This window comes from Eucalyptus grandis, chromosome 7, assembly GCF_016545825.1.
Source record: "Eucalyptus grandis isolate ANBG69807.140 chromosome 7, ASM1654582v1, whole genome shotgun sequence".
In the NCBI taxonomy this organism is placed as follows: domain Eukaryota; kingdom Viridiplantae; phylum Streptophyta; class Magnoliopsida; order Myrtales; family Myrtaceae; genus Eucalyptus; species Eucalyptus grandis.
The window spans coordinates 27,502,924-27,567,473 of NC_052618.1; the positions used below are offsets into that span (position 1 = coordinate 27,502,924).

The window sequence follows — 64,550 nt, forward strand, 5'->3', positions numbered from 1 at the left end:
ATGGTTGGGCAAAAACTAGCACAAACACTCACGAAAACTTTAAGGGGTAACAAGATCGTAAATTGAATAGTTGGATTTCAATTGATTACAAATGTTTTAGGTGTGCACTGAAACTATTGTTTGTGGCTTAAAATTTATTATTTTTGAATTGGAATCAACATAAGTTCATAATTTTTGAGATACTTAAAAGTGTATTTCGAAAAGGGGAGAGGGGGAGGGGTTGGGGTGGGGTTGACAACTGGAGATGCAAGGAAACGGTCCGCTAGGTGCTTGGACGAACCATGCCACTAGGCGAGTGCGCGAACAAGGAGTGGCCAGGCCTATAGGCAATATCCAGGCCTAGACAAGCTAGTGGGGGTCTCGTGCGGTACTAAGGTCGCGTTTGTTTGTGTTTTTTTTTTTTGTTTTTAAACACTTTTTCTTTTTTTTTGTTTTGTTCAAACAAAAAGGAACAGAAACGCGTTTGGACGCTGTTCCTTTTTTTTTTTGTTCCCTAACAAAAAAGAAAAACAAAACAAAAACACAAATTTTGTGTTTCTTGTTTCAAACACTTTTGAGAAACACTTTTTTTTTTTTTTTTCTCTTATTTTCTTGTTCTTTTTCTTTTGGCCGGTCGCCGGCCTCGGCCATGGCCGGCGACCGGCCGACGAGGGACGGCGGCCTCGCCCAGCCACGGCGAGGCTCGCCGGCCCCGGCGAGGCCGAGGCTCGCCGTAGCCGGGCGAGGGTCGGCCTCGCCATGGTCGGGCGAGCTCGCGCCGCCAAGCCATGGCGAGGCCGACCATGGCCGGCCCGGGCGACCTCGATCTCGCCCGGATCCGGCGAGGCCTACCTCGCCCGCCGGGGCGAGCTCGGCCTCGCCGGATCAAGGCGAGGCCGACCTCGCACCGGCTGGGCGAGCTCGATCTCGCCTAGATCCGGCGAGGCCGAGCTCGCCCGGCGGCCGGCGAGCCTCGGCCTCGCCGGATCGGGGTGAGTCGGCGTCGCTGGCGGTGGCCCGGCGAGGCCGCACCTCGCCCGCCGGGGGCGAGCTCGGCCAAAAGAAGAAAAAAAAATGAAAAAGAAAAAAAAAAAAAAAAAGGAAAAATAAGAAAAAAATAAAAAAATTATCCAAATTTACCAAACATGTTTCGTTTATTTTTTATTTCCGGAACAAGTTTACCAAACGCGTTGTTTTGTTCAAAAATTGTTCCCAGGAACATGAAACATTTTTTTCTATTTCTTCCCTAGAATAATTTTTAAACGAAACACAACCAAACGCGCCCTAAGTTGCTATTCTCTTTTTTGGTGCAGTCGCAGGATACTCAAGACAATTCATGCAAGCACCTAATCCTAAACGCGGCCCCAATCTAGGCTAGTAATATTTAGAGCTTATTTTAGATTAGAAACTTGTGAGAACACTATAAAGTTTTGAGAAACTCCTATGACTTCGAGTGTTATATAAGATTGAGAAGGCCAATCAGTCCTAAATATATTGTACAGATATCAATTTAAACATAAGCTTTTCAATTTTGTCAAATTAGTTCTAAACCTTAATATGAATTTGCAATCTAATCATTCCGACCAATTTTCACTGAGAATCATTAAGATGGCAGCATGCCACGTAGGATAGCCATCAATGATGAGATTATCACGTTAGGGATTTCGACGAAAATTTACTTAAATGACTATATTAAAATTTCATATAAATATATAAGACTAAATTGATAAATGAAAACTTTATAACTGAATTAATATTCGTACAATAGAATTAGGATCAATCAGACAACTACCTAAGATTGGAAGACACTTGAATGTAAGCGTTTCGAGCGATTGTAATCTTCTCTTTATGGATCATAGTGATATCATCTTGATCTTGTCGATCTATCCTATGGAATAGGCACACACCAATAAATTGACCAAGAAGTGGATCCGAAAGTGACAGGATTTTTCAAAGTAAAAAATAAGAATTAAATAATTATGGTCCAAAACAATGATGATCACGCTGCAGTACGACTATTGTATTAGTCGAAGGACAACTTAGGGTTATTAAGCAAAAGCGCGTTTGCATCAGAGAGAAGTACTATGCCATCACAGTTGAAACATTCCTACTAAGTAATGGCATGAGAAATTTCTCAATGACTAAAAAAATGGAAGAGGAAAAACAAATGTTTTTGTCAAATATGGTCACCAAATTCTCGACCAAAAACAAAAAAAAAAAAAGTGGGATCACCAAATCCAAATGGCTAAGCAAATAAAATATCTATTCAAATTGATTTGGTGACTTTGAAATGTATTCCCGTCTTCATTTCTGCTTATCTCTCCGTGGTCAGACATCATCCACAGCTTTCACTTAGTACTTTACTTAAGCTATGAGGTCCGTCATTCTACTCGAACATAATCAATGTCTTTGACTAAAAACTGCTTTCCTGGAAACTCGCTTCTCTTCCGCATGAAATGACACTCTTAAGACAACACGCCTATTTTTTTTCCCTCTCCTGAACGTCATTGCATTGCGTATGCAGCTGATATTTGACCATCGTTTCTTAGGAATTAAGCAATAGCAACTACCCACCTGGTTGATGGCCGGATCACTGTCTAATCTGTTAGATATGTTTCATTATTTAGGTTCTCTCAGAGTGGCGAATGCCAAAGATGCTGTTATCCAATGGCCCAGTGCCACCTGTGTAATTTATTCGCCTTTCGTATACACAAATGAATAATTGTTTTACTCAGTTTGCTTCTCAGCATGTTGCTGTGTGCTTCAGTCATATTTAACTTCAATTTGTTACTGAAAATGACAGGCTTATTATTGTGGCTAAAGAAAATGGTCAGACTGTCAATTGTTTCGACTTAAGACCAACGGAAGTGTTGATTAGTAGTAAAGCGTGTGGAATTCTGCAAACATCACCTGAGATTAGAAGTTTGTAAGCGATTATGCCGGAATTTACTGGTAGTTTAATGGGTTAGGTAGTGCAATCTCTGGTTTATAATTGTACGTTCATACTTCAACCATCATATGACCTCTCTAAAATTCTTTCTTGTGGGTTTTAGTAAACAAGTAAATCCTTCGTCGTGTCTTCCAAGAAACCACGTTTGTGGTTACCATATTCCTAGTCAACCTCATTCATAGGTGCGCTCAGATTAAGAAATCCACCCATATCTTCTGCTGCTTGGATTGACTCTGACCATCTCCCTTTGCTTATTCAACATGGATTTTTTTTTTTCAATTTCCTTTAAAAGCATGATAAAGCATATCCAAATTGTTCATTTACGGAATTTATATGCCCTTTATAAACCAAATTTATTTCCTTGAAAAGCATCAAAACGCATATGTATTAATCTTTATCCATCCATTCATTTAAGTCTTCTAGTCGGAAATTCTGAACATTCGATTCACACTTGGGGAAAACTCAAAGCGCGTGGACTCCGGAGGGCGAAGCGGACACTTCGCGAAGGGCAAATCCGGTACACCGCTCGAAGCAAAAACGGTCGCTTTAGTACCAGAACCGAAATTAACGTTGTCAGGAGGGGCATATCCGACAAATGACGCCTGCGTCCCCTGTTTCCTTTCCTCTGACGCAATGGCAAGAACGAAAGTGGGTGGAGTTCAGATTCTTGGGAGACTTCTCTGAAACTCGCCCCACTCTATAAATGCGGAGACCCTTCATGAACAGCTCGTGCTGTGGAAGATCGTGGGAGGGACATGGCCCGAGATCTTTCATGAGCAGCTCAAGAAGACGCGCCCAGAAATAGAAAGGACTCTGTTTTTCCGGTTGAATTTTGAAATTCCGTTACTCCTCGAGAAGCTTTAACGGTCCGTGTATACCGTCGGATTCAATGGCGGAGCCGGCGCACGGTCCGGCGAGCTTCTGGACCCAGGCCAATGCTTTGCTTCGCAAGAACTTGACCTTCCAGGTTCGCTATCATCATCTCTGCGCGTCTTTTCTTTTTCTTTATGCCGGTTCTTTTCCGGTGTTGAGTTGCTGTAGCGAGCGGGTGATTAGGATCTTGACTGCATCATTTTAAGCCTTCTTGGTAGTACTTGGATTAGTTCAGTTGGGACTGTGGTTGGGTGTATTTATTGTCGTCTTGATTGATGGATGATGCGCGCAGAACTGATTCTTGCCATGTCAAGTTTTGGTTTCGGGTTTGCATCTCGATATACTCGGTTATTTTCCTTGTTGATGGTTGCTCCTCCATTAATTTTAGTACTATTTTTGTTCCGTATCTCTCGTATCTGATTATGCAGATGGTATTGCACTATTACGAATCTTTGAGTCTCTTCCTTTGTGGTACATGAATTGACTTTCTCGTGTGAGTAGTAACGATGTGCTTGCCATGTTTCTTCTCGCTTTTTCTTTAATGGGCTACTAATTATATTAGGATCTAGTGCTGTATTGAATAGATGGTGCTTGTTCTTTGACATTTTCTATTTATCAATTTTAATCTATATAAATTCTTTCGGTATAATTGATGTGTGGCATATAGAATCATTTGCAAGCACGAGTCGGCCCAGATTCCACAAGCATGCTTTAAGCAAGGATAAAGTAAAAAATACAATGCACAACCAATGTCTGACCTTCTTATGTTCAGTTTAGCCCCCGGGAATTTAATCTTTGTTAGTTAACCCTTTTAGGAGTCCAGAGGCCAAGTCCTCTTTTACATAGAAAGTATAGAGTTAATTTGAAGCCAATATGACATTCACAGCTATCAGTATAACTTCTTTACAGGCGCTAGTAAGACTAAACCAAACACATACCATGCTTTCTGTTACAGTAAGGTCCCACAGTTTCTACTAAGGATTCGTCTGCTGACATTGTTTATACTATCCATTTGCAGAAACGGAATATCAAGACCAATATCCGGCTCATTTCTTTTCCATTTGTTCTCTGTCTACTCCTTGTTCTCATCCAAAGTTTGGTCAACCATGAACTGAACAAGGCTAGCAATAAGTGTGGCTGTGAATGTATTGATACGAATGGAGATGGGCAGTGTGAGAAGGTGTGTGGGATTCAGTACTCCACCGTTGATCAAGTGGGAACCTGTCCTATGCAAAATCCTCCTGAATGGCCTCCCCTATTACAAATACCAGCTCCACAATATCGTGCAGTGACTAATGATTCCTGCAGAAGGACGGGATCTTGTCCTGCAACCATACTCTTTACAGGAAATAATCAATCTCTTGGAGAAAGTATATTCACTGACTCCTCTATACGGTTTTTCCTTTCCTTTAAAATTAAGAGGCTACCATTTGATAGCAAGACAGATCGTTTCTAAATTTTGACTTAATTTTTAACTTCATTTTTCCAGTTTTGGTGCAGAATATGGTCCCAAATTCTTCTACTCTGATTTCTTCAACTCCGAACTCTTCTGACGTTTTAGTCAGCTTAGCCCAGAATGTCCTGGTAGGTTTTCCTTTCATCTTTTTTTCATGTTATACAAGGATCAGCAATTAACATATTTCTCTGCTGTTAATGTGGCTAATGTAGCTTCTGAAAATTTTCAGGGTTCTGCTTCATGGCCCAACTTGTACAACTATCTTGAGCCTGCTTTTGCCTCTGACCAACCTGTTTATGAGGTTCAACAGCAGTGCACAAGCAACTCTTCATTTTCTGTTGCTCTTCAGGAATCCTCCATAACACTTCAACAGGGTAGGAAAATTCTTTCTTTACTTCTTTTTGACATGTGTGAAATGCATCACTTCTCTATTTATAGGAGTGGTGCCAATTCTTCTGATTCTGATTCTTAAGAAAGGAAACAAAAAATTGGATGTGCATCAATGCAACAAAGTTGCAATCAGTGGAACTGATTCTAATTGCTAAGAATATACTTACGCCTGAACACCAACAAGAGGGAACGGGAACTTGATCAGAAGCAGGAATACTCACATACATGTGTGTCTAAACGCTCTTTACTTTCTGGACAATGTTCCAGAAAAGAATGAGTCCAATAGAAACCTATCCTGCACTGGTTTTTCTACTGATGCAAATAGAAAAGAAGTGTAAAAACAAGGGACACAGAGGAAGAAATTGAGATCTCTAAGAGTGCCTGTTTAGCTTCACTTCACTTTGTTTAGTGTGATATGGGAAACTTTGCATTCCTTCATAGAGAGTTCTAAGAGCACAGGTTTCCTACCTTGACATGAATTAAGATACCCAGTTATATATACAGTATTGTGTAATAGATCAATCCCTCGCTGTGTTATGTGATATCTACCTACTAACTAATTCCTAATCCTGAATGTACTTTGGCAAAGAGTAATAAACAACTTCACATGTAACCCATTAACCTAGCGTCTTCTTTGACCAAAAAAGATTGCTCCCCTTAAAGTTCCTTGAAATCCAAATGTATGATATATGTTAGACTATTTTTGCACAGTAGTTTTTTATTGATCCATGCTATTTCTGAGAAGCTTAGTTGTTGGGTAAATCAAATTAGAGCAGATTAGTAAGAATAAATAATATTTATCTAGAGAAAGCTTGCGAAAGTTTAGGTTCCTTGATTACATATCTTCTTACGAAATAACGATGAATGCTTCATTAGTGGTTTTTCCTTAAAAAAAATTGCTATTAGGACCGATTAAGTTTGTAATGTAAAGGGTGCATAAGAATGGCTAGACCATCTGGCTGAAAAGGAAAGCCCTTGAATTGGTTGATTGTTATATCCTTATTCATGGTCAGTCCGATGATACCTATTCCTCCTCCCCCTCTAAAAACAAGGGAAAAAACCTTCACTTTGATGACTGTTTATCTTTTTGTCGTGCATTTAGATGTGAGTTGTGCCCAAGGTTTACATCTGTGGAAAAACAGTTCCTCAGCAGTAAATGATGAGCTATACAAGGGCTATCGAAAAGGGAACCCAGAAAGGCAAATTAATGAAATAGTTGCAGGTCTGGTTGCTGCTTTTTTTGCTGGCTTCATTTGCTGATTTTTCAGCACGTACAGACAATTCTAACAACAAAATTTTCTCTCACAGGGTATGATTTCCTTAATACAAATTCCAATAACTTCAATGTGAGTATATGGTATAACTCAACCTATAAGAATGATACAGGAAATGCTCCTATATCATTGCTGCGTGTTGGACGATCTGTCAATCTGGTAACTCTTATTTCTTCCTTTCTATTTTTTAATCATTTTCCTAGATGTAAGCTTGTATAGTTGGTCAGATAAACTAGGTGCGAGGAATAATCTTGGATAAACAAAAGAAAGAGGTGTTTATGGTATATATATGACTACTTTTTTCTGTCAAGGAATCAGTACATGCTTTTCTTGAATTTTGTCCCATGTTCCAGCAGTGTGCCTCTGAGTCCAATGGTTCTTCCATTTGGTTTCAGATCCACCTTGCAATTTGTTTGATTGAGCTCTGTTGACATACTGAAACCAGAAAGCCTGCTTGAACTTCCCTTTAAAATTGCCGTGACTCTTGCATTTCATCTCCAGTACTTTGTGAAGTATGAGTACATAAAAATGTTTGTCCTAGGGAAATATCCAAGGAATGAATTACGAGCATTGATTTGTCCAGCAACATCTCTTAAATAAAACTTTAGTTTAAGGTTGTTCTCATTTGAATCGAAATTCAACTAATGTTTCTTTTCTTGTTCAGAGACGTGAAATGTAGTATCTTCTATCATGTGCGTAACCATTAACATATTAGTTATCCTGTTATATGTCTTTCAGGCATCCAACTCTTACATTCAGTTTTTGCTGGGGCCAGCAACAACCATGCTGTTTGAGTTTGTCAAAGAAATGCCTAAACCTGAAACTGAATTGAGGCTGGACTTGTCCTCTCTTCTTGGCACACTTTTCTTTACATGGGTTATCATTCAACTATTCCCTGTAAGTGTTTATGATAGTGTGCACATAGTTCCAATAGGACGCTTTCTGTCTCTTTCTCAGCTTGATAAATTGCACTTTAACTTGTACGACTCTTTAGTTAAGGGGCTCTTGAGCCACAACATGGAGAAGGCAATGTTAGACAGACTGAACGGGGGAAGAACTTCAGTGAAAGTTAACTCATGTGATCATTTTTTTTGCTATGTTTTGAAACTAGATATATGATCATTCATCACTCTGGTTCCGAGTCTGCTTCCCTTCCTGATGCAACCTTAATAATCTAGTGTTTTTTTTTTTTCGTTTTTGTCCATACATTCTACTACTAGACCCTCCTGTTATTCCCAAGCTTTAGCCTCTTGTCTTGGTTCATTTTTTTCCCCGATCATTACACCTCTCTAAGCCCCCTTTTTTTCCTTCTTATGATGCAGGTTGTCTTGACATCTTTGGTTTATGAGAAAGAGCAGAAGCTGAGGATTATGATGAAAATGCATGGGCTTGGTGATGGACCATATTGGTTGATTTCCTATGCTTATTTCCTTTCCATATCTTCAATCTACATGCTGTGCTTTGTGATTTTTGGCTCAGTCATTGGTAATAATCCATCCAGCTTCTTTTTTAGTTTCTCATTTTCTTGAGGTCATTCTAATCGGTTGCAATTTGGCAGGTTTAAAATTTTTCACATTGAATGACTACAGTATCCAATTTGTCTTTTATTTCATCTACATAAACTTGCAAATATCCCTCGCGTTTCTGGTGGCGGCATTTTTCTCCAATGTGAAGACTGCTACAGGTTGGATGATGATGAAATTGGTTTTATGCAGTTGGTATCTGTTCATTTACCTGACTATTCCAGCTTGCATCACTGACAATTAGATATGCAATGACTGCAGTGGTGGGTTATATATGTGTCTTTGCAACTGGTCTATTGGGAGGTTTCCTTTTCCAATTCTTCGTCCAAGACACATCTTTCCCAAGTAAGTAAAAGTCGTCATGAAAAGAAAGTGCAATCTCTAATTAAAATTGCCTTTGTGTTCTGGACCTTTCTTGTGAGTGTTACTTACTTCATGATGAATATGACTTAGTTAAACCACCATCCCTTTTTTTCACAGAGTTGATTCTACTTCCATATATGTATGAGCTGTCCGTATTTTTATTTTACTTGATCCCAGACCTTAGACCCCACACAAGTGGCATTTTCAGCCGTATTTTACATTGGCAGAGATAGGTTCCTCATGGTGCAATGGCACCATCTTGCCTGTGGCATGCTGCTTGTGTTGGTAGCAAGCAGCAACAACTTGGAAGGCTTATCCCACCAAGTGGGATAGACTGCCCAAATCTTTTTATGACATTGTTCGGTATTTTTTGTTAAATCTTATGTAAGGTCTAACTGCTCTGTCTTTTCCTATAATGGTGTTGTCTCACTAGAATATTTATAAGGCCGTCATTCCAAACTCTGCAAACAAGCTAAGTTGAGAGAGGCTTGGTGTTTGTAGTAAAAATGGAACTTCTACAACAATTGAGAGTAGTCAATTTATCTTGATGAGCACAAACTTTCTCCTCAATATTTTTGCACAAGAGTAATGTACCTTTTGTGGGAAGACCATGGTTGCTCCTAAGGGAAGGTGTTTAATCAAACATTTATTTGCACAATGTCCATTTAGACCAAGAGAAGGAATAGTTGATGCTTGCAGGATGTCATTTAACTTTCTTTGTGCAACATGTCAATTATCGCATCAGAGGTTACTTCACAGTATGAAAGTCTGCAGCCCTTCTGAAGTCAGTGCTCTGATCGTTTTAACTTTGGCCACCTATGCTTTCTTTTCCTAATTAATTGTGTTGATCTTCTGCAGGAGGTTGGATTATTGTAATGGAATTATATCCTGGCTTCTCACTGTACCGTGGGTTGTATGAGTTTGCACAATATTCCTTCACAGGAAATTTTATGGGGACTCATGGGATGCGGTGGGGTGATTTAAGTGATAGCGGAAATGGGATGAAAGAGGTTCTGATTATCATGGTTGTTGAGTGGTTGGTGGTTCTTTTTGTAGCCTACTATATAGATCAAGTTACGTCATCTGTCAGTGGAAAAAGTCCTATGTTTCTCTTTGACAGATTCCGAAAGAAGCATCCATCTTCTTTCCGGAGGCCTAGCTTGAGAAGGCAAGGATCTAAAGTCTTTGTTCAGATGGAGAAACCTGATGTCAGTCAGGAGGTAAATAGTGCATCTCCTTTAGTTGCTTTTGGGTAGTGGAAATACTGCATATTGACATTGCTTTTAAACACTGGCCCCAATAGGCTTGATAGATAGGGGACCTTGATGATGGCATCATAGCTTAGACAGCAAATAGTCTGGCTATTTATCTCTTTCACAGGACTTCATTTGTTTTTATCATCCTACATTTGACAGTCTTTATCCTACATGCTATTTTCTACTGTTGATCATTGGTGGTTGAAGTGTTTCATCAATAATACGAAAATTTTTCTACATAAAGTGAATAGTCCTTACTGGATGTTCTCAAGTTCTGGGTGTGGTTGTTTTGTTATTTGAGTTGACCTGACGATGTGAGATGATTGTTTTTCATTTGCATGATTTTTTTCTAGAGGGAGAAGGTTGAGCAGTTGCTGCTAGAACCAAGCACAGATTACGCTATTGTCTGTGACAATCTTAAAAAGGTGTATCCAGGAAGGGACGGAAATCCTGAGAAATTTGCGGTTAGAGGGTTGTCTCTTGCTTTGCCACCGGGGGAATGCTTTGGCATGCTTGGTCCAAATGGAGCAGGCAAAACCTCTTTCATCAGTATGGTAAGTGCAAATTTGATCTCTTCAGATAAATGAGACACGTTGGATTAACATTAACATTGGAGCATCTCAGGGAAATTTCTTTTGTTGAGAAGAATGTTCAAAGATCATTACATGTTGTCCTTAAAACTCAAGAGACATCATTCTATCTGTTAACAGATGATTGGCCTTACAAAACCAACCTCTGGAACAGCATATGTTCAGGGGCTCAATATACGGACTCATATGGATGGCATATATACCAGCATGGGTGTATGCCCTCAACATGAGTAAGCTGGCATTATGTTATCTTATGGAGAAATTTCACCCCTCCCTCCTTTTTCCCTTCTGATTTTGATTTATTGCACGAGTCCTGAATTTTCCTGTCTTTATTAATTAAGCCTGCTCTGGGAAACCTTAACGGGGCGGGAGCACCTGCTTTTCTATGGAAGACTAAAAAATCTCAAGGGCTCTGCATTGACGCAAGTAAGCTGTTACTTTTCTTTCTCATTCTTTTCTAATGTCTGATTTGATCATTGAAAAAACAAAATATTTCCAAAGTTCAGCAATTTTTTTTTGCACTGTAATGCAACTTCATGTGAACTAGAATAAGTACAAACAATCTCTATTAGCTAGTTATGAATGTATTGTATGTGGATATAGAATTATTGAACTATGCCCCACTTGTTAATCGTTCATTCACTTTGCACTCTCCTTTTGTTGATCTAGGCAGTGGAGGAATCTCTCAAGAGTGTTAACTTATTTTACGGTGGTGTTGCTGACAAACAAGCTGGAAAATACAGTGGAGGTATGAAGAGGAGGCTGAGTGTTGCCATTTCACTGATTGGAGATCCCAAAGTAAGTCTTAGAGCGTATCTCATTTTAGGAAGCACCAAAGACCCTTCAAGCTAATGCCTTTGTGCTGTTGATTTTTGCTCTAAATTTGGCAAGGTTGTTTACATGGATGAACCGAGTACGGGGTTGGATCCAGCTTCAAGGAACAACTTATGGAATGTTGTGAAGCATGCAAAGCAAGACTGTGCTATTATTCTGACCAGTATGTTCGAGAACTCCCTAACCACCCCCTCCCCCAACTCTGTCTCTCTCACTGTGCATGCTACAGACATGGGGCACATATTCAGACATCGCTGTAACTGGTTTTCCTGCATGTGCATTAGGCTGTGCCTGAAAGTCGAACATGTTAGATGGAGATCACAATGGGTGCATACACGCGTAAAGAAACTGAAACATCTTGATTTAGTACCCCTGGCTAAATATTCCATAGCTTTAGCTATTACTTTGATGAAGAAATTCCATTTATATGTCACACCTGGAGGGATACATCACTGAAGAACTTTTTTGCTTATTTTCAGCTCATTCAATGGAAGAGGCAGAAGTACTGTGTGATCGATTGGGAATATTTGTTGATGGAAGTTTGCAGTGTATAGGGAACCCAAAAGAGGTAAATAATGGATAATATGATGTACCATTGGACTGTTGACTGGATTTTTGCCATCATTTGAATATTTTTCCCCTTTTCCCTTTGGTGGCAATACAGAAAGATGTCATCGTTTTTCACCCAAAAAAAAAAAAAAAAAGATGTCATCCTTCTTTTCCTGATATAGATTCTTTCCTTTGTTTCAAATTTCTTTTTGCATCTCCCACCTAAGATATAATTTTCGGAACCCCAAGAAATATCGGGTTTTTGTTCCTTTCTATCTAATATTTGTCAGCACCTGTATTTGATTTGCATTCCTAAAAAAAACACATTTTTACTCTGCAAATTCTGTGCTACTACCCAGTTGGATAACTTTTGAGTGACCTGTCATGACCTTGATGAGGAGGAACCTTCTGATGGCTAGTCAGCCTGCTTTGCATGAAAACACCTGAATGTACATTTTTACTTTTTATGACAGCTGAAGGCTAGATACGGAGGTTCTTATGTGTTCACAATGACAACGCCATCCACTTATGAGGAAGAAGTGGAGAATATGGTGCAGCGTCTCTCTCCAGGCGCTAAAAGAATATATCAAATATCTGGAACTCAGAAGTTTGAACTGCCAAAGCATGAGGTCAAGATCGCGGATGTATTCCAAGCAGTTGAGAATGCAAAGAGCAGGTTCACCGTTCATGCTTGGGGATTAGCAGACACAACCTTGGAGGATGTCTTCATTAAGGTTGCTCGTAGTGCACAGGCATTCAACGTGCTGTCATGATTGTTAGAAATATAATATTCTGACATGATCCAGAATGTTATACAGAATTTTCTTGTCCCTTTTCGTTGTTTGTAGCTACAGTCACATCATTTCTCTACAAGTACAATATGCATCATCTCGCCAGGATACTTCTCAACGGGCATACAGATTAGCTTGCTTTTAGAAAGTTTCCACTTTCTATATATGTATCAATTACCGTATTTCTTTTGTATAATTGTTACAAATGAAAGAAATGTTTCTGTTGTATTTATGTAGTACAAGTCACATGCTATCAATGTTTTGAAATCCTAAATGAAATATCATTAATTTGCGCCTAATTTTCTGTTCTTAGCACCTAGTTTCACCAGAAGATTGATCACGGACTCTGCTTTTAGATCATGTTAAGCATCCACTCCAGCTGCCAAATGGTTGTGAGAGAGAGACAGGGCTTGGAGAACAATCCTTTGGGAAGTCTTAGAACAGTTACCACATATCCGATCAAGCTGCAGTGATCAAGCAGATTACTCTTAATCAGCAATATAAGTTGTGAAGCACATTTTGATGTTACTGATGTAATCTGAGTTTTCAACTGAATAAAGTTAGAAAAATCTCCAAGAATTCTTTGCCGTCATAAAGTACAATAATCCATTCAAGACAGAACAAAAGAGTTAGCTGATTTGGGGTGATCCCAACTGAGAAAGACACAGAAGCCGGCAATTGCAGCACATTCATTGTCTACATTTTTCTAAGCTACAGGGAGTTACAGTATCATTATAGCACACCAACTCAGAGAAGTCGCAATTCAAATGGTCATGACTCATTCTGAGCTGCAATGGCAAAGACTAGTTTTTATATTGTGTTTCTAGCGGAGTTATTGTTAGCTGTCCAATTCTGTGAAGCAAGCAGGAAGCTGGAGTTTACAAGCAGAAAAGAGGGAAATTTTCTGTAAAATTCACAAACTATGGAGCCACTATGCTCTCTCTTATCCTTCCTGACAAGCACGGTGAGTATTATTTGCCCACTTTTGAAACACTGATTAATGAATACTGTAGAAATTAATATAGGAGAAGAAAAGAGAGCAATGTAGAAATTGATAAAGGAGGAACAAGGAGAACGTGTAAACTGATTAGGGTTTTCCATGTCTCACACTTTTATTATTAAATAATACTTAATGACCATAAAAACCCTATCAGTGTTAATGATCATAATAGCCCTAACACTGTAACAAATACATCTTAAGTCACCTCATTAGTCATAGCAGGAAAAAAGAGAACCTGAAGAAAATTTCCACCATGATTTCTCTTCTCTGATGCGGGATCTGCAACATCATGCGTTGTTTATATCGAAGAATGAATAAAATAAACAAAGACTGAACTTGTGTTTTCTGTATGGAGATTTCTTTTTAGGACTCTGAATTAATCAGTCTAATGGAAACGATCGCCAAACAGGGATTTAATTGGAGATGGAGAGTAAATAGCTTGATACTTTCTTAATTTGGTTGTCTGCCTCATGACTTCGATTCTAACTTCTATGCAATTCAGGTGAATTAGGTGATAAATTTGACAAGTACATGGTCAGGATCAATCTCACTTCCCTTTCCCCCTTCCTCCGCAAAATTTATTTAGCTATGAGGCAACTTTGAAGCTCAAACTCGCTGATATGTACATGCAAATTCGAAAGCAAATTTACTTTGGTTATAATTCTACTTCTAAACTTGTTTTAGCAGAGCGATCTTCTTCATTAAACTGATGGTGCATTGCAGAATGATTCAACCTATTTTGGAGCCACTGTTGAACAAGTTGCAAATAGGATTGGTAGGGATCATTTCACTCTAAATGGCACTTGCTACAAGCTCTTCACTAATGAGGGAAACAACACCTTGCATGGTATTCACAACTTCCTGATCCTCATACAACACCCATCACCATTCATCAGTAGTATTGAATTTAACCAAATGAATCACTTCAGGTGGCCTGATAGGATTTGGCAATGTAATATGGACAATGAAGAGTTACCGAGAAGAGTCATGTGACTTTTGGTTCCAAGAGCTATGATGGAGAACAAGGTATCTAAACTTGATTTCAACTCCCAGATCCTTGGGGTTCTATTTTGAAATCCTGGTTTAGTTTGCTTGTTGGGCATACGTGATCCTTTTGATCAACTGAACATGAAAAAGATGAATCATAAGTTCAGCTCAACAACCGTTAAAATCCTGCAACACGCTCTTAAAAGTGAAAAGTGCTTATGATTGCTATTGCCTCACTTTGTCCACCTATATACAGGCTTTCCAGGTGATCTGTCTGTCTCTGTAACCTACATGATAATTGAAACAAACAAGCTCGGCGTGAAAATGGAAGCCAAGGCCCTAAACAAGGCTACTCCAGTGAACCTAGCCCTGCATACCTACTGGAATCTCGGTGGCCACAACAGTGGTGACATCCTCTCACACACTATCCAACTATTCGGTTCCAAGATCACTCGAGTCGATGAACATCTCATACCCGCCAGCGGAATAATGTACATTGAAGAATCGCCATACAACTTCCTCCAACCACACCAAATTGGAAGCAGAATAAACGAGCTATCCCATGGATATGACATTAACTACGTGCTCGACAACATGGGACACAGACATCTAAAGAAGGTCATGATTGTCGGGGACAGCATAACAGGAAGAAAGATGGAGCTATGGAGTAATCAGCCTGGGATGCAATTCTACACGGCTAATTATCTGGAGAATAAGGGAGGAAAAGGAGGATTTGTTTACTCTAGTCATGCAGGTCTTTGCTTGGAGACACAGGGATTCCCAGAATGTGAATCGCCCAAATTTTCCTTCACAGATCATCAGCCCCGGACAGACTTTTGAACGTTCAATGGTTTTTCGATTCAGAGCAAAGTAAAAGATCTAGACAAGCACGGAAGGAATAGTTCGAATACTTGAAATGTTCATTACATTTTAGCTGAGTCTGAGGACAAAGAGAAAATTGATTTATGTTTTGTATTGGATAGGATATGCAGCAAAATTCCTAAGGAGATCAGTAATCAAATCCAGTTTGTTTCATATAGCTAACGGTTGACCTAACAAGCATTTTAAATAAGTGCCAAAAAAAAAGCATGATTTAATACACAAAGTTCCAATCCCAGGAGAGTGTAACTGATGATTCTTTTCAGACTTCCAGTTCGAATTAATATCTTCAGCAAACCCAAGCATAGCAATGACTAGACAAAGCTCAGTAATAGAAAGAATAATCGGGCAACCCAAACGAGAAAACTTGTTTCATTTATCAAGGCACCCAATTTTGCATCTCCCTACGTACGACCCTTCAGTCAGGATTGAACTCAAAAGATGAATTGCAACCAACCAAAGCGGATGCTGAGCATCAGATCATCAATGCAGGAAACAATTGCCCAATCAACTGCAAGCACAGAGAGTTCATGGACAAGTCAAATTCTGCCGAAACTGAAAGGAGTACATGTACAAGAAATTCCATAAAAAATATATATATCACGAGCTATCTAAATTACAAAAATTCCAACATGTGAGTCCATCAGTCATTTGACAATGACAAAGAGGTACGAGCTAGGATCGCTTTAACAAAATAAGCATGACAGAATTTTAGGTGTTCCAATCCAAGCTATAAGTACGTATAACTGCCGTCAATGAGCAATCCTCCTCGTAGTGGTCTTCATAAAGATGTCTGGTTGCATCTTCACAAATTTTGATTGTGGTTAATTACTCAACGGTGTGAAGACAACTTTCTTAGGGGTCTTTCATTGGTCAGAGGCCTATCAACAACCGCTCAAGTAAGATCGCAAGAGTAATTACCACACCATATTCGGTGCTCTCAAACTCTAGGTTATCCAAAAACAAAAACAAAAACAAAAATCATAAGATCTACAAAAACAAGTGGAAGAAAAGAATTTTACCTTTCCATCCGTGGTGTTTTTTTGGGAAAAAAAAAAAAGATGGAAGGAAGGGGGGTTGGTTTCCCAAAGGCTAATTGGGTAACTGAAGGTAAAGAGGGTAAAGGGCAAAATTGTCAAAAGGCAAAGATTATTAAAAATTCAAGAATCTTCAGGATTATTAATTCGATCAGTCAAGTCCGACAAAAAAATGGATTATGATAGCAGACGCGACAATAGTCGTCCGATCAATGTCTCGTCCTTTGATCCTTTCCTCGCTCGTCTTTGTCGCTTCACTTCAAAAATCGGTTAAACTCTCCGGACCGTTCAATCAACGGTCGAATTGCCATCTGCGCATAGCGGGGCCTTTTCCCCCTCGACAAAGCCCGCCATAGCGCCATTTCTTTCTTTCTTTACCATCGCTTGTTATCTTTCCTTTTCTAAATTTTTGTGATCTTCATACATCTACTTTTACCCGAGCAATGTCGATTCAAATTTCCCTTAATTGAAAGGGTTTTCTTTTCCTCTCCGATAAGCAAGTTTGATAGTATTGATTGCAACCAAAAATAAGGTGAACTGATCTCTATACTCACTCACTAAAATACATCATTTGCCAGTTCGCATAACAACTGCTAATCCATTACTCGAGTGGCGTCGATTCAAGTTTCTTCTACTTAAAATGTTTTGTTGGTGCGTTGTTTTCAATTAGTCGAGAAGGTTTTAATTATCACCCATCTCTTCTTTTCAAGACGAGATGTTTATTACTGTTTTTTAAGGATTTTTGGTGGGTTTGACTTTCGAGAAAATGAAAAGGAAGGTTCATGTCCAAAATGGCGTTGCGAAGATGAACTGTCCATGTTTGCCATTTATAATGCGAGAGATTGTAATGACTATTGCACTCGATTTTACGGTTTTAGGAATGGATGAATCCAGTTGTGAAAGGAATCGAGGCTGAAAAATAGTTGCTCACACGATAAGAATTTCTTTATTTTTCAGGAAATTGACTTTACACTTACCTCATACGTGCATCCCAAGTTCCATACCAATTAAAGACAACAGGCTGTCAACTTTGGATCGAGTTATTTTAGCTATTCGACATGCCGAAATGGGAGTCTAATGGAGTAGTAGGCTTCAATATAAAAGCATCTCTACTTAGAGATTATGCTTTTTCCACGTCATGGTAAGGTCGAATTTGGCAAGACTTGTATTCAAAATGCAACTTTGGTAATCGGAAAGGGCAAACTAATCAATGAGGACGCGCATATGGTTTTAAGAAACAGCGTCATGAGTAATTAAAGTGACTTGGCAAAGACGTGTTGACTTGTTTCGATCGGTTTTGGAGGATTGAAATAATGAGTTATACTTTATGGTCTGTTTGTTTAAAGGAAAATTACTTTTGGGAAATTATTTTTTAACTTTTAGGTGTTTTGATGATAGAAAACTAATCAATTTATGGAAAATATTCTTCATAAATCAAAACAATAAGCTTAGATTGTGGGAAAATAATTTCCCCTATTGGCAAAAAGAAAATGACTTTCTCTAAACCATCAAACAAATTAAAACTAAATGATTTCCATGGAAAATATTTTTTTTTATCATGAAATATTATTTAAAGACCCTTGAGTCTCATTAGTTCGCGTAAAATGAATGATTTTGAAAATATTTTCTAAATAGATCATTTATATCGCTTACACAAAATAAATGAAAGGGAAATTCTTTATTCGTCCACATCTAAAATGTGGTGTTTCGACTCATGCATTGAGAACATGCGAATGCTTAATGGCTGTTATTCCAGATGCTGCCACTATCGTACAGACTTTCGGCTAAGCAGATGAACCATCATTTCAAATTGATTTGGTGACTTAAAAATGCATTCCCCTCTGCATTTCTTGGAATACGTGGTCGGAATTTTTCGTGGTGGAGCTTGGAGTAGTCGCAAGGAATGGGAAGGATGCACTTCTGAAGATGGGAATACCAACTGATGATGCTAGCAGTTCCTACAAACCGAAGCTTAAAGCGTTATATATTTGATCTATGTTTAGGCTATTCAGCACAGATAGAGATCGATCATAGTAACCGTAATTCGTGGTAACTATGCGTCTTATCAAATTGGTGGAAGAAATCTGGACCATATTTTTGCCTTCAATTAGATTTAGTTCGAGTCACATTTTGCATTGCAACATGGACATACTCAAATGTTTTGGTTCGGTTCAAGTGTCACAAAAATCCGAATCAAACCGTTAACACCTAAGGCGCCTATTAATTTAAGTTTTAAGTTGTGAACATTCTACCTTATTCTCAAAACCAGATTTATTTCACGTACAGTTCCTTATTCATCAAATTCCACGTGTTGTACAAACATCGTATATGGACAAGGGTATCTTTGAGTTAATGGAAGGTCCCCAGGGTGTTTCTGAACATTCGATTTAGTTTGGCTTTGGAGAAATTGTTATTGAGAAAGTACAAATGTCTTTTAGCTAAAAGAGTTTTCCAAGATGCATATAATGTTTGCTAAATTATATTTTAGATATATATTAGGAACCAACTAAACTACACTTTGTAAATGACTTTTGCTAACTTATTTAAAAAAAAAAAAGTCTCAAATTATTTGCCGTGGAACTCAACTCCCGGCCCTCCTCAGCTTGTTGCGGTAGCTAGCTCGACAATTCATAGGAAATTGAGGCTTTCGTAGCAAGTTAGAGTTTTCAAGGACATTTTAAGCGAGAGCAAAATTATAAGAAAAGAAAAAAAGAAGTTTATTTGCATTCCGAGAATGCTACTTTCTAAAGTATTTCTGGACATTCGTCCAAAAGACTTTAAAGTCCCAAAACCCGTTTTCAATGCCGAACCGAACCGAACCGAGCCCTAGAAAGCATGTGGACGGCGAAATACACATTTCAAAGAAGGGCAAATCCGGCACACCGCCCTAAAAGCGGAAACAGCCGCTTTAGTACCGAAACGGAAATTGAAGCTGTAATTAGCGGCATATCCGACAACTGGCGCCTGTTTCGCACTTGTGTTGTTTTTTTTTATCCTTTCCCGACGCAACGCGAAGTAGTAAAAAGTTTGTAGCGGTTCGGATTCCTGGGAACCCCCCTAAAACTCGCGCGCTACATAAATGCAGAGTGACCCGAAAACTTGAGGCGACGTTGCCCTGCAACCTTCCAAGAACGGCTTCAAGAAGACGCGCCCAGAGGACCCAAAAGACTCTGTTTTGCAGGGTGAATTGGGAATTCGCTTTACTCCTCGAGGAAGTTTTAACGTACGTGTTTGCTTCGGGATTCAATGGCGGAGCCGTCCGATGGCCCGGCCAGCTTCTGGACTCAGGCCAATGCTCTGCTTCCGGATTCAATGGCGGAGCCGTCCGATGGCCCGGCCAGCTTCCGGACTCAGGCCAATGCTCTGCTTCGCAAGAACTTGACTTTCCAGGTTGGCTGTTATCTCTCAGCGTCTTTTCTTTACGTGGGTCCTTCTCCGCCGGCGAGTGGCGGGGGAGGGTGGCGTCGGTTTGGCTTTGGTGAGCCCGTGATCAGTATCTTGAATGCATTGTTCGAAAAGCCTTCTTGGTAATACGGAGATTAGTTCGGTTGGGACTGCAGTCGGGTGTGTTTATCCTCGTCTTGAATGATGGATGATGCACGCGGAACTGATTCTTGCAATTTCAAGTTTTGGTTTGGAGTTTTTGCGTCTCCATGGACTTGGTTATTTGCCTTGTTGGTGGTTGCTGTCGCGGTTAATTCACTACGGTTTTGTTCTGTCTCTCTCGTATTTGATTGTGGAGATGTAATTGGACTATTACGATTCCATTGTGGCATTTCATACCGGCATCAATTGTGTCTCCTCCTTTTTGGTGTATGAGTCGACTTCATTGTGCGAGTAACGCTTGCTTGCCTTGTTTCTTTGTGCTTATACTTCAATGGGCAACGAGTATATCAAGATCTAGTGCTGTATTAAATGGTGCTTCTTCTTTGACATTTGCATCTCTCTTGAATTACATGATTTCTTTCAGTATAACTGGATGAGTCAATAATGCAGCTCATAAAACCATTTGCGACCACAAGAATGCCCAGATTCCACTAGCATGCTCTGAAGTTAGGATAGAGTAAAAATACCATGCACAAACCGTTGTCTGGCCTTCTTATCTTCAGTTTAGCCCCTGGGAATTTAATCTTGGCTAGTTGTCCCTTTTGGGATCCAGCGGCCAAATTCTCTTTTGCACAGAAAGTATAGAGTTAATTTGAAGCCAATATGACCTTTATAGCTATCAGTATAACTTCTTAATGGGCTTTGGTAAGGCTAAACAGAACATATACCATGCTTTATGTTACGGTAAGGTCCAACAAATTCTACGAAGGATGCATCTGATGACATTGTTTATATTATCCTTTCGCAGAGACGAAATATCATGACCAATATCCGGCTCGTTTCTTTTCCAGTTGTCCTCTGTTTACTCCTTGTTCTCATCCAAAGATTGGTCGACCATGAACTGAACAAGGGTGACCTTAAGTGTGGCTGTAAATGTATCAATACGAATGGAGATGGGCAGTGCAAGAAGGAGTGTGGGATTCAATATTCCACCATTAAACAAGCAGGAACCTGTGCCGTGCTAAATCCTCCTGAATGGCCTCCCCTATTACAAATACCGGCTCCCCAACATCGTGCAGTAAGGACAGACTTTATACCATTTAATGACTTGCCTAATGATTCCTGCAGTAGGATACGGTCTTGTCCTGCAACCATACTCTTCACAGGAAGTAATCATTCCCTTGGAGAAAGTATATCCACTGACTCCTCTATATGGTTTTTCCTTTCCTTTAAAACTAAGATGCTACCATTCGATAGTGAGACAGACATTTCTAAGTTTTGACTTTGTTTGTGACTTTATGTTTTCAGTTTTGGTGGGGAATATGGTCCCAAATTCTTTTACTCAGAATTATTCTGACATTTTAGGCAGCTTGGCCCAGAATGTCCTGGTAGGTTATCTTCATCTTTGTTTGACATTATACTAGGATCAGCAATTACCATATTTCTCTGCTGCTAATGTGGCTAATGTGTCTTCTGAAAATTTTTAGGGTACTGCTTCACAGCCCGATTCGCAGAACTATCTTGAATCTGCTTTTTTCTCTGACCAACCTGTGTACGTGGTTCAACAGCAGTGCACAGGAAACTCTTCATTTTCGGTTGCTATTCAGGAATACTCCAAAACATTTCAACTGGGTAGGAAAACTCTTTCTTTACTTCTTTTTGACATGTCTGAAATGCATTATTTCTCTATAAATAGGTTTGCTGCCAATTTTTGTGATTCTTAGAGAAGGAAACAAAAATATGCATGTGCATCAATGCAACAAAGTTGCAATCCAAAGTACTGATTCTGATTGCTAAGAATATACTTACATCCGAGGCACCAGAAAGAGAGGGAATGGGAATTTGATCAGAAGCAAGAGTACTCACTTATATGTGTGTCTAAAGTGCTCTTTACTTTCTGAAAAATGTTCTAGAGGAGAAGATAATGAGTCCAATGGAAACCTATGCCGCACTGTTTTTTTCTATTAATGCAATTGGAAAAATTGTAAAAACAAGGAACAAAGAGGGAAAAAACAAGATCCATCTGAGAATGCCTGTCTAGCTTCACTTCACTTTGTTTATTGTGATATGAAAACTTTACATTCCTTCATAGAGTGCTAAGATTGTAGGTTTACTACCTCAACATGGATTAAGATACCCCAGTTATCTATATTTACAAAGCAAAGAGAGACAGTCTTGTATAAGACATCACTCCCTAGCTATGTTATCTGATATCTACTTACCAACTAATTCCTAATAAACAACTTTGTGTGTAACCCATTAACCTAGCATCTTCTTCGACCAAAAAAGATTGCTTCTCTTATAGTTTCCCAAAATCCATGCCATTGCTGAAAAGCTTCATTGATGGGTAAATCAAATTAGAGCACATTGGTATAAATAAATTCTGTATAAAGCTTGGCAAAGTTTAGGTTCCTTGATTGCCCATCATCCTTCAAAATAAAGCTGAATGATGCTTAATTAGTGGTTTTTCCCCCAAAGAGTCCTGCTATTGGGACCAATTAAGTTTGTAGTGTACAAGGTGCAAAGAATGGCTAAACCATCTGGCTGAAAAGGAAAGCCCTTGAACTGGTTTACTGTTACATACTTATTTACAGTCATTCCCAACCTATCCCTCCTCCCCCTTCAAAATCAAAGGAGAAATAAACCTTCACTGATGACTGTTTATCTTTTTGTTGTGCATTTAGATTTAAGTTGTGCCCAAGGTTTATTTGTGTGGAGAAACAGCTCCTCAGCAGTAAATGATGAACTATATAAGGGCTATCGGACAGGGAACACGGAAAGGCAAATTAATGAAATAGTCGCAGGTCTGGCTGCTGCTTTTTTGGCTGGCTTCAGTTTCTGCTTTATCAAATATGTACAGACAATTCCGCATGTTTTTCTCACAGGGTATGATTTCCTTAATACAAATTTCAATAACTTCAATGTGAGCATATGGTATAATTCAACCAATAAGGATGATGCAAGAAATGAACGTAGGTCATTGGTGCGTGTTGCACGATCTGTGAATCTGGTAATTCTTTTTTCTTCATCTCTTTTTTTTAATCATTTTCCTGTAAGTCAGCTTGTATAGTTGTTCAGATAAAATATGTGCAAGGAATATTCTTTGATAAACTAAAGAAAGAGTCATTCTTCCTTTTCCTGTCAAGGAATCAATACATGCTTTTCTTGAATGTTTTTCCATGTTCTAGCAGTATGCCTCTGAGTGCAATGGTTCTTCAAATTAATGATTTTCAGATCCACGTTGCAATTTGTTTGAATGAAGCTCTGTTGACATACTGATACCAGAAAGCCTGCTTGAACTCCCCTTTGAAATTGCATGACTCTTGCACGTTATCTCCAGTACTCTGAAGTTTGAGAACATAAAATTTTTTGTCCTTGGGATATACTCAAGGCATGAATTACGAGCATTGATTAATCCAGTTACCCTCTCTTAAATAAAACTTAAGTTTAAGGTTGTTCTCCTGTGAATCAAAGTTCAATGAAGTTTCTTTTCTCATTTAGTCAAATGTGAAATTTGGTATCTTCTATCATGGGCATAACCATTAACTAATTAGGTATCCTGGTATATGTCTTTCAGGCATCCAATGCTTATGTTCAGTTTTTGCTGGGCCCACAACAAAATTGCTGTTTGAGTTCATCAAAGATATGCCTAAACCTGAAACTGAAGCGAGGCTGGACTTCGCTTCTGTTCTTAGCACACTCTTCTTTACATGGGTTATCATTCAACTGTTCCCTGTAAGTGGTTACGATAGTGTACACATAGTTTCAAATGGCCACTTCTGTCTCTTTCTCAGCTTGACAAATTTCAGTTTAACTCGTACAACTCTTTTAATTAAGGGGCTCCAACCCCTAACACGGAGAAGGTGGCATTAGACTGACTGAGCAGGGGAAGAACTTAAGTGACAAGTTAACTCTTGTGGTCATTTCTTTCTGCTGACTTATGTTTTGGAACTAGATATATGATAGTTCATCACTCTGGTTCCAAGTCTGCTTCCTTTCCTGATGCAACCTTAATAATCTGGTGTTTATTTCTTATTGTGCACAAATCCTACTACTAGACCCTTCTATTATTCCCAAGCTTTGGCCTCCTGTCTTGGTTCTTTTTTTTTTTCTCGATTATTACGTGGCTCTGATCCCCCTTTTCCCTTCTTATGATGCAGGTAGTCTTGACAGCTCTGGTTTATGAGAAACAGCAGAAGCTGAGAATTATGATGAAAATGCATGGGCTTGGTGATGGACCATATTGGTTGATTTCCTATGCTTATTTCCTTTGCATATCTTCAATCTACATGCTGTGCTTTGTGATCTTCGGCTCAGTCATCGGTAATAATCCATCTAGCTTCTTTTGTAGTTTCTTATTTTCTTGCATTTTTTTTTTTTTTTTTTTTTAAATTTGTTTGCAACTTTGCAGGTTTAAATTTTTTCACATTGAACGACTACAGTATGCAGTTTGTCTTTTATTTCATCTACATAAACTTGCAAATTTCTCTGGCATTTCTGGTAGCGGCATTTTTCTCCAGTGTGAAGACTGCTACAGGTTTGACAGTGGTGACATTGGTTTTATGCAATGGTATCTTTTCATTTCCCTGATGATTTTAGCTAACATCACCGACAATTTGAAATGTGATGACTGCAGTGGTGGGTTATATATGTGTCTTTGGAACTGGTCTATTGGGAGGTTTCCTTTTCCAATTCTTCATCGAAGATGCATCTTTCCCCAGTAAGTAAAAGTTACCATTAAAGAAAGGCTAATTACTAATTAAAATTGCCTTAGTGTTCTGGACCTTTTTTGCAAGGATTACTTACTTCATGAAAATTAAGACAATTGGTTATGGTTGATTTCTTTATCAACTCCATCATCCCTTTCTTTCGCAGAGTTCATTCTACTTCCATATGTGTGTGAGCTGCTTGTGTTTTTCTTTTGCTGACTCCAAACCCCTCACAAGTGGCATTTTCAGCCATAGTTCACATTGCCAGAGACAGATCCCTGGTGATTCAAGGGAAGTAAGTACAAGATGCTGCCACAGCACCATCTTGCCTGTGGTGTGCTGCTTGGGTTGGTGGCAAACAGCAACAACTTAGTAGGTTTATTCCACCAAGTGGGGTAGACTACCCAAATCGTTTTATGATGTTGTGTGATATTCTCTATCAAGTATCTGTAAAGTCTAAGTACTCTATCTTTTCCTATAATGTTCTTCCGAGTCTTTTTAGTCTTCCACCAGCACTTTTGACCTGAATATCAGCCCATAATTGCATCTTCTCAATATAATATTCGAAGGCCATCATTCCATGTGCTCAAACCACCTCGAACAGGCTAAATTGAGACAGGCTTGGCGTTTGTAGTAAAATTTAGTAGTAAAAGTCAACAGTGGAGAGTAGTCAATTTATCTTTATGAACATAAATCTTCTCCTCTGTAGTTGTCCACGAGAGTAATGTACCTTTTGTGTGAAGACCATTTTTGCTTCTAAGGGAAGGTGTTTAATCAGACATCTATTTGCACAATGTCCATTTAGAGCAAGAGAAGGAATAGTTGATTCTTGCAAGATGTCATTTTCACTTTCTTTAAGCATCATGTTGAGTATTGCATTAGGGGTTACTTTACCGTATGAAAGTCTGCAGCCCTTCTGAAGTCAGTGCTTTCATGCTTTTTTTTCTTTGCCACATATCTTTTATTCTCCTAATCAATTGTGTTAATCTTCTGCAGAAGGTTGGATTATCATAATGGAATTATACCCTGGCTTCTCACTGTACCATGGCTTGTACGAGTTTGCACAATATTCCTTAGGGACTCATGGCATGCGTTGGATTGATTTAAGTGATAGCAAAAATGGTATGAAAGACGTTCTGATTATCATGGTTGTTGAGTGGTTGGTGGTGCTTTTTGTAGCCTATTATATAGATCAGGTCACATCATCTGGAAGTGGAAAAAGCGTTATGTTTCTCTTTGAAAGATTCGGAAAAAAGCATCCATCTTCTTCCCAGAGGCCTAGCTTGCAAAGGCAAGGATCTAAAGTCCTTGTTCAGATGGAGAAACCTGACGTCAGCCAGGAGGTAACCAGTGCATCTCCTCTAGTCGTTTTTTGGCAGTGGAAATAGCGCATATTCACATACTGGCCCAATAGGCTTGATAGATAGAGTACCTTGATAATTGCATCATAGCTTGGACAGCTTATAGTGAGGTTATATTTCCCTTTGAAAGGGGACTTCATTTGTTGTTTTCATCTTACTTTTTAACAGTCTTTGACCTACAACCTACCTATTATTTTTGCCTGCTGATTTTTGGCAGTTGAAGTGTTCCATCAATAAAACAAGAATTTTTCTACCTAAAGTGAATGGTCTATACTGGATGTTCTCAAGTTCTAAGTGTGGTTATATACTGTTCGATTTGGCTTGACTATTTAAGATGTTTTTCACTTGCATTAATTTTTCTAGAGGGAGAAGGTTAAGCAGTTGCTGCTAGATCCAAGCACAAATCACGCTATTGTATGTGACAATCTCAAGAAGGTGTATCCTGGAAGGGATGGAAATCCTGAGAAATTTGCGGTTAGAGGGTTGTCACTTGCTTTGCCAGTAGGGGAATGCTTTGGCATGCTTGGTCCAAATGGAGCAGGCAAAACCTCTTTCATCAATATGGTAAGTGCAAATTTTTTCTCTTTGGATAAATGAGACTCAAATTGTATTAACATGAACTTTGGAGCATCTCAACGGAGATTTCTTTTGTTAAGAAGAATGTTCAGAGATTGTTGTAAGTTGTCCTTAAAACTCAAGAGATGTCATTCTATCTGTTAACAGATGATCGGCCTTACAAAACCAACCACTGGAACAGCATATGTTCAGGGGCTCGATATACAGACTGATATGGATGGCATATATACTAGCATGGGCGTATGTCCTCAACATGAGTAAGCTGGCATTATGCTACCTTACGGAGAAATTTTACCTCTCCCTCCTTTTTCCTTTCTGATTTTGACTTATTGCACAAGTCCTGAATTTTCCTGTCTTTATTAATTAAGCCTGCTCTGGGAAACCTTAACGGGCCGGGAGCACCTGCTTTTCTATGGAAGACTCAAAAATCTTAAGGGCTCTGCATTGACACAAGTAAGCTGTTACTTTTCTTTCTCATTCTTTTCTAATGTCCAATTCGATAGTTGAAGAAACAATGTATTCAAAGTTCAGCAATTCTTTTTGCATTGTGATGCAACTTCATGTGAACTAGGATAAGTATAAACAATCTCCATTAGCCGGTTATAAATGTATTTGCATGTGAATGTAGAATTGTTGAACTATGCCCCACTCGTTAATTGGTCATTCACTTTGCACTCTCATTTTGTTGAACTAGGCAGTGGAGGAATCTCTCAAGAGTGTTAACTTATTTTATGGTGGTGTTGCTAACAAACAAGCTGGGAAATACAGTGGAGGTATGAAGAGGAGGCTGAGTGTTGCCATTTCACTGATTGGAGACCCCAAAGTAAGTCTTAAGAGGGTATCTCATTTTAGGAAGCACCAAAGACCCTTCAAGCTAACGCTTTAGTGCTGTTGATTTTTGCTCCAAATATGGCAAGGTTGTTTACATGGATGAACCTAGTTCAGGGTTGGATCCAGCTTCAAGGAACAACTTATGGAATGTCGTGAAGCGTGCAAAGCAAGACCGGGCTATTATTCTGACCAGTGAGTTTTGAAAACTCCCTCCCCCTCCCCCCCTCTCTCTCTCTCTCTAGCCCCACCCCACCCCCCCCCAACCCCCAAAACCCCCTGGTGTCTCTCACCGTGCAAACTTTTGTGTGCTTGCTGCACACATGTGCATTACGCCATGCCTAAAGTTCGAACATATTAGATTGAGATCCCAACCAGTGCTTACGTGTGTAGAGAAGCTGAAATATCTTGATTGCTAAATACTCTATAGGTTTAGTTCCTTCTTCTTCTTGTCTTTCTTTTTTTGGCTAAAGATTCCATAGCTTTAGTTATTCCTTCTCTGATGAAGGAATACCAATTTTATCTTACACTGGAGGCTACATCACTAAGGAACTTCTTCACTTATTTTCAGCTCATTCAATGGAAGAGGCAGAGGTACTGTGTGATCGATTGGGAATATTTGTTGATGGAAGTTTGCAGTGTATAGGGAACCCTAAAGAGGTAAATAGTACATGATACAATGTGCCATTGGACTGTTAACTGGATTTTTGCTGTCATTTGAATATTTCTCCCTTCTCCTCAAGTTGCAATACGGGAAGATGTCATCTTTCTTTTCCAGATATAGATTATATCATTTGTTTTCATGTTCTTTTTGCATCTACAGTGCAAGACGAAATTTTCTGAACTCCGCAAAATATCTGGATTCTGCTCCGCACTATATAATATTTGTCTGCAACTGCATTTAATTTGGTGCCTAAATTGACACGTCTTTACTCTGCAAATTCTGTGCTAGTACCTAGTTGGATATCTTTGTGTGACTTGTGAGTGACCTTGTCGAAGGGGAACCTTCTGATGGCTAGTCAACCTGGTTTGCATGAAAACACCTGAATGTACATTTTTACTTTTTATGACAGCTGAAGGCTAGATACGGAGGCTCTTATGTGTTCACGATGACAACGTCATCCACTTATGAGGAAGAAGTGGAGAACATGGTGCGTTGTCTCTCCCCAGGCGCTAAAAGAATATATCAAATATCTGGAACTCAGAAGTTTGAACTGCCAAAGCATGAGGTCAAGATCTCGGATGTATTCCAAGCAGTTGAGAATGCAAAGAGTAGGTTCACGGTTCATGCTTGGGGATTAGCAAACACAACCCTGGAGGATGTCTTCATTAAGGTTGCTTGCAGCACGCAAGCATCCAACGTGCTGTCCTGATTGTTAGAAAATACTATATTCTGACATGATCCAGAATGTTATACAGAATTTTCTTGTCCCTTTTCATCACTTGTAGCTACAGTCCATCGTTGCTTTACAACTACAATATCCTCCGGCTCTCCTGGGTACTTCTCAACTGGCATACAAATTACCCTGCATTTAGAAAGTTTCCCCTTTCGGTATATGTATCAATTACAGTGTTTCTTTCGTATAATTGTTACCTCCCGAATGAAAGCAATGTTTGTCGTATTTACTTTAACAAATTACATGCCATTGATGTTTTGAATTCCTAAACAAAAAATCATGAACTTACACCTAATTTTCTGTTCTGAGCATCTAACAGTACCAGAAAATTGATCATGCACTGTAATTTTAGATCAACATTGAGCATCCACTCCAGCTGTCAAATGGTTGTGAGAGTAGGACGGGGAAGTCTTAGAACAGTTACTGCGATATCCAAATAAGCTGCAGTGATCAAGCAGATCACTCTTACTCGGCAATAAGTTGTGAAATACATTATGACGCTATCGAGGGAATCTGAGGTTTTTACCGAATATCTAGTTAGAAAAATCGCCAAGAATTGTTTGCCGTCATAAGGTACAATACTCCATTCAAGATAGAACAAAAGAATTAGCTGATTTTGGGTCATCCCAACCAACAAAAGACACAGAAGCCAGCAATTGCAACACATTCATTGTTTACATTTTTCAAAGCTACAGGGAATTACAGTATTAGTATAGCACACTAATTCAGAGAAGTCGCAATTCAAATGGCCATAACGGCACTCTGAGCTGCAATGGCAAAAACTAGTTTTTACCTTGTGTTTTCTAGCGGAGTTATTGTTAGCTTTTCAAGCCAGCGAAGCAAGCATGGAAGTTGGAATTTATGAGCTGAAAAAAGGGAATTTTTCTGTAAAATTCACAAACTATGGAGCCGCTATGCTCTCTCTTATCCTTCCCAACAAGCACGGTAAGTATTATTCACTCACTACTGAAACACTGAATAGTGAAAATATTTTGAGTCACATCATTAGTCATAGCAGGAAGAAAGAGAACAGGAAGAAAATTTCCCCCATGATTTTACTTCTCCGATACGCATCTTGCGTTGTTCAAATCAAAGAATGGGAAAAATTAACAAACACTGAACTTGCGTTTCCTGTACATGCAGATGGACTATTCAGGAACCTGAACTAAGCAATCTCATGGAAATGATAGCCAAACATGAATTTGATTGGAGATGGAGATTAAATAGCTTGACCCTCTGTTTAATTTGGTTTTCTGCCTTTTGACTTCCTTTCTAACTTCTATGCAATTCAGGTGACTTAGCTGATGTTGTTCTTGGACATGATACCATTGATAAGTACAAGGTCAGGGTCAATCTTTACTTCCCTTCTGCCCCATCCTCTGCCAAAACTTATTTAGCTATGATGCAACTGTGGGAGCTATAACCGAAAACAAACTCCCTGATGAACATGTAGATTCTAAAGCAAACTCCACTCTTTTCATAATTCTTCGGGTGAATCTGTCATAGCAGAGCTACCTTTTGTTCATAAAACTGATGGTGAATTGCAGAATGATTCGACCTATTTTGGAGCCATTGTCGGAATGGTGCAAATAGAATCGGTGGGGCTCAATTCACCCTAAATGGAACTCGCTACAAGCTAGTTGCTAATGAAGGAAACAACACTCTGCATAGTACTCACAAGTTCCTGATCCTCATACAACACCCATCACCATTCATCAGCAGTATCGAATTTAACCAAATGAATTACTTCAGGTGGCCTGATAGGATTCAGCGATGTCATATGGACAATGAACAGTTACAGTGAAGAGAGTCATGTAACTTCTGGTTACGAGAGCTATGACGGAGAACAAGGTATCTAGACTTAATTTCAACTCCCAAAGCCTCAGTATATGCTTCGAAATCTTGGTCTCGTTTGCTTGTTGGGCATATTTGATCACTTAAACATGAAAAAGATGAATAATTAGTTCCCTTCCAACAAACAAAAAAATCCTGCAACACGCTGTTGAAAGTGGAAAGTGGGAAGTGCTTATGATTGCTATTGCCTCTCTTCGTCCACCTATCTACAGGCTTTCCAGGTGATCTTTCTGTCTATGCAACCTACATGATAATTGAAACAAACAAGCTGCGTGTGAAAATGGAAGCCAAGGCCCTAAACAAGGCCACTCCAGTAAGCCTAGCCCTGCACACCTACTGGAATCTTGGTAGCCACAACACTGGTGACATCCTCTCACACACTATCCAACTATTCGGTTCCAAGATCACTCAGTCGATGAACACCTCATACCCACCGGCAATATCCTGAACATTGAAGAATCGCCATGCGACTTCCTCCAACCACGCCAAGTTGGAAGCAGAATAAATGAGCTACCCCATGGATATGACATCAACTACGGCTCGATGACAAGGGACACTGACAACTAAAGAAGGTTGCAGTTGTCAAGTACAGCAAAACAGGAAGAAAGATGGTGCTATGGGGTAATCAGCCTGAAGTGCAATTTTACACGGCTAATTATCAGGAGAATGAGAAAGGAAAAGGTGGGTTAGTTTATTCTAGTCATGCAGGTCTTTGCTTGGAGACGCAGGGATTCCCAGATTCTGTGAATCACCCAAATTTTCCTTCATAGATCATTAGCCCCAGACAGACGTTTGAACATATAATGGTTTTTTGATTCACAGCAAAATAAAAGATCTCAACAAGCAGATAAGGAACAGTCCGATTAATTGAAATGTTTAATATATTTTAGCTGAGTCTAAGGGGAAAGAGAAAATTGATTCATGTTTTGTATTGGATAGGATATGCAGCAAAATTCCAAAGGAGATCAGTAATCAAATCTAGTTTGTTTCAAATAACTAATGGTTGACCTAACAAGCATTTCAAATGAGTGCTCCAAAAAGGCATGATTTTCACAAAGCCACAAAAATCAATTCCCATGAGAGTGAAACAGATACTTCTCTTCAGACTTCCAGCTCAAAATCAGTATCTTCAGCAAACCCAAGCAGTAGCATGACAAGACAAAGCTCAGCAACAGCACGAATAATCTGGCAACCCAAACGAGAAAACATACTCCATGACTTTTAACTGTCCATATTCATATATCAAGACACCCACTTTTGCATAGCCCTAAGTATGACCCATCAGTCAGGATTTAACTTGAAAGATATATTACAACTAACCAAAGTAGATGCTGAGCATCAGTTTATCAATGCAGGAACCAGTTGCCCAATCAACTGCAAGCACATCTACTGGAACATGGCATCGACAACAATCAAAAAAGAGTTCAAAAACAAGTCTAATTCTGCGGAAACCGAAAACTGTTCATCAAACTCTAACATGAGGGGTACATGTACAAGAAATTCGATAAAAAATATCACGAGCTATCTAAATTATGAAAATTCCAACAAGCGAGTCCATTGGTCATTTGACAATGACCAAGATGTATAAGCTAGGATTGCTTCAACAAAAAAAGCATGACAGAATTTCAGGTGTTACAGTCAAAGCTATAAGTACGTAAAATTGGCAGTCAATGAGCAGTCGTCGTAGTGGTCTTCTTAAAGTCAATCTTATCGACCTTAACTTCCCCATCAATGAGTTCATAAACATAGACCACCACACGCAGGCCATCAATATCCATGAGCACAAAGCTAGGATTCACGTCATAAGTGATGCTGCTGTATGCACCAGTAGCAGAACCAGGGTTTATCACGACCCCTCCCTCATGCTTGTAGGCAGTGAACTGGTGGGTGTGACCCGTCACAAGGATATCAACGTCCAGCTGCCTCTGGAGCATCGCTAGTGAGTCCAGATCTCCCCAAGGAATAACCTACAAAGCACCAAAGGAGAGGGAGTGAGATAATTAAGATCAATACAAGAAACTTTGGTGTCAACTAACACTTCTCTTTTATTTGGGCTCTGACTTCCAAGTGCCTTCCAAACTAATATAGTACTAAGACACTAGTGCAGGAAGTGGAATTGACTTTAATCCTGCGCAAGCAGCGATGAAGCTCCGTGATAGGGTGGAGATAGGTTCCACAATAATGTCTTCTGAAAAGTGAGGGAGTAAGATAGACTTCATACCATGCACTGTGATTTGTAAAACTATTTGTCCATATCAACTAATATAGTACTATGACACTAGAACAGGAAGCAGAATTGACTTTAATCACCAGCAAGCAGCAATGATGCTCCATGGTAGGGCAAAGATAGGTTCCACAGAATGTCTTCCGAGGAGCAACAAAGTAAGATGGACTTCCTAATATGCACTGTGACTTGTAAAACTATTTGTCCATCTCACTCTTAGCTAGCAATAAATCACCAGTTTAATGTCCATATTGTCAAAACAAGTTTAGAAAGCTTCCGTGCTTGCCAACTTAAGCTTAAGTTTCCCAGGGACAATCAGTATAGAGAGGCAGTGATATATCAACAACTTCCTGGTGATCAATCTAGCATCGTAATCCCTTAGGCATTCTAAACTTTACTGCTCAAACCATCTCTTCTCTGGTTTCATGCCACCAATTAGTTTCGCAATCAGTTGCGTCGTTAGTGGTTGAATATCGGTTAATGAAAAAGCTTCAGCCCTCAGGAACTAACACTTTCATATTGCAGAATAAATAAATCAGATAAAAGTCTTTGGGCTTTAAAAAAAGTACAGATAGAGTGAAATAGTAGAAGCAGCCAACCTGATGACCATGGCAAAGTCCAAGCTTGAATTGGCCAATAGTTAATGTCTTAGTCTCTGGGTATCGAGTTTCCTCATCATACTCGCCTCTAGTGATATGCAGGTCTGGGCAGAGAGTTTTCAAGTAGTCATGAACTTCCTGAAACACATTTCAGAGAGCAACTTTGAGCCGGTAACAGTAAAGCGTGCCCACCTAATGGAAAGATGATTTGCCCATGTTCCAACTCTAGACAGAGACCACTAAAAAAATGTCGAAATTAGGTTAAGAAATTGTGAATACACCATTTGAAAAGGTAAAACAGGAAACTCATCTAATGACACAAGCAATAATTATTGAGTATTATGGCAATGCAAATGCCAGACTCCTTGTAGACAGCAACAACCAGGATTTCAAGAAAATTGGAGAGTTAATGATAGAAGGAACACCACCTCAGCCAAGCATTCACATCTGAGGGAAAGTAGTTGTTCTATTCTACATGGGTTTACTGGCTGCACATACCAAACAGCTCATTGAGAAGGTACTTCTTGAGCTTCAATCAAAGATCAAGGCAGCTCAATAACATATTTCTAGTATCCCAATTTTTCATTCCATAACCAAACTACAACATACTAGAGCTGCTATAGCTGATCTAAGTTCCTTCTAATTCATACACACCAAAAACGCGAGGCATGTGGTAACTTGGTAGTCAGACTCTTTGTGAAAGACAAAACCCTTCGTCATAGACATTCTACATGCAAGAATTCTTCATACTACAGGCAGCACCCAAAACTTTTCAATGCGTTATTTTATTAGAATTCAGTGGAAACAATGGAGGCTATGACAGATAAGACATCAAATAGCATGCCCAACAGAGCTCTCCTTGCAACTCACATGTAAGTGAACTGTCATTTGCAACTCAAGCAAGAAAATTTGACCCAGCAACTGCCAGCAGAAGTGGCTAAGAGCATTGTCAATTTCCACAAATCAAAGAAACCGTGCAGGCCAACCAGTAATTCCACAAAGCAGCGCTCGAGGGTCGGCAATCAAAAAGCCTCCTCTAACCCCCCCCCCAACCCCCACTTTCCTTCCCCCTTCAGAAAGAACCAAAAAAATCCCCACAATATGGTAGACTATAAGATGACCCAAAATGAAAACAGCAGCAAGATCAACCAACGCCATCGCTACATCACTTCATGGGGAACTGCAGCCGGAAACGAAAAAGAAAACGAAAGACCCGGCATTGACCGAGCAACACGAAATCGACAACCAAAATAAGATCGCGACCGCAAACGGGTCAAGGAATTAAAACCAACACGAAGAAGAAGGAGGAGAGGAAGAAGAAAGGGGACCCACTTTGATGCACAAATTGCCGGTGCAGATGATGTGTTGGATCTTGCCGGGGACGAGCATGGACTTGAACTTGGCGGGCAGATCGGGCGCCCGGTGCGGGACGTGCAGATCTCCCAATGCCAACACCAACACCATCGTTCCTCGCTTCTTCCCCCTCCCCCCACACACGAATTCGCTACTCCCTATCGATCACAGCAGCAGCGACGATGAGAGAGAAAGGGCAGGCGAAAAAACGAGAAAAAAGTCAGTATCTTTTTCAAACCCAAAAGACGATCCTTCCTCTTTCTCCCTCGATCGAGCTTCAAAAATCAATCTTTGCGCGAAGAGAGAGAGAGACGTTGACTCGAACATACCCTGGAACCGAAGCGGACATGGAAGAGAGACCGCCGTCCCTCGTTCTTGTCGAGCGCTCTGAAAATTTCTGTCCCCTTCGTCTTGGGTTGGTTTCTTTCCTTTCTTTCGACACTGATTGCGAACGTATGGAACAGCGGCCCACTCTGTGCGCGATACGACGTCGTGAGCCTCCATTTTTTAATTTTTTAGATAAATGTACTAGAAGTCCTAAACTTGTCACCTGACAACACAAGAGTATAATTAAATCTTAAAATTTTCAAAAAATTGCAATCAAAACCTAAAAATTATCATCAAGGTGTCCTAAAACTTTCACAAAGTATTATCAAGTTTTAGGATTTAATCACACTTTTGAAAATTTTAGGACTTAATTATACTTTTATAACAAGTTTCAGAGTTTAATTACACTTTTTGAAAATTTTAGGAGTAAATAAGCAAATTTTGGAATTTTCAATACAACCCCCTTTTTTTTCCTTTCTGTAAAGTCAACGGATAAGTGCCTTTCTTATTAAAACTGTAAAAAGTGTGGAATCATCAATATTTCACACTAAATCAAAATCAAAATTTATACGTGTCGTAAGAATTAAACAATTGGAGATAAAAAGTCATTTTTAATTTTTCTTTTTCTTTCCAAGGCTTACTTGCCTTATAGTGGTACTATTTCTCCTCTGAATGCGTTAATGACTCATGGTATTTCTACGAATGAAGATATACTGACAGATGAAATGTGATTTGGAGCATAACTCAGAAGACAAACAAAAAGTGATTTGGATGAACCCCAGAGATATTTCAATTCTCCCATGGAAAATGAAAGAAGTGAAGTCTAGCTCCAGCCCCATTCAAAATTTTCCCTCTTACATTGTTAGACTGTGACAAAACAAAAGCTTACAATGGCTGATCCAGAGTACGGGATACAGAAAATGAGGAGGATGTACATTGCTGTTAAACGTGTGAGGTACAAAAGAATCTGCCGTAGCTCTTCAGTGACGAGGCGATCTCATGGTGGAGGGCGGGGTTCTCGGCGTTATCAACGGGGATGATCCTCTTGGCGTCCTGACAGCCGGCGAAGGGCAGTTGCGTTGCAATGGAGATCTCAGTCCTGGAGATGAGGAGCCGAACTGCTTCTCCTGTCTAGCAGTGGCCGTCGACTCTTTTGGCACTGGAATCTTCTCTAGTCTCGCCAGGACCTCGGTCATTGAAGGTCGATGTTTGGCATCACCAATACACTCAAAGGCAAGGAATGCGGCCATAAATGCTCCCTTTTGAGGATACTGCCCCTCCAATTTCACGTCCATTATGCGGTATAGCTTCCGCTTATCTCTTAAATATGGTTTAGCCCAATCCACGAGATTTTGCTCCACCCCGACTTTTGATTTATCGACAGTGCGACGTCCTGAGAGCAACTCCAGCAGCACAACCCCAAAGCTGTACACATCACACCGTGCAGTCAAACGCCCTGTTCAACAGAAACAGTGTATATCAGGGCACAGAGAACGAGAAAAGTTCCCCAGAACAGGAATCAAGCATTTCCATTCAGTGAAATAACCATTCATCCCTCATTCCTCCCAAGTTCCAAACTTCCCTATCGATGACATTTATGAAATAAAAACCGCCTCATAGGCCATGTTTGGTTTATGGATTAGAGTGATGTATGATGTTATCAACCACTTCAAGAATTTGATAAACAAGGATTTGCTAATCCATGCAAATCAAATGAAATGTGTCAGCATGGTTGCACTTTGAATCTAGTTCAGTAAACATTCAATCACCGTCCATGTTTGGATACAACAACACCCTGTGTCAATTCAGATCTCATACTTTCTTCGGCAGTGATAGATATGCTAAGGCCATTTAAATCAGCAACTGTAAATAATTCTGGTAGTATGTATCATCCTGGTGATATAGGAGGAATGGCCATTCAAAACCCAGGTTTGACTTCCAAGTATTTGCATATTGCTTCCATTAAAATGCCAAAACAATAACCATATCTTCTGGGATTAGTTTAAGTATCAGTTCATGATGACTCATTAGTAAAGGATTGCCTCACAAACATTATAAAAGACCAATGCCAATCGCACCTGTTGCTATATATTCAGGAGCAGCATAACCTTGAGTACCCATCACTTGAGTTGAAACATGAGTCCGATCACCAGTGGGGCCTGCCTTTGCCAAGCCAAAGTCTGAAAGTTTTGCATTATATTCCTGCATCATTGACAATGAACATTACATGCAGAACCAATTTAGCCTATAGAACAGAAAAAGGAGCAATTTCTTAATCCAGAATAAGTGGATTGTTAATGCACATGCACTCAAGCATGTGGCCAAGCACACGCGTGCAACATGTACAAAACAAATAGATAGACAGAATCTCTCCGTTTGATATCAAGTGTATTGGCAGTTGCTGGTCTTTTGAACGCACATACCAAATCCAGCAGAATATTGGAAGCCTTAAAATCACGATATATGACTTGTTGCTCTGATTCGTGAAGAAAGGAGAGCCCCCGAGCAGCACCTATAGCAACTTTGATTCTTATTGCCCAGGAAAGTGGCTGGGCACCCCCTGCATTCATATATATATGTATAACTCGATGAGCTCAAATACATCTCCTTTTGCTGAGTAAGATATGAAGTACCAAAAACATTGACTCACTCCGGAATAGATGATTTTCGAGACTTCCCCTGGGCATATACTCATACACTAAAAGTCGATTATCACCATCCAAGCAGTACCCAATAAGTTTGACCAGATTTGGATGATGAAGTTGACCAAGGTAATTCACTTCTGCCTGCAGCAGAAGGCAACAACAGTGCTTAGAGTTTTCCAAAGAGAAAATCTAGTCCAATAAATGAACTTACCAACCACTCTTTGTGACCCTGAAAACCCTCAGGCTTTAGCTTCTTGATAGCAACAACCATTCCACATCCTGGCCTTGCAGGACCAAGGGTTTGCACATCAATCCACCCTTTGTACACGTAGCCAAAGCCCCCTTCTCCAATGAGGCTATCATTACGGAAGTTTCTTGTGGCATTCTTAAGCTCACTGTACGTGAAAGCTTTTAAATGCGGAGATGATAGTATGTCACCTTCAGATCTTGGAGTGGGGAGACTTACAGGTCTGCACTTTTCACCTCGAGGTTGAACACTTGGACTCAAAGCAGTTGAAGAGTGGATACTGCTCTGAGTAAGGTTTAAACCTCCTGAAAGAAGAATCTTTGTTACAATTCAAAGAGTTGAAAGCAGGCACAATAAAAATGTAAAACCATTCACCCAGTGACACTCCATGGCTTCATGACTCCTTTGTTGGATGATTCGCTAATAAATGAGCGCAAATTCCCCAAAAGAAGAGATGCAACTAAAGAAAAAGATGAAAAGAACAGACCAGAAGGTCCAAAACACCAAGTCTTATTCCAGTGAGTTCTTCCAACTTTTGGCAATAAGCAGTCAATACATCTGAGTGATCGCTAAAAGAGAAGCAAATTCTTTGTTTGTATTAAGAAAATGGCAGTCGATGACTAAACTTTGGTTCTAACAGAAGCACCAACTTATCCATAATATGTCAAGGTAAAGTCTTTCTGGCTTGGACAGAATAATAGCTATATGCCTGAATGCAGACTTCCATGTCCATGCCAAAGCATGTGCAGCCCAAGGTCAATGAGCAGGTGACTGTGTCTTTGTTCTAGTTGGCCAAGCAGCCCCATCTTTCGTAGACAGAACTGACTCTGGCACCAGGGATAATCAGCATATATATTGAGAATTTGCACTCCGAAAAACAAAACCGCAGGTTTAAAACATTTCTTTGTACAGAAGTACCAAAATCAACTCCAACATAAATGGAATAGCTAACTAAATTCATAGGAAAGTCGTAAATCAGTCAATTAGATGCCTGTCAAGCCATCTATTAATTCAGATCAATCTGGAAAAATTAAGGAAGTATCAGAAAACAGGGGTAACAATTAAATTATTTCCAATAAACAAGAGTTGCCATAAATAGCTGCTAGCCTTTCAGATGTGAAAAAGTTACAAAACCGAATCAACAAAATCAATCAAATGATCTCCCAAAGCACTCTCGGCCATTTTTCTCTTCTCGAACAAGATCAATGATCCGTCGCCCACGGTTAATATATCCTCTGTTTTCATACTCATCAATGCCTCGTACCATTATAGGTGCGTCAACTGCAGTACGACAAAGTACAAACATTAATCTAACACCACTCTATGAAACAAAAAGTCAACCAATTCACCAACACTGCCACCATTATCACGGCATCCTCAAGAAGCATGGGTGTGGGGGAGGCAACCTCCAAACACCAAGCAGCTATCTCGGGCAATCACTCTATAAAAATCCACGAGTCAAATCAGTACACTGAAATCTTGTTTATAACTTGATCAAGCGATTCTAAGCTAAAGATATATATTTCTTTGAGTAATTACTTGAAGAAATTCCTCTTTATGAGCCATGTAGTGACAAACCAAGTATTGTCAACTTGTTTTGACCTCATAACAGTTCCACCTACCATAATAGTCAATTTTATATCCATTCTTGCCAAGTGAATTTGCAATTGATTTTAAGATCTCACCAAGACCACCGAAGTGGTTGGGGGAAAAACTTATTCAATGGAGCAAAGTAGGAATCAATAAGCGGGACTAAGACGGTTCAACAATATCGATAAGTGACTTCATGGGAAGAGTGCAAAGCTCTATTCAATTCTCTAATCACTAGCAAGCTCAGATCCAACTACATACTGAATATTCTTGTGGCTGCATCACTTGAATGAAGCATAATGTCTTGCCGATGGATCAAATGATGCTGACCAGAGACCAGTAGTTCTCCTACAAACATCCAAGTCCCGCCCAACAGATAAAAAGTGATGGTAATCCATCACCAGAAATAGTTCACATGTCAAGCCAAAGGACGTTATAAATGCACATGAAAAGCTATGCTTAACAATTACAACCAAACCCAACCCGGCGATAATCGTACACATGGAAAAGCCCAAGTGCAGCCAACAACTTCGCAATAAGTGCCGCTCTGCTCTCTTTTTTCACGCATTTTAAAGCTTGGACACTTCCAAGCGCAAAATTACCGACACTCTCCTAAGCACTCATCACTCTTGGACAAAAAGCACTTGATTCGATTATCTCGATACATTCCAGTTCATTGAAGCAGACCAGAGCATAAAAGCACGGCGAGTTTCTAAAATCCATGTCGGGAAATCATCAAGATTTTAAACACCGCCCCTGTTTCCGCGTATAAAGAAACGAACATTGGCCTAAAAAGCGTTCAAGTGTTTCCCAAGATTCAGAAATCGCATTGCGCTCGAAAACACCAATACCGGAACGACCACAGATAGATCCAAGAACAACCAATACAACAACCTCAGCAAAAAAAAAAAAAAAACTCCAAAACCCAAGTTCCTATTGTGATTAACAAAGAAACCCAAAACAAGAAACCGGAAGTTAAACAACAGAAACGACCGAAAGGGAAGCCATTTCTGGAGCCAAAAAAATCTTGCAAAACCAAGAAAACGAGCTAAAAAAAAAAAAAAAAAAGCAAGCCCAGTGGCGCTTGACGTGAACATCCAAAGAGCTACGGCGAGAATGGTTTACCGGAGGTGGTAGTTAGCGGCGTCTCCGACTTCTCTTCCTTCTTGCGCGAGCCGCAGCAATTGCCCATTTGCCAATCTGTATCTCCCCCGCCGCCCCCCTCAAAATTTGTCCTTCTTCACCAACCAAGAACAACAAAAGAACAAGAACCTCGGGAGGAGCTAACGAAAGAGGACGAACGTAATCGACAGACACCTACTCCCCCAATGGGATTTCGTAGATGTCGATGTTGACGCCTCTCTCCTCCTCGCTCGCCTCCATCGTTCTCCTCCCTGCGCTGGAGAGAAGGAACCAACGCGACGCGAGAAGGAACAGAGAGAGAGAGAGAGAGAGAGAGAAAAAAAAAAAAAAAAACAGAATTTCCTATTTCTTCCATTTCTCTTTCACATCATTTTTTTTTCTCTTTTTCTCTTTTTTGTGATTTTTCTTTTTTTGGGTTTTGTGGAAAACGAGGAAAAAATGACGTGAACTAAAAGACAAGACAAGCAGCCCCCCGACGTGTCGCGACGTGCTCGCGATGCCGGGAGCAATCTGCCCCTCGCAGCGGCGGGAAAAATTGGCCCCTCCTTTTGCTCTGTATTTACGAGGCGTGCCACGGGGGCCTCGTCGTAAATAAGCGGCTCTCTCGGGGGCGAGGAAGCGAGACCGGCTCGGCGGCGAGACGTCTCGGGCCTCTCCGGTGGCCACGTGGCAGGCACGAGCCTCGGGGCGTTGGGGGAAGGGTAATCTGGACTATTCCAGTGGGAACGGACAAGCAAGTTGCAGCTCGCATGCTCGTAGGCTCGTGGCGTGATTCTGAGTGCACTCTATTGGAGCCACTGTCCGTACATTTCCATTGACTTTTTTCGATAAATAAACGCCAATGGTCCTCGCACAAACGCACTAATTTATAATTATCATGACCTCAAAAGTGAGTTTAAAATATAAGTATTTGAACTAACTTTTTACCCTGCATTTCAGATCGAATCATCTCGTACACTAATTTATGATTTTCATGACCTCAAAAGTGAGTTTAAAAATATAAGTATCTCAACTAACTTTGACCCTGCATCATCTCCCTTTGATTACGTTTCCTCAATATAGCAATTTGCACTATTCAATCTTGTGGTACTGGAGATATCAGATCATTTGCCAACGCCTTTAATTTGATTAGCCACACCTACGTTAGATAGATATTGAGTTTATCTGAGTCGACGGTTTGAATATTAATAGGGTGCGCGTACTTGGACCACAATCATCGTGCACAGAGAAGTCCATGTCCATTTCGGAAGAGCGTGTCGAGAAGTAATTGGCCGGATAAGAGTGTTCGAGATCCTGATCTCTATGGTCATTGATCACGCTTGAGTCTACGTAGTCACTACCATGAGATTTCGTGTTGGGATTTAAGTCCTATCGACAAATGGAAAAGAGGCACGGGGCGACAGGCGAGCCGAGCGCAAGCGAACGCGTAATCTTGACACCAAGTGGCGAGACGGGCGTGCCATGCGGGCATGTCGCGTCGGCTAGGTCATGCACGAAATGAAAAACCCGCCCAAGAAATTTCCTCGATGGGAAGGAGGACGGTAACATTGAAGCAACGTGAAGGCGACACTTGCAGCTGGCTGGACCCCCACGTACGCTCGTTTCCATCATTTTTATGGACCCACTCCGACGTCACTGCTTCTGCTAGCATTTGGTCTCGAGACGGTGGACCACAACTTCACGGTACAGTTGCCGTTATTCCTCCTTCATCCGTTCTTGGAATTTAACTAAATTCGCTATCGCCATCACCTTCTTCTTCTTCTTCTTCTTCTTCTTTTTTCCTTCCTTTAATTGACTGCAAGACTAGCCTTTGAGATCTAGGCTAGTTCAAATGAACTTTCGAACTATAAAAAAAAGTTAGGAAAAATTTGCAAAGCGCATTCCACGAACAAAAGAAAGCACGATCTCTCTAACATCTATAAGCAAAAGAATCATGCAAAAGAAACGTTACCTCATATGATAACTTATCCCAAATCGGGGAAGCCAATAATTGAGCAGAAATTAATTGTGGGTGCCCTATTTTTCAATGGGTTAAAATTATGAAAAACTTTAAACTAATCTAGTTGTGACAAATTTACTCACAAATTGGTCACAAGTGATAAATTTACTATTTATTAGTTTCCGTTAGATTTTACCGTCAAAATTACTTAGTTGGATGACAATTGACAGTTAATAAGTATATTAATTTAGATTTTTACCTTTTATTTATCATAGATGTACGGTATTAATTTAGTTCAACAAGAATTAACATATAGTAAATTTATTACAATTATACCAATTGATAGTTTATAGGTATATCAATTTAGAGTTTTACTTTTTGTTTATCATAGATGCATGTTATTAGTCTAATTCAATAGGAACTAGCATATGGTAAATTTATTACAATTATACCAGTTTAGATTTTTTGTAATCAAAAAATTAAGTTTAGATAAATTCATCACAAATATACCATAGTAGGGTTTAAGATGGTTAAAAAATTTAACTTTGAGTAAATTTATCACATATTTATTAAGTTGGAGTTTTTCGTAATAAAAGTAGGAATTATTTCATGTCACCCTATACATATAGAAGTTAATGCTCTAATAATGAAGATTGCCAAAGGGGTCAAATGCTAAGGAAACATCCAGGACAAAAAGTGGGTCGACGTCGTGGATTTTTCCTCGGTGGAGAGGAGAGGCCTTTTTGTTCGTTTCTCTTCCTTCGGTTCTTAGAAATTCCCCGTGCATTGACATCTTTTGATAATTAATGCAAGTGCTTTGCGTAGGGACTTGACTTTTAAGACACAAAAAGAGAAAAAAAAAAACAGGTTTTGGCCCACAGTCTCTAAGACAAGACTTTCATTGGACGATCTTAGGACAAATCGTAGGATGCCCCGAATGTTTGGTAATATCAAATGACGATGTGCCGCTACTTTAAGTAGTTACTTTCTAGTCATTCAAAGCACGATGCATCTAGTATATTCAATTGTCCGATCGAAGGATGAGTTCGGTCGTATGATGCCCCGAATGTTTAGTAATATCAAATGACGATGTGCCGCTACTTTAAGTAGTTACTTTCTAGTCATTCAAAGCACGATGCATCTAGTATATTCAATTGTCCGATCGAAGGATGAGTCAAAATGTTTAGTAATATCAAATGACGATGTGCCGCTACTTTAAGTAGTTACTTTCTAGTCATTCAAAGCACGATGCATCTAGTATATTCAATTGTTCGATCGAAGGATGGTAACGTTTTGACTCGACTTTTTGCGCTCCGGAAAGAGCCTTGATTCGAAGGGTTTTCACTCGAAGCAGGCAGTGCTCGATGAGCACTATATGTGAAGTGCACGTTAGAAAGCGACTTTGCAAATGAGAGATGGAATTAAATACTATGCAAAAGGACGAGGAGCAGGTAGAGATGGAGAAGTGTGAACGCCATGCCCTTCCAAGAGGAGTTGCGCCACCCCCAGACTGCACGACGACCACACAAACCCATGGTCAGACCTCCCCGGCCCACGCGACCCCATGTGATGCGATGCTACACCATCCTATGTTTCGTTGTGCCACGGCGGACTTACGGTCGAGGCATGTGCAAAAGCAAAAGGATTGTCATGTTGTGACAATAATATAGATAATTGGTCCGCCGAGTTTGGTAAGCTCTTAGTCCTTTGGACAACCATTTGTGAAATTATGCATACATAGATATGGCGACTCTATGAAATTAGAGAAGAAACTTTATCAATTCGAGTGTTCTTGTTTTTAAAGAGTTTGAAAGAGGAGTAAGGTTTTCGCGATATTGAAGAAAAAGTAACAACATTTACATTATACAGAAGCAAAGGTCATTGTTAGAGTCGAGAATAAAGCGGAAAATAAATTTGAGGAATTCTATATATATTTTTGTGTGTTATATTGAAGAGCACATGCTATTCTAGATGACTATTTAAAGTAAAATAATATTACAATATCAATTAGAAGCAATCAATTAAGATAATTATATCTCTAACGTTTTCCTTAAACTCGAGGTGACGTATAAAATGTCAACTAGCATTTGAAAAAAGGATATTAATGGAGACAAGATGAAACGTGAGACCATATGAATAGCATGTACTCTTCTTCAATATATATACGTGTTATGCAATTTTTTCTTACACTTAATGATGAGTTTGAATTTATGTGAGCTTCACTTTTACATCAGCATCATTTACCTTACTCGAGGCAATTGTTTAGAAAATGTTGACTAAAGAGACTCGACTTGCTACTTTAAAGGCACATTGCGCTACTTTATCAGTCTCCACTCCTACAGATACAGTGCTTGCAGCAAGCTATATTGTACTCACTGTTGCCAATCTTCTCACCATGCATCCAATTGTTATCAACCACCACCTAAAGCAACCTATGAGCATCCACCACCGCTTCTGCTATGGAGGATTCCCCCAACAATTGGTCTATTATTCTATGCACAATTCGTTTCATTATTCAAGAACATGGTACTTCTTACTCCTCTATACCTTGTTGATACCAAGTTAAGAATAAAACAAAAAATAGATTTGAGGAATTTTCGATATTTGCGTGTTATACTAAAGACTACATGAGCCTATTTATTGGCTAATATGAATGACTATCTAAAGTAATAGAATATTACAATAGCAATTACAATCAACTAAGGAAGATAATTTATCTCTAACACATTTTAAACAAGGCTAATTATGATGGACAAATTATTTATTTTTTCAGCAAAAGGAGTAGGGGTATTTCAATTCATTTTAGAAAATCAGGTAACTGATAATTATTGAAGTAAGACGAAGAGATTAAAAAGCAAAAAAAAAACTTTCCAAAAAAGAAGTGAATCTAATTATTTCCATCTAACTTGACGAATAAACAAAAGTACCTTACTTTATTGCATGGACAATGAAATCCAGACTTTACTGGATGGTATGATGACTCTTTTGGTATCGCACTTGAGTGCGATTTTATGGAAAAACTTCCCATGAAATCAGCAGCGTATAAACGCAAAAAATCTTAGACCACGCTTCGCCGCTCCACGAATCACGATGGGACTTCCGGCGGCCGATCCGTGGCCAAGTCGTGCATGAGTCCAGAACCGAAAAGGGGGTTGACTTTTGAAACGCGAGACTCCATGCGTCATGGAAACTGGAAAGCTACGTTTCCCATCCCTGTTCTCCAATCCGAGGAGCTCGCACGTGTTCCCAACCTCGTGTCCATATGTGGGGCGACACTGTCAAATTTCGAGACGGCTGATGTGGGAATGTATAACGTGTAAATCTGCCAAAAAGTCGGGGTTGTTAGGGTGGCAGATGCTGTCGTTGCAAAAGAGACTGGACACGTGTCTTTAGGCGCCTCAAAAGAATTGAACAGTTCTTGGTAAATAAGGAAATCAAAGGGGGAAATAATCATCATCAGCTGCTTTTCTGGACAACCCCTTCTTTATATTGTCTTTTCCGAGCTTGCTTTGACCCATTTTTTCCTATCTAAAAACGAATGATGGCACAAATAGCCCATCAATTTTGACTCAACATATAATGTCGTTCGTCTCCAGACTTTTAATTTGTTGAATGCATCATAAACTTTTAATATATATATAAAATCTAGTCGTGAACTATATCAAAATGTTCAATAATGTCCATAAACTTGAATTAATTGAAAGATAACATCGAGCATTTCATAGTGACTTAGTTGAACATATATCAAAAATTTATAAATCACATTGAACAAATTACAAGTTTATGGACGACATTGCACTTAAAACTAAAGTTCAAATATTATATTGAACAAATTTAAAATTTAAATGCCACATTACACATTGATCAATATTTTAAAGACTATTTGTGTCATTATCCCTTCCCAATAAGAGAGAAAGCGTCACAATATTTCGCATATTTTTTGCTTTTCTTCTTGTCTGGAGATAGTTGTTTGTCCAGGGATTCCGAGTTGACACATTGGGAAAATAGCATGCTTTCTTCCCACATTGGGCTTTGGCTACTTGTTCAGTTCACAAGGGAAGGGCCCAGATATATATGGACCTACAGCCCAAAACCAAAGCCCACAACGATCGCCTCATCAACAGAGTCTCCACAAAGTCGAGATCGATCCTAACGTTTCTGCCATCATCATCTCACCCCACATCTCCTAATTGCTGCTCCAAAGTCGTAATTATTCAAAAAGGAAATCACACAAAAACCCGATGAACATCGGCAGGAGTACGCCTTTGCCCTAGAAATTATTGCACGATATCCCGGAAGTAACAATTTTTCTGTAAAAAATGCGGTGGAACTATAGGTTTCAAGCTTTTAATTTGTCACCAAGCTTGACAAGGCCCTCTTCCATTTTTGTTATTTAAATTCCTTTTTCTTAATATACTTCATTAGTGGTATTAACATATTCATCGAATTGTAAGGATCTTTATCGTCCAATATTATCTTTCTACTTTTATTATTTTCATTTATTAAGAAATTAAGACAAAAGGAGATATTTCATTGGAATGATCACGATGAAATACACTTTGACCCTTTGAAAGTCGGGTGCATTGCATAGGCTAACTAAAATACGGTGCAAGGATAGCGATCGAAAGTATAGGGACAAAGGCGCATCACCCTCAAAATCGAGGCGGCTCTTGAATAATTTTCTGATTATTCATTTTCTAGGGATGGAACGGAAATATCGTGCATAAGAAGAGGCTCCCCTTTGTATAAATTATGTCCCCATGCACTCGCACACCCTCACATTTTCCTCTGGACAGTGCTAGCGTGACAGTACTTGAGTAACGGCGCAACATTGGCCGCCCATTTTAGTTGTTTAAGAAGACGACTAGTTCCCATATTTAAAGAAACAAATGGATGGAGTTATCGTAGGGAAAAGAAAACCATGTGGTTATCGAGCCGTACTTTTTTAATGGCAGAGATTGGTAAAATGATATATATATATATGAATCTAAGAATTTACGATGAAAATTAAATGTCAAATGTAAAATTTCTCTCGATTTGAAATAGGAAATTCACTCCGACCAAAAAAAAAAAAAAAAAAAAGGGAAATTCACTAATCTTTCTTGATTTCGATTTTGATACCAAACAACCAAAAAGAAAAATCGAAGTACAATGCGGCGAAGGGAAAAAGAATGAATATGAGTCTGATAACAGTCCTTGACACCGTACAACACGAGAACGCCATTCGAGAACAACAATTTTTACTCTTTTTTTTCTCTTTTGGAAATTTAATATCTTCAATAGTCTCTTGAGTGATAGTATTTTCATGCTTGTAAATTTATTCTAGCCGTCAATTTTCTCGGGAATAATTATGTCCCTTGTTTTCTTTTTCCACATAAATGAAATCTGACTCAATTGAAGTGGAGCAAATCCCAAGTGAAAATTTTTCTTCACGCTTTCTAAAGAAATAAGTGAGAGAGTTAGCGGTGGAGATGCGACCGTCACTACTTGATCAATTCCCCATTTTCCTTTTTCTATTCTTCCTTCGTTTCAGCATGCGAATATGGAAGATTTCATTCATGGAGGATAAAGAGTCAAACAACCACTGCTCAGCGTGCTCATCTGATGTGATCTTGACCCTTTGTCTTACGCTTTGTTCTTTGAGCGCGGGAGAACAAGAGAAAAGAGAGATAACAAGGAACGGTAAAACTTGATCGATTTATTGCATCTGCTCAACACAGATTCCCGAGAGGGAACTACCCATTCGCAGCTACATCAGAGCCTCTTGTCTAATCCGGTGCCGAAAAAGAAGAGAGAAAGAAAGAAAGAAAGAAAACCCTAGAATAAGAGCTCGGAATCGACGAAAGGGAAAACCATGGAGAGGAAAAGGAGACAACACCCGCAAGTAAAAGGTTGACAGGGAAAAAGACCTTAGACAGGACTTATAGCATGCCCACCAGAAAAACTTTTAGCTCCTAAATTAATCCGTGATCTTTGCTGTTTCTCTAGGGTCTGCTACTGCATGAGTAGGTTCCTGATGACAGCAGCTTGGTCGCTGTCGCTGTTGGCCAGCAGCTCCGAGAGCCGCTCGCTCAGATCGTCGACCTCTCTGTGCAAGCTTCTTATGTGGTTGCACGTCTCTTGCAGAACCTTCGCTGCTGATACCTGCACAGTTTCATGAACCCCTCTATCAACCATCAATCAAGGATCATGCTAAAGCTTGCCGCTCGGAGCACCTTCCTGATTTTCAAAGCATTAATTGCACCGCGAGAAAAAGAAAAGGAAGCCTATTAAAAGATTTCACGTATATTTAGCTGTTTAGAAAGACCAATTATTTAACACACCTAAAGAAGTCTGATCAGCTTTTTCCAGTCTAAAGGAGCAATACGAAGGAGAAGACTTTTCGGACAACTACTGACTTAAAAATCTTCGTTGTTTTTCAAGGAATTAACTCCACAGGGTCTAAAGTCAGATTAGATACCTTATCGGCTTGAATTAGACTGCAATAAGTTACGTTTGCCCCTATAGATGCGGCAGCCCTTTTTCTTTTTCCTTTGTGAAAGGAAAAGAGAAAGATCATGGTGGATAAACTTGGGCACGCTATTTTTTTTTTTTTTTTTTTTTTTTTTTTTGGAATACAAGTCGTCTACACATTAGAAAATCCGCTGCCGCAACTTTCCACACAAGCTCGTGTTCAGTCAGGTAAACTTTATCGTCTTAAAAGCATTCATCAGGTCATGAGATGTGTGCCTCTTCTAGCTGAACAATGACGTGTATCTCGAGAGATGTCCCGGATGGGGGTTACCTTGTCGGAGCGACGGTTACGGATTTCGGGGAGGAGTTGCTGCAACTTGGAGACGAGGTCGATGATCTGGTCATCGCTGATTCCGGAGCTTCCGGATTGTCTCGATCTTGACCTCCTGCTAGACATGATAAGCTAAATGATTCTCTTCGAAGAAAGGTCAAACTTCTAAAACTGAAGCTCAGACACCGGGTCTCTCTCTGAACTGCTGTGGTAACTGAAGCGGGACAAGTAATGGGTCGAAGAAAGCCCTTTTGTCAGAAGACGAACGAAAAGAGCTGATCTCACTCAGGAAGCTATAGCCAAGAGAAGTGCCTGAAGGGGATGCAGACTAGCGTCAGAAGAGAGACACACATAGACAGTACATGCGCTCTAGCTTGGAGGAGTGGAGTATAGGTGGGGAGAGAGAGAGAGGCACAAGAGAACACAGGGAAGTGGGTTTTGTGGAGTGGGAGAAGACAAAACTGCATGGGAATGGGATGATGCAGTGGGCTGAAAAGGTGGTATTAAATAGAAGTCGAGAGAGAGAGAGGGAGAGCATGGCGATGCCGATGCCAATGCCATGCTGTCTTTCGCTTCTGTATGTTTCCCAGCTCGGGCGTGATTTGCCATTTCCCAAGTGGGTTTCTCGTTCTCTTGACCATGTTTACTCGAGAGAGAGAGAGAGAGAGAGACAGAGACAGAGAGAGAGAGAGGTTCGTGCGTGCTTTTGTGCCAGCAATGCGGTGTCTGTGTCTGTCGGACTTTTCATGCAATACTATGTTATTTTAATCTGGTTCCAGTACTGTTGCTGAATCGCCTGTGTTTTTCTAGCTAAGTCTTATTGATTATCATCAGTAAAACCCTAGGAAATCTCATAGCCTATCCAACAATCTGTAATTCAAGTATTCATAATCTCGAGTTCGAGATCCTCATTGCTTGATAGTAGGAATGATAGTAGGATGAACATGAAAAGGGTTATCCGTGTCCAAAAATTAGATTCGACTAATCCTGAATGTTGTCAAAGGCCATTTTGACCTTGCAAAAGGTCCGTATTACTCTTCCTATTGTAGTACATTCAAATCCAGAACCACGCTTGAGACCCTAATTTTATTCCTTTTGATTTTTTTCAATTAATTGACATCTGAATAAAAATAAACAGCCTTGCTATTAAATGACATACTATGCCTGTCAAATTATAATAACTACATATCAGTATCTTGACTAATTGAATTCGGGAATTGGGTATCAGCTAACCAAATATATATATATATATATATATAATATAGGATATATATTAAATAGGATCCCCAACTCATCCTTTTACCCAAAACCAATTATTCTATTCTTATCCAAAGGATTCGTATGTTCGGAATCAAATTTAAGCCACAACACTTTGCTATTTTCCTAAATATGATCTCTTGTATTACTTGAGATAATTAGTCAATCACAAATCTTTCATTTTCGATAAAAATTTATCTCTAAACATCATCGTTGATAATGAAATTATTTTTCGTTCATTTATTTTCGTAAACAATGCAAACAATTATTTTTAGAAAAGTCGTTTTTCAAATCATTTATTCACAGCGAAAATCAATAGAACGGAAAAGCATTGGACATGCAAAACTTGGTATACACAAACATCGTAACATAGTCGATTGGAGGACCGTTTGTGAGGGTGCATACTTTGGTGCATCGAGCACATGTGTGGAGCTAGACACTCTTAGTCAGGCTAGAAAGAAATCAAGTCGTGCATCCACGTGAATCTCCCACCATCCTTGTTGACTAGGATTGGTGCATATGGGCAACTAAAAGTTCCATACGAGCAGTCAAGTAGGAGACTAAAACCAAGTTTTCGACGGAGGTGAATGCCGCCCTTGTGTTCTTACGTGGTATGATTCGATTTGTACTTTAATTGCCACAAATTATGCCGCAGATTCCATCTCTGCAAATGCACGAGCACCGAATTCACGTAAGAAAATTCGAACCACGTTACTCAAAATTCACGACGCTTCCCAGCTGCAAGAGAGACGGGCGTGCTTTCGAGATTGGGAAGGGGAGCTCTTGGGATCAACGTGGATCATATGGTAGGAACATGATTGTTCTTTGCCCGTCATTTTCCGCCGTAACACTTGAAATTGTTGGGAAATATTCACGTGCTGAGCATGTAACCATCTAATCGAGACGTTCCTAAGTCAATCTAGCTGCTCTCCTGATTCCGAGTCCATCTCAAGCTCGAGCTCGTGCGGGAGTCAAGTTGGACCTCAAACAACACTCGGCGGTCTAATCTAATTCCCATTACTTATTCAAAAGTTATATAATCAGACACAAAAGAGTAGAAGTGAGCAGTTCCAAATTTCATTCTAGGGGTGTGTTTATTTTGCGAAAACGATTTCCGAGAAAAGTTTTCTTCATTTTCCAGCGTTTGGTTCATTTAAGAAAATGAGTCAATGTTTTCCTAATCAACGAAAAATGTTTTTCTTCCAAAGCTTAAATTCAAGAAAACGATTTCCCTTTTGAAAAAATTGGAAAATATTTTCCCAAATATTTTAAGGTCTTTGCTTGATGAAAAATTTATTATTAAAAAGAATTTCTAATTAAAAATTTTAAATTTGTTATTATTATATCTTTTCTTTTCTTTTTTTCTTATTTTCTCTTTTCTTTTTTTCCTGTGAAGATAAACCCTAACTCCTCCTCCCCTCTCTCATTCTCCTTCGGCCCCTCCTTTTTGTCATCGCCGCCTCCTCCAACCCTAGCCCCTCCTGCGCTCCCATTGGCTTCGCTCCCTCCTCTTCCTCTTCATCGACATCTTCTACACTTTCAATCATTTTTCAAATGCAATCCAAACACCATAAAATATTTTCAGTTACGTATCACCAAATTAAGGAAAACTAACTATTTTCCTAGAAAATGGTTTCCCGGAAAACATTTTCCAAAAATGTTACGTTTTCCGTGAAACAAACACAACATAGGTTTCATACAAGTTCCACCTAAAATCTAGAACCAACACGTTGGAATAGGATTCTTATTTTTGAGAACCTGGAACCACCCTACGTACCTTAAAATCTCAAACTTATTTTGTCACAGGTTCTAGAGTAAATTATAGGTTCTATCTGTATTATTAATTAAATTATTACAATAAATCATCACCTTTGATAACCACTACTTACTGTTACAATCCGCTGAACACAACTTATATTTAGATACATAAAAAATATGAAACGATAATAAAGTAAAAGTTATTAGTCATAAAATGGAAGTTTAAACTAGTAGATCCAAATTATGTACTCACCATCAAATGCCATAGGATAATGCAAGATCGTACAAAGACATAAATCAAGAAAAACACAAATCTTGGTTTAGGTTTCACATGGAATTTAGAAGCTGCTCGTTGAAACAGCTTCCTTAATTTTTGGAACATGAGACCTACTATGCATACTTTGAAATCTAAAACCAAGCAAGTTCCCACTAGTCTAATTCTTCGATTCCAAGTTTTACCCTAGAACCATACTTATCCCTACCTAAGACTTTAAAATTAAAAGGACGCAAAACACCAAATCAGTACATTTGTAATATATTTATCATTCATTAGTTTCCATTAAAATGTATTATTAAATTACTAAGTTGGATAACACATGATGATAGCTAAATGGAAATGGTAAGTTCACGTGAAAATTTATATTTGTTTGAGATAAATTTATCATAAGTATACCGATTTAATATTTTTAGTGGTATCAACCTAAATTAACATGGTAAATTCACGGGAAAATTCATATCGATTTAGGATTGATTTGTCACAAGTGCAGTGATTTATATCTTGTTAGAAAGTCAAAAAAAAAAAATCTGTTACGATTCGAACGGTGAAAAACGATGAACAGGTGTGTACCTCAACGCTCGACGCATTCACATTCGAAACTGAAAGGGCTTGAAATGGGATGACCCAGTCTGTTGGTCGACGAATTCCGCAAAGCCAGATCGCAACAACTTTCCAAATCGAGAGATTGACTGGTCAAAGATGACTCTTCTCCTCGCACAACACGTTGCCATCACGGCACGTGGGCTCAGCTCCTCCGTCTCACCGAGCCGCGTTCTGAGCAACCGGGTGACGTCGGCGATGTCGTATGATTTCAACCGACAACATTACCTTTCTAGGTTCTACTTCTGGCGACCGAAATGAAAAGTTCCAGGTTCCCAGCTTCGGATTAACAAAAGAGATCAGCTCATCCTCAGCGACTACATCATACATACATACATATATACATTAAGATAGAAATATAAAGTATCTTTTTGCAGCGAAATAAAAATTATTACATCAGATTCTAATTGAACGGATAGCGCTCTAAACTATCAAGTGATTTATCACTGTCATCGTATCATTATTGCTAGGCAAGCGTCACCCTAAATCTCTTCATCAACACATGGCTACCTTTTAAATTAGATATTATCTTACAGATTCTTGATTCACACACTCAATTATCACAGGCATTGATACTTAACGGACAAACCATAGCTAGCTTGATACAAGAGTGTTAGCAGAAAACGATAATCTCCATCGTTGGCTCAAATGGCTTAAGACGTACTTAATATCTTCTTTAATCATTTGCAAGTGTTAGAATCAATCGCTGGCCCAAGTTGGCACAGACTATATAATGCGCACGGAATCACATTGCATGTTGCAGGAGGGGCGAAGGAAAGATTTTAGATTTCTTTTATCTGCAGACCGCCCGCCCCACGCAAGATCTCCCTCGTTCGAGTCCGATTAGATTAGTGACTAGTACCTGAAGATGGATTAATCATAAACACGTGCTCCTTCCTCGACCAATGATGCTTAGGGCGCAAGATTCAAATCGAGATTATTTTAATCTCCCCCATCTCTCTCTAACCAGTGCCAACCCGAACGATCTTTTCAGAAAAATGCAGTAATAATAATGCCTTGCAAGTTCAGCCTTGTTGACGGGAATTCATTTAGTTTCGTCTCACGTCTGTGTAGAGTGCAAGAACTCTCTAATCATACCACCCACTTGCAGAATTTTCAGAGCCTTTTTCATGGGTTCCAAAATTGGTGGTCCCTCGCGGGTTGTAGTCGCCTTCTTCTTCTTCTTCTCCTTCAACCAACTGTATATATTAATGGGCTCTGCACCAGCTGCGAACTCATGCATGTTAAGAACCTTAATTACATCTACTCGATATGTTCAGGTATACAACTCGACTTGACTCAGACAAGCACTCGTCGGGTCGGTGCTGAGCTCAAACATGGTTGATGAAGTCTGTTAATGACTTACAAAGGGATCGAATACATGGATCATGGTCGATGGGACTTCACACGAGCGAAGATTCCATGCGCATACAGAAGCGATGTACACAAGATGTTTGAAGGGACATATCTCATGGTCCTCGCTAATGTGAGATTTTGTGAAAGCACAATGAACTGTTTTAAAAAACTAAAAACTTTGAAGACGAATCAACGTTTATTATTTAAGTATTTTCATAGATAAGACGGTCCAATCACATAATATTAGCTTATTCGTTCCGAGTTTTGGTCTCGGGTCATTATATCTTATGATGGGAAGTTAAATAATTTTGGAACTTTACTAAGGAAGAAATTAATTATGGAGGGGTTGCTCAGCGTGCATCTCGGGACACATGACCTTGATCCAATGGACAGCGAGGTCTGTGCTCGATGTCACGAGGGACGCCCACTTCTTTAATCTGTCAAATTCAGTGGGCTTGTGTCTTTATTTATTAGGGAAAAAAAGGGAAAGAAAACAGATTAAATGAGTAAAGAAGAACAAGAGCAGTACTTCTGGCCCTTGGGAGACTCCAAGAAAGATTATAGATGGTGATATGAAAGTGATCTTCTCAGCATATGCTCTCTCTCTTTCTGTACTTAAAAAATGAATGATGTGCAGATGTTGCTGCAAGATCTTTTTCAGCATTTTGAATAAAGATTATCTCGCCACATCTCCAAGTCGGTGTAAAGTCGCCCCTTGGAACTTGGAAATGCAAGGTATTTCACTAGGGAAGGCGTCGCGGAAATCCAAGGTGGGATCCTTACCCCCGAAGGAGGGTTGTGGCGGAGAGGCTTGCGGGCATATATCCCTTTTCACCTGAAGGGGAGTCCATTTAAACGGGAAGCCTTTTAAGGTCTTGCTTAGGACCAGAGGTTTTTCTATGAAAGGGATGCGGTATAAAAGAGAGATGAGCACCGACCAAGATGCGCGATGCTTCATGTGATGTACATGATCTTTCTTTATGAAATGCGGACAGTAGAGAGAAGTAAGCTTTGTCCATACTTCGTTATCCAACGATGCAAATGTTCATTTCCATACGAAGATGTAAGGTAGAGATATGTCCATGAGTAGATCGTCAGATCAATCAAAAATACGCACATACGGTTGCATATTCTATGCTTTCAAAAAGATATAGCTACTTGTCCAAATTCATTAACAAAAATGGTCATATATAGTCTATGTATGGTCAATGCAATAGCTAACTAAATCACGACGACTTCTAAATCATATAAAGATCGTGTCTTTTTTGTGGAGTAATATGCATGACTCTAAAGTTCACCGAGATTTATGTGATTTGATTGAATTCACGCAGTTTTTTTTTCTTTTTTTCCTTGACAAGAAGCTTAAGCAACTTTTGCGTGCAAGTGTAATTCTCGCCTCAACGTGGTCCATCACGGATCAAGTGAATCTTCATTATAAGCCTCACGTGGGACTCACTTAATTGAATTTCAATGATATCAATTATATACATAGAATTCTCCTAATTTATCATTGATATAGTAATATTAAGTATACTAAGATTAATTTAATATTAATATACCGCCCCAAATAATTAATTGTAAGTGGATCTTTAAACAAGCGTAGCATATCTGAGATCTAAATAAATTCTGCCTTATTGCTTGATAAATTGACTTAGCAAATGGATTTCTTAAACACCTAATTAAGGAAATTTTCTTATATTCAATTCACTGACTCTCTTACGGCATGTCTCGCGCAAGCAATGTATAATTTTTCTTTTTTTTTTCTTTTTTTGGGGTCTGAAAGCAACGTATAATTGAAATATATCTTTTTAAAGCGTTCCCAAATTACTTGTTAACAAGATACCATCGTTCGACCCAAATACGTCATCCTCTTGGATACTCGCATAAGTTTTGTCTTTTGTAGGTTCCTCCTTCCGATGTCGGCACGTCGGTGATCGTGCTCAGGCTGTGAGTTTAAAGTCTCCAGCTAGCTAGCTTAGGATATGATTTCAACACCTGAATTCAGATACCATTCATGAACCTAAGCTAGGGTTCGATTCCCCGTACCAGTCGAGCTAATTATGAATTCATACCCATGCATTAATTGTCGTTACTCACCTGTTAGGACTCGAGTATTTTATCTTGGGAAGCTCTTGGGTTGAGTACGAACAATGACAAGCTAGTAAGTAATGATTTAAATACTTTATAAGTTTTAGTGCAATGTATAATGTAATCTTTGAATATCTAATTTGTGCATTGTATTCTCTGAATTTTTTATACATATTCAACTTAGTCTATATCAAAATGTTCTTGAGATGAGTTGTATTAACGAAACACAAGAAACAAATATACTTCAAATGAATTTAATCGACGATGACATCTGACGAAAGTAAAAGCTTTGTCAAAATTTAATAGACACCAAAGTATGACACTGGGATTTAATTGACGATGAGATATATGAAAACTACAACTAAAGTATAGGAATTGAAAGATAATTGAAAGGCAACATTGATAAAAGATCACAAGTTTTTATGTTCATTCATTGGCCTTTACTAAGAGTATAATGTGGCTATTTAAAGCCTACAATCAACATTTACAAGCAGAGGTTGCACAAATTCAAATGAATAAAATAAACTTCCTTGTGGTTTTGAGAAGTTACATTATCCACGAGGAGTTACTCCATGATAATTAGCTGTTGTTCTTCTTAAAGAAATTGATGAAAGGCGACGAATTTGTGGTCATAAGAGTGGAAGATTCGTGCAAGTAGAAATGTATTACCACGTTACGAACAAATAAATCATGGCAATAAAATATGACCGCAAGAAGTTTGAATTCCATCTTATAGGCCATCATTTCCTTGGCGAGATAGACACATCCTCATTTTCCCAGGTGCTAAAGTTCAAGCAAAAACATATTTTGCATCCTTAGTTTCTTAGATAAATAGAATGGTTTTCAAAATATTCCTCTGAGATCAAATATATTGCGGAAAAAAAGAATATACTTACTGATTTTCTAACCCGACCAAAAGAATTTACAGCTGCTACATCTATAAATATATATGTGGTAAGGAATCCAAGGGGCAATTTCAAGGCCCGAGAAATAAAACCCAAATGGCTTTCATATTCATACACATAGGAAATCTCTAAAGTCATCCAAGACAATGTTCTCTTTAAAAATCTTAGAAGACTTATGTGGCAGTATCATTTCCATATTTTCAACAATTATGGTGGTCTTGCTTTCATACGGCGGGAGTCATTAGTTCAAATCCAATAGTCATGGTATCTAATAATTTTTTCTGACCACCTTCTCTTATTGATTTTGTATCTTTTCCATCCTATTCTATAATAGATATTGGACAGTCTAGAAATATAAAAAGCACTTCAAACCCATTTACCGAAGAATAAATTGGAAATCGTCTCTCCTTTGCTCCAGCTTGGATATCTACCCCAACCCGACATTCTAGCAAGTTTTACTAATGTTCTCACAAGCTCTTATACATCATCCAAAGGACAAAGACTGTCTAAATTAAATGCAAAATGTGCTCCGAAAATTGAATCTAATGAAAAGTATTACCGATATCCCATCCAACTCTAACCAGCCCCTAGAAGCCACAGACACTCGCCACCTCAAAGCTCTCGAAGTTGAAAGACTCATTAGAGAGTACAAGAGGCAAAAAGATGGGGATAGCTTTGATAGTTTAGACGATAACAAACAAATCCATAAGTACAATCTATGGAGTATTTAAAGCCACAGAGAAAAAGGAGTTTGAAGTAACATGAAGATTTGTGAAGAAATCTAAAGCACCTCCAAGAGAAAAAAACTAAAGCACCAAAGAAAAAAGAAGTCTGAAGCAAACACATGAAGAGAATATATATATATATATATATATATATATATATATATATATATGGCATAGAAACACTACTTGAACTATTTGGCACTATTTGACGCTGTTTAGCACTATTCATGTACTATTTGGCACTATTTGGTACTATAGCAGAAATGAAAGATATAAAATAAAAGTTTGCAAGAAGCAAGATCTTTGTTTGTCAATATAAGAGTCAAATACTCGGTCATTGTTGGCCGCTAAAAGTTAGTAAAATTGTCTTGAGGACATTATTATGAGCCAAAGTATTTTATGACTCCCAATTCAGAACAACCTCAATAGATGTCACTTTCTTTTGTCTCCCATGATCATCAACATTTGTAGGGTTTGGGACTTTAGGCATGTGACGGAATTGATTTTGACCATCTATAAAGTCTTCTAATGCCAGAGTTGGGGCACTAGAATTGGGTCTTTCTAAAGGTGGAAAGTCTAAAGATTGGAATATACAAATAGATGGGAGAACGAGAGGGAGTTCTAGCTTTAGGAAACATGAGGGTTGTGGTGTTTTGGGTACTTTTAGAGGGAAAGAGTTTTCTTTAACCCATATGTAAAATGGGTTTGTAGAAAGGCAAGACAATTGACTTTTGAGGTAAAGGTTTCTTTTTTGCGATGATTAAGGAGGTGAAGGAAATTCACATGATTCAGGGACTCTTGGAGGAGGACATGGTCAAGGTGGTCTGTACAAGACCATGAACTAATATTTGGGAAAAAATCACAAAAAACCCCAAACTTTGCCCAAAGTGACAGATTTACCCCAAACTTTTTTTTTTGTGACGTGAAAAACTCTGAACTTTGCCAACCATGACACATTGACCCCAAACTTCTTTTTGTGACACAAAAAACTCTAAACTTCTATCGTGTGACACATCTACACTAAATATAGGGCATTTTGGTCTTTTTACATTTTAATTTTTTTACTTTTTTTTTCTTCTCTCTTCCCTCCGCCGACCATGGCAGAGGGAAGCCGGTGTCCAGCGTCGGGCGAGAGTCCGCTCGCCCGGCTAGCTAGGGTTGCCCTCGCCAACGTCGGGCGAGGGCCTCCCTTGTGCCCTCGCCCAAATCTAGTGAGGGAGGCCCTTGCTCGACACCAACGAGGGTTGTTCTCGCCTGACGTAGGCAAGGGCAGCCCTAGCCAGCCTAGGCGGGGGCGACCCTCGCCCGACGCCGACGAGGGCAGCCCTCGCTTGATGCCAAAGGAGGGAAGAAGAAGAAAAAATGAAAAATGAAAAACAGAAAAAATAAGATAAAAACGCTCTTGATGGGGTAAATGTGTCATAGTTTGAAAAGTTTGGGGTTTTTCATGTCACAAAAAAAAATTATGGTAAATTTGTCACTTTGGGCAAAATTTGAGATTTTTTGTGGTATTTTCCCTTGATATTTTCCTTCGTCTTCACCAAGCGGTCCGATAGTGAAGCCTCCATCAACGTACCTCTAGTAAAGCTTGTCTTTTGGCATTTTTCTTTCTCCTGGATGGCCTACCATCTTCTTCTTTATCTAGAGGATTGGTGCAAAGAGAGCACCAAGAATCAAGATCCCAAAAACAACGTCCTATTCAAAGGTCTTTATAATAATGAATGGGCCATCCCTGTTGGTGGAACATCATAGGCTTTGGGTTTGCATGGCCATCATCAGGTGGAACATCAATTGCACAAGGTTGCATCATTAAAATAGTCGGAAAGATAGAAGACATGGCTTCCTCCTTTTTCATATTAAATTTAATGACAATTGTGCCGTCTTTTTTCTTGGTGAGCTAGGACTTTGTGGATTGGATCAATCTAGAGTTTTGGTAGATTTTTTCATAGTTAGTTACCCAAGTGTCTAGTTGAACTTAACTAGTTGATGTTTGGATACATGGATATAAGAAGTTTGATAATTATCCATTGAAATGAACAAGGCATCTTCAAAACTAGAGAAGTTGAGGTCAATAGCATGATTGTGAATCCGATAAAGACTTTGGTAATGCAAGGTAGCAGTAATAGAATCTAAAGTTTGAGGAGCTCTAGTAATATGTAGCTAAATCTTAAGAGCTGAAAGAAGTTGGGGATCCAAGAGTGTCATATTGAAACTTAGAAATAGTGTCACAACCTTCCATGAAATGATAAAGCAAGTCTAATGTCATCAAAGTGAAGGTGCATATAACCCTACAGTATCCATTATTGTAGAAAATTAAAAGGGATTTGAAGGGTAACAAAGCATTCTTGTTGAGTAGCCGAAATAGGGTGTTAGCCAAATTTCGATGACTAAACATACTCCTTAGCCTTTCAAGGAGTATGCTTAATGAGTTGCTTAATAGAATGAACAAGAGAGAAAGATGATGGTTTAGCAAAAGTAGAATTTGGATTTATAAGTGGAATGTGAGTCTCTAAAATTTTACTATTTCCATTGAGATAAGAAACCTCATAAAGATAATCGATCTCAGAGACATTAAAAGTATGAAGTTCTAATGGTGGGCTAAGGGAAACAGGGGCATTTACAGTGATTGGTGTGGAAATTTCAGAGGATTCTATCATGATATAGAAACTCTCCCCTTTCAGCATTGGATAATTAACTTAGAAATGTGCTGAAAAATGTCACAGCTCTGATACCAGAAGATGGGCTAGAGAAAATGAAAACAAAATTTATGGCAAGTATGTCATCCCACATACATGACCCTTCCTTAGCCTCGAAATAAGGACTACCTATTAGCCACCAAATTCATTTTTTCATTTTTTAACTCATACATTGAAAATTTTAGAATAACAGAATTCGCATGCACAGATTTCACATTGTGGCAAGTGTAGAACATACTACCAAAATTGATTGAAACATTCATAGTTTTAGAGAATCATACTAGGCATAAAGAAAGAGAGGAGAGAAGTTTTGGGGATTCATAGCAAATCACACAATATTATTTCTAGAGAGAGTGTGTTATGCCTCTAAATATTTACAAGCACTACCTTATATACGCAAACATTGAAAACAATTTTATAAACTCTTAGTGGTCAACAATGGCCAATTATTTGACACTTATCTAAAATAGTTTAAGCTACTTAGTAGTTACACATCAAAGTTGATGTCAGTGTTGATGACTTCCAATCTTACATATCCAAAAATATTGTTGCTTGGTAGTTACATTTCAACGTTGATGTTTTCATCCTCAAATAATTCGCTTTCGATAACTTCATTGGTTGTCGATGCTCTTCAAGTTATCAACTACTCATTTCATCGATGATTTCAGTTGTTCATAAAACTACTATTATCAATTGAATCTGTCACTTGTCGATTATAACCAAAAGTTTGTCACTTTTTGGTGTTAACATATACCCTCTTAAAAGAATTGAACGATTCATCAATCATTTGATTCTTTTAATAAGATAAGAGTCATTATGCCCCTTTGTCATAAGCAAATTTTATTTTTGCATGTCAAATTTTATCTTAATTAGATTCATCATCTGAAAGTTTTTCCTCGAAAGCCACATATTGTATAAAGTCTTCATGCGGCCCTCTACTCTATTCTTAAGTAGTTGCTTATACTTGGGCACTTGTATTGCCAAATAAAATAAATCAGCAAAGTTTTGGCCTTCAAATTTTCCTCTTAAATTGAATTTCAATCCATTAAAAGCTAAATTTGTGAATTCTTTCTCTAAAAGCGAAGTAAGGCATTTGTTTATAACCTTTTTCAATTGAGTAACAAACTAATGGGCCGATTTGTTATTATATAATAGAGTATGGCCAAATTAGCAATCGATACATTGGGTATAGTTCTATAAAATTGAGAATGGAATCGTCTCTCCACCTTTGCCCAATTACACTTGGACAAAAACAAAGGAGATACTCATCTGTCCCTACTTCTCTGCACTGGGATATAAATCAACTAATGTGTTCAATAATCAATTATTCATTTTCTCTAGTACAAAAAAGGCAAATTTAGGAAATTCAAAACATCTTGGCAAGGCTGGTTATCAATCCATTTGGGATGTGCTTTCTAACAAACATGTATGATAACACCCATGTCTAACCCTAATCGTTGTCGAACTTCTTCAACAAACTATGCTAAATTCAATAGTGGATTTGATTAGTCATTTTGCCTCATAGGCAGTAATACTGGTCTTGTTAGATTATCACATTAATCGTCATGTGAGGTCTAATAGGAATATTCACATTGGGTAGAACTAGCTTGATATCTTCAACATTTGACAATTAAGTAACCTGTTGACTAGTTTGATTTACCAAATATTGTCACCAATTCATTATCTTGACTAACATCATCCTAATTATTCTCATTGTTGTAACATTGACTTCAAGACTTGGGCCTTTACATAATTTTTACAAATGATTGACTACTCTAACAACATTATTGGCATCAATAAATGAAGAGAGAATAAGAACGTACCATCTTACCATTAGATTGGATAGTCGGAGTTGATTGGACAATCTTGACCTTAAAAAACATCAATAATTACATATATGCCAATTGGCTTGATCACTTCTAACATGCGGCTCACAATGTAATTGGCTATATCATTCCACTATTATTTGAACAATCTCTTTATGGTGGCCATTATATGAGGATTTGGTGCAACTTTTCTCGATTGTTCCTTAGTGAGACATTCGAGAGGTCTGCTCCCTCACGTTGCATTCTTCTGCCGCTCGATTAACAATTGAAGATTTGGAGTGCACAGTCCTATCATTGCCATTGGGATTGTTACCCTCGACATTATCAAGCTTTGGATGATTCATTTTTCTTGGTATTGAATTTCTTCAAATTGAACCACAAGTTGTCCCATTAAATGTACCAAAAAGACGTTTCGTCGGAATTTAATTGATGATAAAATACCTTTCATAAATTGTTCTTCAACTTTTTAAGATTGAGTTCAGAATAGAGATGTATCAATGGAACATAAGTAACAAATATGCTTCAACAGAAAATTAATGATGAAGCCCAATGACATAAAAAAACTATGCTAGAATTTAATAGACGATAAAGTGCGATGATATAAAGATACATCGTTGGAATTTAATCGACAATGCATATCAGAAAACTACAACTAAGATACACATCGTAATTAATTAATGATGAGATATTTGTTACGACTACAAGAATTTCTAGATAATTGAAAGGTAATAGGGTTTTTGTTGATTGATCGGGGGATTTACAAAAAAGAACAATATAACTATTTAAAACTTACAATCGATGGTTACACAGGTGAAAAAATTCAAATAAATAAATAACTTCTTAGTAATTACTAGAAGTTAGAGCTTAAATATCCAAAAATATTATTATTTGGCAATGGGATAAATGCATGAAGTCCTAAAACTTGTTACGAAAATACATTTGAGTCATAAAATTTGCAAAAAGTGCAAATAAGTCCTAAAACTTATCAAAATGTTTCATTTGAGTCCTAAAATCGACGCCGTTAGCCTTTTCTGTTAAAAATGCTGACGTGGTATTTAAAATTAATTTTTATTTTCCACGTGGCTTTTTTTTTAATGATTTATTATTATTTTTAAAAAGTAGATTTAAAAATTAAAAATAGATTTATTGATTTTATCTTATTTTCAACAACAAAAAAAGAAAAAGAAAATTTATTAAAAAAGAAAACAG

General features: G+C 38.9%; 5 protein-coding genes and 2 pseudogenes across 5 annotated transcripts; 4 read left to right on the plus strand and 3 right to left on the minus strand.

Annotated features, from left to right (window-relative positions):
• Nucleotides 1-3,571: 3,571 nt before the first annotated feature.
• Nucleotides 3,572-13,056, plus strand: LOC104425966 (ABC transporter A family member 7). Its single transcript, XM_010038855.3, has 18 exons — nt 3,572-3,896; nt 4,821-5,172; nt 5,292-5,386; nt 5,488-5,632; nt 6,751-6,870; nt 6,957-7,081; nt 7,661-7,819; nt 8,245-8,407; nt 8,481-8,606; nt 8,707-8,790; nt 9,667-10,028; nt 10,418-10,618; nt 10,775-10,884; nt 10,996-11,080; nt 11,324-11,452; nt 11,546-11,651; nt 11,968-12,056; nt 12,511-13,056. The coding sequence occupies exons 1-18, from the start codon at nt 3,819-3,821 to the stop codon at nt 12,808-12,810; spliced, it is 2,829 nt and encodes a 942-aa protein (XP_010037157.2). The 5' UTR covers nt 3,572-3,818; the 3' UTR covers nt 12,811-13,056.
• Nucleotides 13,057-14,251: 1,195 nt separating this feature from the next.
• On the plus strand, nt 14,252-15,689 carry LOC104427708 (annotated as a pseudogene).
• A 4,140-nt stretch (nt 15,690-19,829) lies between these two features.
• Nucleotides 19,830-29,353, plus strand: LOC104427709 (ABC transporter A family member 7-like). The gene is given in 19 exon segments (XM_039317220.1): nt 19,830-20,121; nt 21,086-21,467; nt 21,586-21,665; nt 21,765-21,909; nt 22,962-23,081; nt 23,163-23,287; nt 23,855-23,879; nt 23,882-24,012; nt 24,438-24,600; nt 24,689-24,814; nt 24,914-24,997; nt 25,983-26,329; nt 26,711-26,911; nt 27,071-27,180; nt 27,292-27,376; nt 27,618-27,746; nt 27,841-27,946; nt 28,323-28,411; nt 28,825-29,353. Coding segments are annotated over 19 exon segments (2,892 nt in total). The 5' UTR covers nt 19,830-19,977; the 3' UTR covers nt 29,125-29,353.
• A 640-nt stretch (nt 29,354-29,993) lies between these two features.
• On the plus strand, nt 29,994-31,832 carry LOC104427710 (annotated as a pseudogene).
• Nucleotides 31,833-32,372: 540 nt separating this feature from the next.
• On the minus strand, nt 32,373-35,644 carry LOC104425968 (vacuolar protein sorting-associated protein 29). The gene is made up of 4 exons (XM_010038857.3): nt 35,508-35,644; nt 35,158-35,336; nt 33,826-33,963; nt 32,373-32,969 (listed from the first exon to the last, which is right to left on the minus strand). Exons 2-4 carry the CDS (start codon nt 35,287-35,289, stop codon nt 32,670-32,672), a joined length of 570 nt encoding a protein of 189 aa, XP_010037159.1. The 5' UTR covers nt 35,290-35,336; nt 35,508-35,644; the 3' UTR covers nt 32,373-32,669.
• A 624-nt stretch (nt 35,645-36,268) lies between these two features.
• LOC104425969 (probable serine/threonine-protein kinase PBL3) lies at nt 36,269-41,454 on the minus strand. Its single transcript, XM_010038859.3, has 6 exons — nt 41,113-41,454; nt 38,362-38,702; nt 38,156-38,291; nt 37,929-38,065; nt 37,584-37,707; nt 36,269-36,961 (listed from the first exon to the last, which is right to left on the minus strand). Exons 1-6 carry the CDS (start codon nt 41,177-41,179, stop codon nt 36,486-36,488), a joined length of 1,281 nt encoding a protein of 426 aa, XP_010037161.1. The 5' UTR covers nt 41,180-41,454; the 3' UTR covers nt 36,269-36,485.
• A 7,292-nt stretch (nt 41,455-48,746) lies between these two features.
• LOC104425970 (transcription factor PRE3) lies at nt 48,747-50,450 on the minus strand. The gene is made up of 2 exons (XM_010038860.3): nt 49,854-50,450; nt 48,747-49,213 (listed from the first exon to the last, which is right to left on the minus strand). The coding sequence occupies exons 1-2, from the start codon at nt 49,977-49,979 to the stop codon at nt 49,064-49,066; spliced, it is 276 nt and encodes a 91-aa protein (XP_010037162.1). The 5' UTR covers nt 49,980-50,450; the 3' UTR covers nt 48,747-49,063.
• Between the last annotated feature and the right edge of the window lie 14,100 nt (nt 50,451-64,550).

Coding starts and splice junctions, on each gene's coding strand:
- LOC104425966 (XM_010038855.3), top strand. CDS start 3,819: ATGGCGGAGCCGGCGCACGGTCCGGCGAGCTTCTGGACCCAGGCCAAT. Junction 10,029..10,417: donor AACCTGATGTCAGTCAGGAG/GTAAATAGTGCA, acceptor ATTTTTTTCTAG/AGGGAGAAGGTTGAGCAGTT. Junction 10,619..10,774: donor AAACCTCTTTCATCAGTATG/GTAAGTGCAAAT, acceptor ATCTGTTAACAG/ATGATTGGCCTTACAAAACC.
- LOC104425968 (XM_010038857.3), bottom strand. CDS start 35,289: ATGGTGTTGGTGTTGGCATTGGGAGATCTGCACGTCCCGCACCGGGCG. Junction 33,964..35,157: donor CCGGCAATTTGTGCATCAAA/GTGGGTCCCCTT, acceptor AATGTGTTTCAG/GAAGTTCATGACTACTTGAA. Junction 32,970..33,825: donor GACTTTGCCATGGTCATCAG/GTTGGCTGCTTC, acceptor GGTGCTTTGTAG/GTTATTCCTTGGGGAGATCT.
- LOC104425969 (XM_010038859.3), bottom strand. CDS start 41,179: ATGGGCAATTGCTGCGGCTCGCGCAAGAAGGAAGAGAAGTCGGAGACG. Junction 38,703..41,112: donor GCCGCTAACTACCACCTCCG/GTAAACCATTCT, acceptor TTCTTCTTTCAG/GAGGTTTAAACCTTACTCAG. Junction 36,962..37,583: donor TCCTGAATATATAGCAACAG/GTGCGATTGGCA, acceptor TCTGTTGAACAG/GGCGTTTGACTGCACGGTGT.
- LOC104425970 (XM_010038860.3), bottom strand. CDS start 49,979: ATGTCTAGCAGGAGGTCAAGATCGAGACAATCCGGAAGCTCCGGAATC. Junction 49,214..49,853: donor GTAACCGTCGCTCCGACAAG/GTAACCCCCATC, acceptor GAAACTGTGCAG/GTATCAGCAGCGAAGGTTCT.